At 43.5% G+C, this 71,069-nt stretch overlaps 3 protein-coding genes across 10 annotated transcripts; all 3 read right to left on the minus strand.

Annotated features, from left to right (window-relative positions):
- Positions 1–1,744: 1,744 nt before the first annotated feature.
- On the minus strand, positions 1,745–19,400 carry LOC114682342 (hereditary hemochromatosis protein homolog). 4 transcript variants are annotated; one of them, XM_037201951.1, is made up of 7 exons: positions 17,339–17,424; positions 11,970–12,235; positions 9,646–9,909; positions 9,151–9,423; positions 6,253–6,531; positions 6,019–6,150; positions 1,745–2,568 (listed from the first exon to the last, which is right to left on the minus strand). In XM_037201951.1, the coding sequence occupies exons 3-6, from the start codon at positions 9,881–9,883 to the stop codon at positions 6,053–6,055; spliced, it is 888 nt and encodes a 295-aa protein (XP_037057846.1). In that variant the 5' UTR covers positions 9,884–9,909; positions 11,970–12,235; positions 17,339–17,424; the 3' UTR covers positions 1,745–2,568; positions 6,019–6,052. The 4 variants fall into 4 exon arrangements, with proteins under 4 accessions (XP_037057846.1, XP_028712016.1, XP_037057841.1 ...); XM_028856183.2 differs by lacking the exon at positions 11,970–12,235 and having other exon boundaries at positions 17,339–19,400; XM_037201941.1 differs by lacking the exons at positions 1,745–2,568; positions 11,970–12,235 and adding an exon at positions 5,216–5,408 and having other exon boundaries at positions 17,339–19,400.
- LOC114682343 (H-2 class I histocompatibility antigen, D-D alpha chain-like) lies at positions 17,468–38,640 on the minus strand. 5 transcript variants are annotated; one of them, XM_037201961.1, is made up of 6 exons: positions 38,158–38,640; positions 29,503–29,766; positions 28,992–29,264; positions 26,091–26,369; positions 25,857–25,988; positions 17,468–17,553 (listed from the first exon to the last, which is right to left on the minus strand). In XM_037201961.1, exons 1-5 carry the CDS (start codon positions 38,252–38,254, stop codon positions 25,891–25,893), a joined length of 1,011 nt encoding a protein of 336 aa, XP_037057856.1. In that variant the 5' UTR covers positions 38,255–38,640; the 3' UTR covers positions 17,468–17,553; positions 25,857–25,890. The 5 variants fall into 5 exon arrangements, with proteins under 5 accessions (XP_037057856.1, XP_028712018.1, XP_037057857.1 ...); XM_028856185.2 differs by lacking the exon at positions 17,468–17,553 and adding an exon at positions 21,978–22,893; XM_037201962.1 differs by lacking the exon at positions 17,468–17,553 and adding an exon at positions 32,831–32,923 and having other exon boundaries at positions 25,334–25,988.
- Positions 38,641–46,247: 7,607 nt separating this feature from the next.
- Positions 46,248–49,314, minus strand: Igfl4 (IGF like family member 4). The gene is made up of 4 exons (XM_037202024.1): positions 49,217–49,314; positions 48,787–48,831; positions 48,434–48,693; positions 46,248–48,249 (listed from the first exon to the last, which is right to left on the minus strand). Exons 1-4 carry the CDS (start codon positions 49,233–49,235, stop codon positions 48,196–48,198), a joined length of 378 nt encoding a protein of 125 aa, XP_037057919.1. The 5' UTR covers positions 49,236–49,314; the 3' UTR covers positions 46,248–48,195.
- Between the last annotated feature and the right edge of the window lie 21,755 nt (positions 49,315–71,069).

Here is a 71,069-nt window from a genome sequence, read left to right on the forward strand (position 1 = left end):
GCCAGGCAAGGAAACCCTGGGAGAGAGGAAACATAAGATACATGCTGTGATCATTTCCAGCCATCTTTTAGAGTTATTCTCCTCCCTGTGTGCACCAATAAACACAGCCCTGCCTGTCTAAAGTCAGTACCTATTTTTCTGCCTTTTTCCTTTTTAAGCCCCCTAGAAATCTAACAGGTTGTCCTCATTGGTCAATGCTCAGTCCTGGGCAGAGGCCCCAATGACAGGGCTCAGGGCTGCAGCTCTGGTCAGGGTACAGTAGTCCACAGCTAGAGGTTTCACAGTAGAGGAGTTTTCTCTGGTTTGCAAATTTTGAAGCAAGCTTGGGGAAAATCCCCAATGAGACATGTTCTTTTTTGTTTTGTTCTGGTTTCCCCATGGCATTCCTCAAAGCTCAAAATGTGTAGCAAATACTTCCATAAAGAAATGCTTCTTCCTCTTTCTCAGCTAACTATAGAAGAGTTGAATCCTTGTGCCTTTTGTAATAAATCTTGGGCCAGCACCAAATGGAAACTGAATTTGAGGTGAGCACAGCCTAGGACAGTAGTTCATTGCCTGAGTGTTGATAAACCTAAACGAACATTCTTATGACACCATATTCCCTGCAAATGATTTTTAATTTTATCTCATTTTCATCTGGATTCATTATAGCTTAAAGGAGTAACACAGGCATATTTAAGGCCTGCAGGACACAGTAGGGATAACTGATGTTATGTTGCTTGTACTGCATCCCCTAGGCGCAATCCCACAGCTTCTAAAGTGTGTGACAAGGATATAGGTTTGTGTCTATACATTCTTGTGTTACCGAAGCCGCAGAAGCATTAAAGCAAAGTGATTAATAAAATGGGCAGTGTGCACTTGTGGGGTCAGGGCCACCGTGGAAGCAGCTGCAGAAGCTCTAACAGAGACTACTGCAGAAATGTTACTTAAAATACACCTAAAAACTGCTGGGTCTGGGAATCGATGAAATTGATTGAGGATGAGGCGGCCAAAATTAGATGAGGAGAAGCTGAAGGGTAAACAGCGCTGGTTCGGTCGGCAGTGGAAGAGTCGCAAGCCATAGTTATCAGTTAGAATGGGCTTTATTAGAGAGAAGAGGGGATAGGACAGAGAAAGAGAGAGAGACGCAGAGACAGAGAGAGACCGAGAGCAGAGAGAGAGAGAGAGACAGAGACGGAAAGAGCGCGTAGGGGTGCACGTCTGGCTTTTAGGCTGGGACGCAGTCGCCCGCTGATGACGTAATAAGATGCCAGATGAGAACCCCCCCACTCCCTCACCCCCGAGCTGCGCACATACAGAATCCTTACAGAAGCAACTTTATTCCATCACCGTGGGGCACAAAAACTTCTAACTAGTTAGGGCCACAGACAGTTATTTGCTCTGTGACCCTGAGAAATGACTGCATATGTCTTTTTATAGTAAAAGACCGTAGGGTAGGGAGTGCGTTTCTGGGGCCAGAATTTGTGGCAGGGTCCTGTGCTGTTGTTCCTTTTGGAGGAGGGGGCCAAGCAAGCAAAGAGTCAAGGACACAGACTCTGGGAGAATGTTGAAACAACAAGCTCAGTTTATTCAGGAAGAGGCCAGCCTTATATACCCTCCACCCGACCCTGGGGGAAGGTCTGTTGAGTATGCATTTGTTGGTGTGATATGGCTGCCTCTCATTGGTCCAGGTCATCATAGATCATGTCTCAGCTGCTGTTGCTAAGGCCCTTAGGCAGACCCAGGTTGGCTCTCAGAAAGTATCTTTTTTTTTTTACTGATTTGGGCCTGCTGCCCTTCAAGCCTGTTAGGGATGAGTCATCCCATAAGAATTTATAGCCATTGGAGATTACTCTGGAGATCAGGATTTACAGCTACTAATCCTCTGGGAAGTGCAGGGGTTAAGATTTACAACTGACTTGATTCACCCTCAGAGTCAGAATTGACATATTCCTGGGCTTTTCAAAACCTTCCTTTCTCTAGAAAGAGCCTGATATAGTTCCCTGAGAATCTGTCCTTCAAAATCACATGGTGTATCATCAAGGTGTACAGGACCCATAACTAAGGGAGGCTGTGGAAGCAAGAGAGGCTCTTATTATGAGCATGGGGTGGGGGTGTTGTTGACACAATTACAGAAGATACAATTGATGGAGGTCATTTTGAAGTGTTCCCCGCCCTCTTTAATAGAGGAACCCCCAGTCAGTAACACACATGAAGGGTTAACACAGGCAGTGACTCCAATGATAAAATTATATCCATGTCATAATTTCTCATTTCCTCCATATGTCCCATCAATGTTCCCACTGCCTGGGGCTGTGGCTAACAACCAGAGCTCTGGCAGAACCTTTCCCTCAGGAGACACTATAACAGGATTCGGGCAATGCAGGGGTCCTAGAAAGTTGTCTTCATCCAAATCCCATGGGCATCTTCAGGACAAGTCATCCAGTTGACCAGTACCTCAGGTTGTTCATTCAGAGGCACAGAGTTCTTTAGAGCCCAGGAGCACACCACCCAAGGGGGAATTCCACTCTTGAACCAGGTCACCAGACTCTCACTGCATACTGGGAAATGTTCGTCCAATGGGGTAACCTGTGGGTAATTAGAGATTGGAACACTCAAGTGATGAATGAATTGGTAATGTCTAAAAAAATATATCCAACCCCTAGTAGATCTCAAAGCCATAGGCCTAACAGGTCACTCAGATCAGAGGGACACATCTGTACTGACCCACCAGTAATAAAATAGGAATGGTGGATATATGCCAATATAGTTAGAAAGAACAGTGCAGGTCCCACATGGGAAACGTCTAGAACAGTGGTTCTCAGCCTTCCCAATGCTGTAACCATTTAATACAGTTCCTTATGTTGTAATGACCATGAATCATATTGCTATGAATCATAATGAAAATATCTGAGCTGGGCGGTGGTGGTGGTGCACACTTTTAATCCCAGCACTCAAGAGGCAGAGCCAGGCAGATCTCTTTGAGTTCAAGGCCAGTCTGGTCTACAGAGTGAGATCCAGGATAGGCACCAGAACATCATAGAGAAACCCTGTCTTGAAAAAAAACCCAATAAATAAATAAATAAATAAATAAATAAATAAATAAATAAATAAATGAAAATATCTGATATGCAAGATGTCTGATATGTGACCCCCAAAGGGGTCATGACCCACAGGTTGAGAACCACTGAAGAAGACCAGTTATGCCAGTATGATACTTATAAATGTCATCTAATGTTTTAAAAGCCAGATGTTTAAAAATAAACCTTGATTTGACTTACATTACAGTAATTTTTTAAAAAATTAATTAATTATTTCTATATTGGGTCTGGAGTTTCCACTCTCTCCTCTCCTCCCATTCCCTCCCCGACCCCTTCTTGTGTCCCTCAGTGGATCCTCTCCTCCTCCATTTCTATTCAGAAAAGAACAGGGGATATTGACAAAACACAGTGTAATGCCCATGCGTGAGTCCCCCTCCCCTCCAACAAGACCGCCAAGGAGCCAACTTCCAATGTAAGAACAAAAGGTTTCATATATTCCGGCCTAGACAGGGACCTTCCCAACACCACTTTACAGTAGGTAAAAAGAGGGAAGGTCCTGAGCACTCACTTTAAGGGGTTTATATAGGAAAGGTTCACATGCAGAATGTTACATACCTTGGCAGCTAGGGATGTATTTTATTTATTATTTATTGCTAACAGGGTTCAGGGTATCTATAGAGACATACATTTTTATTCCCTATGTCCTATTTTTGTTGACACATTCAGATTTATTGCTGCATTTCTACACTCTCTTTCAAGTTAAACTTTTGGTCAATTGAAAAAAAAAAAAAAAGATGGTCAGCAAATACCTTTGGAGGAAGAAGGGGGAAGGGGAAGGAACATCTTTTAAGATGGCTGCTAATTTCTCCCTTTCAACAACATATCAAGTTAGAGTAAGACTAAGCACTTCACCTTGTATTAAGGTTGGGCAAGGTGACCTAATATGAGCAGTAGGTTTCCAAAAGCCAGCAAAAGGGGCAGAGACAGCCCCTGTTCCCACTGCTAGGAGTCCCACAAGAAGACCAAGTTACACACCTGTTACATCTATGCAGAGGGCCCAGGTCAGTCCTGTGCAGGCTCCCTGGTTGTTTGTTCAGTTTCTGTGAAATCCTATGAGCCCAGGTTAGTTAACTCTGTGGGTTTTCTTGTGGTGTCCTTGACCTCTCTGGATCCCACAATCCTTCCTCCCTCTCTTCAGCAGGATTTCCTGAGCTCTGCCTCATGTTTGATTGTGGGTCTGCATCTGTTTCCACCAGTTGCTGGATGATGCCTCTCTGATGACTATTGGGCTAGGCACCAATCTATGAGTATAGCAGAATATCCCTAGGCATCATTACTTTGATTTTTCTCTACAGTCCTCTTTGGTTCTGTCCTAGGTCTCTGGGCATCCAGCCTCTGGGTCCTGGCACTCCAGGCAGTGTCAGGGGTGGCCCACCCTCTTGGCATGGGTCTGGGGCTGGACCAGCCATTGGTTGGTCACTCCCACAACCTCTATGTCACCCTTACCCCAGCACATCCCATAGTCAGAACACAGTGTAGGTCTAAGGTGATGTAGCTCACTTGGGGTCCAGACACCTCCACTGGAAGTCTTGCCTGGTCACAGGAAGTTGCCAGTTCAGTGTAGGATTCCACTATTGCTAGGAGTGTTAGCTGGGGTCATCCTTGTCGATTCCTGGGAGTTCCCTTTGCACCAGGTTTCTACTGACCCTGAAATACCCCCTTTTCTGTTGGTTCTTTCAGTACTCTCCCCCAAATCATCCCACCAGATTCCTGATACCATGCCCACCTTGATTTGATGTATTTTACAGCCAGTTTCTTGTAATTGTTAATCTTAGACCTTAGAAACTAGTATCATATGTATTGTTTTCAATCCTTAAATACATTTAGAGAACTTACTCAGACTTTTGTAACTTATAAAAGCCATTTAGTTTCCCATTCTGAAGCTGTATATCCATATAATCTTTATACATTGATCTTTATGCATTAAATAATTTTTATATTTTTATAGTTTTTTATACCTTATCTCCTTATCTTTACAGCAATTTTATTTTTAAAACCACTATAGTAGTATATGTAGATCTCCCTTTATTATTTTTAAAATAAAATTAGTTGGGGGCCAGCTCACCTCCTTTTTTTTTTTTTGGTTTTTTGAGTCAGGGTTTCCCCATGTAGTTTTGGTTCCTGTCCTGGATCTCGCTCTGTAGACCAGGCTGGCCTTGAACTCACAGAGATCTGCTTGGCTCTGCCTCCCGAGTGCTGGGATCAAAGACGTGTGCCACGGCAGCCCGGCTCACTTCCTTTTATTGTGAAGGAGTATTAACATTCAACAGGTTTTGTTGTGATCATTTTAGGCTGCCATGGCTGAAGGTAGAAAGAGAGTAGTTCAACCTAGAAGATAGACCAGAAGTCCTGTATTGGATCTTCAAAGATCCATCTGATTATTAATACGGACTTAAAGACACCACAGGGATTTAAATATCCTCAAAATCTTTAAATATCTGTATTTATGTACACATACACTGCCTCAACCAGATGATTCATGAATATCTTTTGAGGAGAAGTTTCCATGTTTGAATCAAGATGCTAATTGCAATAGACATCATCATCATCTGCTGAATTGCCTGCCTCTCAATCATCTTTTGGGCTACCAGGTCTCCCTCTGTATTGTTTGGCTGTTTGCTTTCTACATATTTGGTGAAGAGGCGGGAACACTTGTGGTTTGCCACAATCTGGACTTTCCTGTGGGGTTCCTGCCTGCTTTCCTGTTCCTGTGTTTCCCAATGCCATCTAAGAACACATGGGAAGCAGCACCGTACATCCACCAGGGGGCGCTGCCTCCCAACAGCGAGGGAGGTTAATGGGTTAATGGTGGCTCCTTGGGTCCTTCCATTCACCAGTGGAGCAAAAAGTCGCTTATGTGACTGCCTTTCTACCTGTACAATTTACAAAGAGAAAAAAAGGCCTGTAACCCTGTTTCACACCCTGCAGGGATGCTCACCTGGTCTCTTGCTGTCCTGTGTGTTCTTGCTGCTCTAGGCGCAGGCTAGAAATACCAACATGGAAAGAAAAGCAGAAGCCACAAGAGCAGAAGTTGAGCTGGTGGCTCCACCACTATTCCTAGCTTGAGGTCCTGGAGAGACCAGAAAAGTTATAGTGATTGCATTCCACAGGGGCTTCCCGACTCTGCCTACCCCCATCCACTCTTAGAGTGATGCTTGCCCCATTTACTCACCAAGGGCAGCAGGGACATCAATGTTCTGGCTGCGGTGCCTAAGGCGGCAGGTGAAGTGTGGTTCCTGTCCAGGAAGAACCCAGATAGACACCCAGGTCTGGAAGGTCCCATTTCCACTGGGAAGGATGGTCCCAGGCCCAAATGAATGCTGCTGTACTGGCCTCCCATCCTGAAGCCAGGTCAAGGTGGCCACAGGAGTATACAGATTAAAAGCCCAGCACGTCAGGGTGATCCTGCCCACTGGGTATGGCCTTCTGGACACTGTTACCATCGGGGGACCTGAGAGAAGATAAAGTGAGTCAGTGAGGTGAGGACCTTTCTATCTCTACATGGAGTGTTGCTCAGAAGAACCACCCTGCTCATATTCACTTCCAGCCTCCCCTCTTTAGATGAAACAGCTCCCAGTGGTTATAGGACTGTGGGAGGCTGGGGCTCAGCTCCTTGATGCCCTTGAGGATCCATCCCTTCTTTACACGCTGATGATGAGAGGACAGGGTGTCCCTGCTGTCACAGGCCAGCAGTTCCTCTTTCCAACACAGGTCATAGATGAACAACAGGCACTGAGAGGACAGAGGCTCAGTGTCTATGGGGGCCACAGATCAGACCGTGGTGCCTGTGCCTCTTCTCTATGACAAAGCGAGATCTGCAGTCACTAGGGACATGTGAGGGACTCTCTAAGTACAGTCAGCTTACTGTGGCCATGATTCTTTGTTCCTGGAGTTTTTGGCCAACTCCAGGAACAAACAATCTTAGTTCTTCCTCCACTAATATCCCAGCACAATCTCTTATTTTCTGTTACAAGATTTACTCAAAACTTTAAACATGGCATTTGAGATTCCAGACAGGTCCATTATCATAACGCTAGAAAGGTAGAGGCAGGTAGTGGATGAATGGGGTTGAGTGGCATTATGAGACTCTCTTTTCTAAAAAAGACAAAACCAAATAAAAAATTAAACTTGATCTTTTAAATATTTTAGAATTATCTACTTTATTTTATGTATATGAATGCTTTGTTTGCAAGAATGTACATGTACCATGTGTAACCTAGTGCTTACAAAAGTCAGCCAATGGTATTGGATCCCCTAGAATTGGAGTTACAAATGATATTAAGCCCACTAATGGATACTGGGAATTCACTCTGGGTCCTTCGCAAGAGCAACCAGTGCTCTTACCCACTGAGCCATCCCCCAAGCCCCAACTTGGGGAGTGGGGATGGCAAAGACACAGGTTAGAAACAAAACATGTCAGAGTGTGCCTCCCCACTGCAGAACTGTGGTGGGTCACAGTCATCTCCTGCACACCTCCTGAAAGACAAACCAGAGCTCAGTGAGGCTGAAGACCCCAAAGGCCTTTCCTGGTAAGAACCTGAGGGCAGAAACAACCAGTTATTATAAAGTGTCACCCTGTGGATATTTTCCAGTCTCTTTTCCCTGGGATACAGGCCACCTTTGGTCAGATGAGTATATGAGATTCACACACAGCTCCATTACCCCTGACAATCAGCCCCCACCTACCTGAAAAACTTGAGAAGACATGAAAATCTTGCTGTCAGAGGCCAGCTGATCCAGCTTGTGATGCAAAAGAATTTGTAGATGCTGATGGGACAAAGAGCTTCCCTGGTCTATAGGAACTGGACACCTGATCTCAGTGGACAGTAACTCCTCATGCCCCAGAAGAAAAGAAAGCCTGTTCTGCATGCTCTAAGGCACAGTGAGGGATCATCCTTTCTAGGACAGGGAACTGACCAGGGTTCTGATTGTTTGTCTAAGGCTTTAAGTTTTTCCCCTTGAAGATCCCTGGATGATAAGTAGTTTCTTTATCCTGACTGCCCTCTCACCACACTGGTTTCTGTGGACACTCATTCTGGAAGACTCTGTGAACATGATACCCAGCAGAGAGTGTCAATCCACAATAGGCAAGAAGGAAGTCTGGTTAAACACTGAGCAATAGCCAGCATTATTTCAAAGTTTGAGAGTCTGATCCTGGGTAGTTTGTTTTAAGTGTATAAAAAGATTTCTGGTGATAATTAACTGAATCCTGTGTGCAAACAAAGCTTAGGACATGACTACATCAAAAGTCTTGGAAGGTACCGGTGACATCATCCATAAAAATAGATCCTATAGGTTAACTGAAGAAACAGGCTCAAGATAAACAAGTTCATGATGAAGGTCTGGAGGAGAATAGTGTTGTAGATAGAATGAGTCAAACAAGATTAAGATAAGGGTCTTGGAGAGCCTGTGTGCCCTGACCATACAGATTGCTCAAAGGTCAGAAGGCTCTTACCCATGTCTCTCTGCTCCCAGATTCCTGGGTGGAAAACATCTCTCCCTTTGAAGAGACAACCCTTTGTGTTCATCATTCTCCTGGTTCCCTGGTGCTTATCAGTGAGCACAAGGACCCAAAGGCCCCCAACTGCTCTGTGTTTTTGTCACAAGATTAAATTGAAGAAGCAGCATTGAACTTGACCTTCTTTAATCAAGACCAGAACAAGAGCAGAATGACTTTGACCCATGACACAGAATAGGGTGTGAACCAGCTCCAGGTGCAGAAGTCTCCTATCTCAACTCCCCATCATGATGACCCCACCTAAGGGACAGGACTCCACACACCCAGTTGTCTCAGTTCTTCAAAGTGAACATCCCAGAATGTAGGACAATTGAGTGAAATCTAAGATTACTGACATCTGGGGACTTATAACTATGCACTCATGTCAGAGATACTTAAGCTTCCCCACTTAAGGTGCACAACAGTGACTCTGGAGATTACTCACACTCCATCTGAGTGTCACCTTAGACTATGTGATGCTTGTCTAATTTAGTGAGAATCCAGTACCTCATAAGCACTGTGGTAAGATGTAGTTAGACTCAGTGAATAGACCCACCCACCCATAGTCAGTACCTGTATCCATCAATTGGTTCTCCAAATGAGTTGAATATCTCTGGAGAAGTTTAGGACATATGTCATTTAAAAAAGTCTGAACTTGATCCATGCTGGGGCCATGTCTCTCCCAGAATGTCTTGGTTGAGAGTGCTGAAGGCATGGACACTTTCCATGTTTGGCTCTTCTGGTCAAAGGTGAGGAAGTCCTGCCCATCATAGCCCAAGCGCCAGAAGCCTCCAGTGTTGTTTCCTTGGGTTTCACAGCCAAACATTGCCTGAAGAGTGTGAATGCCTGGTCATACCAGACAGAGACTTGTCACTTTATTTTTTAAGGACCTTATTTCCCTCTGGTCTTAAGGTGAGTTGGGCACATCCTGTGACCTCTCAGGATTCAGGTCCTCCATCCCTCACAGAAGCATCACTAGTTTAATCATTCATCCCAGCTGTGTCCAGCCCCCAACCCTGACTTTAGAGGCCAGAGTTGAATTCTGTGCTTCTGTCCCTGCATACTCACCTCTATGTTGGCCCTTCTGGGTCATGACCTCAGTCAGCATCCTCCTGAGTTGCTCCTCCTTCTCCTGCATGTCCTCAGTCTCTCTTGTCCAGATCTCAACTTCTCCTTGTCTCTTGATCCCAGGCCCCCAGAGCTCTGCTCTTCTCCCATAACTGTCATAGAGCAGGAAGAGCTCATTGTCAATGTATCCCTGGGCCCTGAATTCGAACTTCCTTGTTCCCTCCAGAGACAAGGCCATGAGGTTATAGTGCAGAGTATGGGTTCCTGAGAGAGGAAGAGAAAGATGACACAATAAACAAGTTGATGGGTTTCACAGTCAGCTCTGCCTTGAGGAATTGAGCTCAGACTGTATTCTGTTGCTGTGTGAGTGTGAGAAGCCAAGAGGAGTGTTTTGTTAGAGCATGAAAGAGAAAAGGAGTGAAGAGAGTAAGAGAGTGAGAGTCAGAAAGACTGTAGTAGAGAGATGTAAAATGGCCTTCTGGTGTCTGAGGTCCTGGGTACCATGAAGCCATGGTGCTCTGAGTGTCTTCTGTTGCCACCCAGGACCCTGGTGCTGTCTGGGCCTGGACTGCTGCTGAGGGTTTGTGTGTGTCTGTGGCCCTGCAGCAGCCAGGGCCTCATTCAATATTTGTGGTTCCTGTTGCAACCAAAGGCTGTGTGGTTGCCTGGGGTCTGATCAGCCAACCAGGACCATGTTGGTGCCCAAGGAGCATGCATGCTGCAGCTGGCTCCATGCAGATGTGAGTGGCCTGTCCTGCCGCCAGTGTAATGGTGACAACCCAGCCAGAGCTGCAGCTGAGGGCCACATCTGGGTGTGGCCCTACTGCAGTCAGGGTCTGTGTTGATGTTCAAGACACCTGGTTACCATCAAAAATGTGGAAGCCTGAGTTCTAGGGCCCTGTTTGTGACTTAGTGCCAGGCATTGCTGGGGCCTTGCCAGTCTGAGTGGACTGCCCTAACACCTGGGGCAATGGAGACATCTAGAACCAGCTACTGCTGAGGATCATGTCTGGGTCCATCGTCCCGCTGCACCTCGAGTCTGTGTTGATGTCTGTGTCCTTGTGACCTCAGGGGGCCATAGGAACCATAGATGATGAAATCAGAGGGCCAAGGTGAGCTGGCTCTGTCCTTGGCTGGGCCTGGGAAATCTGGTCCTGCCCCCTTGCTGGACACAGAGCAAGAGAGCTGTTCCCAATCCTCATGGGAAAGCTGGCCTTACATTTAGAAGTGATGGCCCCACCCCTCACCACAGTCGGGGTAGAAATGACCCTAACGGTATGAGCACAGGGTATAGTGTAATTTGGCCAGTCAAAGAAACACACCCTGACCCTGAAATCAGAGACAGTGAAAGAAACACACTTGAGCCCTGAAAAGAAGCATATCCTGGCTCTGACAGCAGAGCCCAAGAAAACACTCTGTGGTCCTGAAACCAGTGCTAGTGAAAGAAACACACCCTGGCCCTGAAACCAGAGCCAAAGAAACATACCCTACCCCGTCCAGCAAAGCAGGAAAACCAACCAATTCCTAAGCAGGAAATTCAGCCAATCTCTGAGCTTGTCCAAACACAGGGATTGAAATCTTCATCCTGGGAAAACTCTGCCACTAAAAGGCACTCTATAAGCTGTGTGCCTGTTCAGTTGAGAGCTGCCCGTTTTCACGGTGACAGAGGCATCCTCTCTCCTGGATTTATCCCTCCCAAAAAAGCTTTTTATATTTTTGGTTGTGAGCCTAGCCTTTAACGGCTGAGCCATCTCTCCAGCCTCCCAATAAAGCTTTTTAGTGTGTTTTGGGTGAGGACCTTCTTTCACTGGAGTGGAGCTGGGCCAAGAAGTAATATTTTCTCTGGAGCAGGAGCAAACTGTTACATTTTTGCAGGGGGAAGCCTTAGCAGAGTGGAGGAGAGAAGTAACAATTTTCTTTGGGGCAGAGAAGCAATGAGCATCTCTACAGGGAAATTCTTAGCAGAGTGGATTAGACATGAGCTCTAATGTCTCTCTTAGAGAGGGGCAGGATTTCTACAATCCTGTGGGGAAGCCATCCCCACTAGAACACAACCATAGGTATAGCCTCGCTCTGACAGCCAGGATGCCTCTCCCTTCAGAGCCATAGGCTCAGCCTGGCTTCAGAGAGCCAGGATAACTTTCCCTTCAGAGTTCTAACACTTAAAGGCACAGTCCTTTTACTGATGGCCAGGATATTTTTCTGTTCAGAGTTGAAAACACTTATCAGTGACCCCAGTGATCCAGACTAATCAGCTCAGCTAGCAACCAGACCTATAGCTGGGTTTTGGGCTCATCCATCCTAACATCTACCCATTCTAGGACCTGCTGGAGCTCCTAAAGTGACTGGTCCTGTGGAAAGATACTCGCGGGATCTCCACGACTCAGGGCTGCTGCAGGATATCCCAGAGGAGTTTCAATGGGGTTGCAGTGATGAAGGTGTACCAGAAACCAGAGACTTGGAACCAGATCCATGGCTCATTGTAATCAACACTTGCTAGTACAGCTGATTGGACAAAGGAGTATACTCTGTGATTCAAAGTATTACAAGGGAATACTTCAAAAACCTCTACTCCATGATGTTGGAAAATCTAAAAAAAAAAAAAAAAAATTACATTTTCTAGATTCAGGCAAACCATCAAAGTTAAACCATGAAGAGATCAACAGCCTAAACAGAACCATAATAAATGGAAGATTGAAATAGTAATGATAATCCTTCGGACCAAAAGAAAATGAACATACATACAAACAAACATACAATAAAACAAGCACATAGAGTCACAGTAGAATTAAACAGATTTTTAAAGATCTACAGCCAATCATTCTCAAATTATTAAAAAGAGAGAGAGAGACCCATAAGGATCATTCTCAAACTTGGTCTATACCAGTATTACTCTCGTACCCAAACTGGAAAAGACACAGCAAAATCCCCAAATCACAGACCAACATCCCTAGAGAACTCACACACAACATCCTCAATGAAAGACTTGAAAACTGAATACAGGTACATGTTAAGAACATCCTCCACAATGATCAAGATGGCTTAATTACAGAGATGCAGGGATGGCTGATCATACCTAAGTTAATAAATGTTATAAATCCTAGTCTTGGGCTTACAGACAGAAAAAAATTCACAGGATCATTTCCACAGTTGCAGAAAAATCCTTTGAAAAAAAATCAAGTATGTATATTAAGAAAATAGCAGAAAAGATATGAAATATATGAATGGACAAAGAATTTTACTTGAGTATTGAAACGGAGGAATAAGAAGCTAGAGCTAAGTATGAGAGCATGCATGGGGCTGTGCATCCAGTCCCCGTGACCACAGAGAAAAAGCTACAGAGTATATAAGAGGGGAATTTAACTGAAGAATCCTATAGCATCTGAAAGTTAGGACTCATGATGGGATTTGGAGCTGATCTGGGTGGATAGGCTCTATTATGGAGAGCAAATATATGGTGGGGTATGAACGATAGAGAGAGAATGGTTCATGTTGTATGGATACAGGCAGATTCAAAGAGGTAAAGGCAGCAAGCAGGGTGCAGAGGTCAGTGACCTGCTTACCACCCAGGGCCATGGTGATATCCAGGCCTGAGCTGCCTGCAAGGGCCACGTCTGTGCCCATGGCCAAGCAGCAGCCATGGTCATCTCTGGGGTTCCTGTTCCCACCAAAGCAGAGAGGATAAGGTTGCACAGACTGTGCCCTCAGGAAACAAAACCACAGTCTGACTATTTTTAGTTGTGTGTGTGTGTGTGTGTGTGTGTATGTGTGTGTATCTATGTATATGTTTGTGAATGCATGCATGTGCTTGTGGGTTGTGATGCCTGGAGAGATGGCTCAGCAGTTAAGAATGCATGCTGCTTCTCTAGAAAACATGTGGAAACCTGATCTGTGGATAAGAGCTCTGTTCCTTGCCAGAAAAAGGGAAGTGGCCTCAGGAGTAACCCTCCAATTGTTTTTTATGCCCATTTTGTTGGCTATGATCGCTGGCCTAAAGTCCTCTACGAAGGGGGTCTTTAAGGCCCACAATAAGCACTGCCAGAAACAGTGTAACACAAACTTATCTATCACCTTCATTCTGTCCATGACTGACATTTCCTCTGCCTCTGCTGGCAAGGAGAGGCATGAGAACGAACAGTAGAGGAAAGGGATGGAAAGAGAGGAAATGCTTGGGGCAGCACCCAAGCCTACACCAGCAGCTCCTCTCTCTGCTTCCCCCATGCCTCGAGTGGCTTACCCCCCCCCACACACACACACACATACACCACCGCAGTATCCACAGAGTGATTTGCCTGGATGTCTGCCTGCTGAGACAGCTGCTTCCCATACTTCCCAGCCTATTCCACCTATGGTGCCGCACATGCCCACCATGGTGTTTCCAGTTAATGGGGGCCCTGATGTGGCCAACCAGCCATGGATACCTACCCCTCTTGCAGAAGTGTCTTTGGTCCCTAAGGCTGCTAATGAATCAGGTCCTGACTCAAGGTATTTTGAGCAAGTCCTACGACAATGGGCAACACATTTACAGACTTATTATGACTGTTACCATTTGATGAAGGTTGTGTTGGAGCCTCTGGTCTTCCTTAATTGGTGAGCTGCCTATGATGAGCAGGCTGAGGCTCAGGCTTGTTTTAGTATCCAGTAAAACTTTGCTCTTTCTCTTGAGATGCTCACAGGCCAAGGACCATATGTTAACCCTGTCATACAAGCCCCAATTGAACAACATGCTTATTTACTTGCCTCGGGAGACACCATTGCTCTTGATGCATTGAAGGGATCCCATCACCCTTCAGTGGCAACACTCTGCTCCCCTATTAACCCGGGGGGCGAGGATATGCTTGCATTTTCCCCCAGAATACCACCACACCAATATGGATACCATCCAGAGATGTGCATCTGGCAATAGACCAAGAGACTTTGGACAAAGAAGAAGCTTCAGAGGGATAATGTATGATTTGCCCTGCTACTGTGGCATTAGTAAAGGCCATATCATCACTGGCATGTGACCCTAGATATCAAGCAATTGCCTCACCCCCTACAAGGTTGATAATACATCACCAGAAAGACTTCAATTGTTACGTTTCATATAAATATGACTAGGGGTACCATCCATGTCCTTGAGACTAAATTTTTAACTAATCCTTCTCTTGTTCAAATATCTTCTGCAACAGTTTCACCAACAGAAGGCAGCCACAGAAGTGACCCTAAGGTTTTATTGGCTCTCGGATACCTAGATCAAAGTCCTCCTAGAGAGATAATAAACGCCTGGATCACTGAGATACAGAGGGCTACTGCCTAAAGTCCACCACACCCAGACAACTCTCCAGGATTGATGCTTTTCCAGGGCTGGTAGTCAATGATGGATACGAGATTGTTTGGCAAGCCAATCTAAGACAGGCACTGTCCATTATGCTGAGCTCTCCTGAGGTGGGGTCAACAAGGTTCGGGCAATGCACCCTAGCTCCCACTGACCATGTCCTATAAAATAATAAAAAGGGGTGGATATGTGGGATGACTCATCCCTAACAGGCTTGAGGGCCAGACAGCCCAAACAAGTAAAAAAGGTACTTTCTGAGAGCCAGCCTGGGTCTGCCTGATGGTCTTAGCAATAGCAGCTGAGACATGATCTGGAGATGACCTGGACCAATGAGAGGCACACCAGCAGATGCACAGTCATCAGACCTCTGCCAGGGTTGGGTGGAGGGTATATAAGGCTTGCCTCTTCCTGAATAAACTGAGCTTGTTGTTTGGACATTCTCCCAGAGTCGGTGTGGTTTGACTCTTTGCCTCCTTGGCCCCCTCCCCTAAAGGGAACAACAGCACTGGACCCTGCCACACAGAATGAGAAAGATCTGGCAGGCTAAGCAAACCAGCAATCACTCAGGCCCAGAACCAGGGCTATGAATAGGCCCCTCCCATCATCCACCCCTTCTATGATCTGCTGGAACATGTGAAAAGGCCAGCCCTACAGACCCAAAAAGTTTCAGGATCTCCATGACACAGGACAACAACAGGATATCCAAAAGGAGCCCCAGGGAGCGCCCAGTGTCAATGGTGTAGCAAAAACCAGCAGTCTTGAAACCAGACGAGTGACTCATTTGCAGCGAAGGCTTTCAAGTAGTGATATGTAGACTAAAGAATGTGTGACTCACTGTGACACACTATGGATGTGTGACTCACTGTGACACTATGGATTTCATGATAAGACTGTTCTTTCCTTTTCTTTTGAATTCTGTTTTGTTTTATCTCAGTGGGGAGGTTGGAGAGTAGAGGGCAGAAGGGAAGGGAAGGGATAGAGAGATGAGTGGGATCAAGATGCATGATGAGAAATCCACAAAAAAATCAAGAAGAAATTAAATCGGGAAAAATCCAGCAAATAAACAAACAAAAACTAATATTCTCATTCAAACTGTAGTAGAATTTGGACAATGGAGTGTGGGCATACCAGAACATGCTTGGTAAATCCAGAGTAAATTTGAGACAATGTCCTTGAGTCTACTTGTTATGCCCAGATTGCGTCCCCAAAGAGGCCATCGGAGACTTTAGGTACAGAATGCAAAAGCAAGGTTTATTTCTGTTTACAAGCCGCTGGCAGGGAAGCATGATCCAAAGCACTCACTTGTAGCAGTGAGGCCAGGAGGAGCTTGCCCTTTCTTTGAGAGGCTAGTTCTTAAAGGCACAGACCACATAATTCATTTTTCACAACCCGCCTCCCTTTCTTTGGTTCGTATCAGTTTTTCTTTTTTAGGCTTTCATGTTATCTTTATTCCTCCTTTGTTCAGCAACCGTGTTTAGGAGTTTTACGAGCTGTCTCCGGGGTTCGGGAAGTTTGAAATGTTTTATGACCAATTAACTGCTGCCAGATGGTGGAATATCCTGACTCTTGTGTTAGCTGATACTGCCACCTGGGAAAAAGGGGTCTAAGTTCTTATCTACACTTAGGAATCCTGGTTTAAACTTCTCCTTGTCTATAGGGGACAGAGTGTGGGGGAGGGTTACTGAGGTTTTACATACTGACTCCCTGTCCACACTTGCCCAGACACTTCATTTCTACAACCCCTCCCCCCTCCCCCTCCCTGGGTCCCCACACCCATCATGACTCCTCTCTACCTCCCTGGTTTGACGGACACTCCCTACTGCTTGCTCTATTACATGTCTCTCCCGTTGTTACCACCTCAAGAGCTTGCCTACCACCTCCACAGAGAGCGGCAGGGACCCCCACACCCCCGCTCTCACACTGCACCAAATACTCCCTTTACAAAATGTCTTATTGACACTAACCCCTCATTGCATGTTTCTCTAGGATAGGGGACATTCATAACCCTCACCCTACTTGTACATCTGAGCCAACACTGACTGGAACCTCCCCATGGCCCGAAGCACACGAACTCAGTCAGTCGAGGCAGGAAAACACAGAAGTCTATGGCCTGACATGAATCCAGCATTTGTAGGAGCAGAACAAGTTCCCAGGAGCCTAAGACCACACTACTAGGCCAGTACAGATAAAGATCCCCTTCTCCAATGTCGCACAGTGTCCTTAGATACTGAAGTTCTCCTCACCATTCTCTGATTCAGTTCTCCCCAGGGATCCCACCAGCCTCTGACTCTCCACACGCACCAGATTCTGGCACATTCCCATTGCACTCCACAAAACAGGCACAGACTGAGTATCCCCCATCTTCCCAGTGCTCACCGTCACAGGACACCAGAACCCCCAAAAGACACAGCAACAGCAGTTGGGCCAGGATTATGGCGTTTCGGAACAGTGCCACCTCCACTGGTCTTGTGATCTTGTCTTGAACAGAAAGCCAGGAGTTTCCCAGCTTTATCATTGCTTGAAGATGGAGCCGGACTCAGTCTTCCTCTTGCTCATGACCGCCTGACTCCCATGCAAACTTTGAGTGTTACCTAGATGAGTGGAGGTTAAGGAGGGAGGTTCAGGAGGAGCCTCCTAAAGCTGAGACTCCTCTGGGAGAAAGGGCAGCTGGGGCAGGCTTAGGAAGCAGTGGATGCTGAGAGTTCCTGAGGAGTCCTGGCAAGTCCGGTCCTGTTCCATGTGGAAAGTGTGATGCAATTTCTTACAGAGTGTCTTTTGCACTCTGTAATATGTAGAAAGTAATCCTTTCATGACATTTTGGACAGGAATCCAGAAGTCTTAGATTCTCCCCCCACCAGAGCAGCTGCATGTTGTGGAAGCATTCCTGCTGAGCTATACCTGGCAGAGCTGGCTCCCACGCCATAATTCATCTTTTGTTTGGCAGATACTTGTTGTTTCTTTTGGCCCTATAGAAATCTTGTCTGATAATCTCCAAAGAATACAAAGCCTATGCAAAACTTGGTTCAGGAAACCTAGAAAAACTGTGGTACCTGATGAATTGAGAAATTTGCACTTGGCATTGTATTTTTGGAAGCTTCTTTCAGGTTGTTTTGAACATATGGAAATCAACTGGCTAATGTGTAAATATGGAGAAAAATAAAAAATGCCCTGGGTGAAGGGAAAAGGTTTCAGTTCTTAGAGACTGATACCCCTGCAGCCACAAAAGACTAGATTCATTCTTAAGGTGCCCCGGAGTCTTCAATCAACGGACCTGCATGAACCCACACACCTGTGCTGCCCATGAGGTGCACACCAACCCTCTGTGTGTCTTGAGTGCAGGGGACACTAAAAGGCCCACCCCCACTGTGCTAGAGACTGCTTGCATCCTTCCCCAGCTGAGACACTCCACCCCCTCCCCAGAAGGCCAGTCACCCAGCTCTGGGATAAAGAGCTTCCTACTGTAGTGGTCAGTGCACCCCAATACCCATGTGCCCCCAAGCTGACAATGCAGCCTCCCCAGTCTGTGACCACACCACTTAGGTCAGCCAGGGGCATGTGTTACAAAATTGTTAGTCTCACTTAGTCTTCAGTTTAAGTATCCCTCTCTTCACTCCCACAGGAATTTTCCAAGCCCTCTTCTCCTTATTTCTTTCCTCTCCATTTACCATTTCTCAAGCTCTCTGACTCACTCTGTACCCCTCCTCTCCTGACAAGGATGATTCCCACCCTGCCCAAAGCTCATCCTCCCCGCCCCCATCCCCAGGGAGAAGGCAGGATTCCACTGAGTTTTCCAGAAGCAGCTAGCTGTAAGACCAACAGTAAAGCCAGGTTCCTGTGGCAAACAAACCCCTCACTTCTTAGCTCCACACAACAGACCTACCATCCCTCCCTTAGTCCTCATGGCCTCTGAGAATGTCCCTGGTTGCTATGTCTCCCCATGTAGCCCCCTTTTTTACTCTTTAAGGTTAGATGAGTATTTTGCATCTGAATGTCTAAGAGACATTGATATCCCTTACACCTACAAATGCCCCCTAATATTTACAAATGAATCACCAACATAAAGAGTTTGAGCATAATGCAGAATGCACGTTAAAGGATGTTAAAAGCGTTGAATCCTTGTGCCTTCTATAATAAGTCTTGGGCTGGCAACAAAGGGGAATTGAATTCGAGATGACCACAGCCTAGGACAGTAATTAATTGCCTGAGTGTTAATAATAAATCTAAATAAACATTCTTATGATACCATATATCCTGTAAGTAACTTTTAATTTTATTTCATTTTTATCTGGATTCATTATAGCTTAAAGAGGTAATACATGTATGTAAAGCCAGCAGGGCACTGTAGAGTTAACTGATGTTATACTGTGTAACATGAATCTTAAAAGGTTTTATTAATAGAAACAAACCCAGGGCCAGATTTTGGGGTGAATGCTGGAACATCAGAGAGACAGAACACAAGCCACAGCTAACCTCACCTCGCCAACTTCTCAGCCGATCCTGTTTTCTCAAACTGGAAGCCTCTGAGTCCTCACCTGAACGGATCCCAACTGAACTACTGCTGAAAGCCTAGAAGCTTAAAAGCCTCTAGTTCCTGGTCTTCACACCTTATATACCTTTCTGCTTCCTGCCATCACTTCCTGGGATTAAAGGCAGGTGCCACCATGCTTGGCTCTATTTTCAATGTGGCCTTGAAGTCACAGAGATCCAGATGGATCTCTGCCTCCAGAATACTAGGATTAAAGGTGTGTGTGCCACCATTTTCTGGCCTCTATGTCTATCTAGTGGCTGTTCTGTTCTCTGACCACCAGATAAGTTTATTGGGGTGCACAATATGTCAACCACATTTCCCCTTTTTTGTTTAAAATAAAAAAAGTTATAACTAATATAAGATAAATTATATACAATAAGTACATGCAATATATACTGTCAAGAACTACATTAAGCATTCAAAGGATTGTTTTTGAGACTATGGATAATGCCCCAGGAGTAATAGCTAATGTTTTTCTTCATCATTTAATGTTGAACCAATAAAGTCAGGAAACCTTAAAAAAAATTGCATTAACTATGTCCAGTCCATTAACATTTGACAGATTCAGACAAAACACTCCATTATATATATTAACAATGCCCAGTCCATTAACATTTGACAAATTTAGACAAAATATTTCATTACTTATTCTATTTAAAACAAGTAGTTCCTTCTTAAAAGTACATTCAATAATCTACCTTTTTATCTTATCATATCCATATTTTCTCTTTTTTTCTGAGTAGATTAAAAAATCTACCTTTTATCTTATCATTTCTATATCTTCCCTTTTTTCTTTTCAGAGTAAATTCAATAATCTACCCTTTTCTATATCCTCCTTTTTCTTTTTCTTTTTTTTAAACAAGAAGCCTGTGTCTAATTTCCTTTGTTTAGCTTTTTTTCCTGACCATTACCAATTAACCACTTGCATCATAAACAATGACAATATCCATAACTCATGAAACAACCAAAAGACACCCACCCCACTTCTTGGGAATGTGGGTCTCGTGTTCTTAAAATTACTTCCTGCTGTTTGGGGGTGAAGGCATCTTTAGAGGATCCTAGAAAGAAAAGTTTTGGGTTAATTGTCAAGTCTTAGGAGAGGTAGCTGTATCATTTGTCCAGTCTCTGCATAATGGGAAAGTGCAGGGCTTGTCTTAAGTCCTTGCTTGAGTAGTCTGTGAATCTGGATCATCTCAGCTAGCCATCTTGAAATTGTCCTGAGCAGTTTGTAGTCCAAAGCCAATCTTTGGGTGTTATTAATCAGATTAATGGCTTTATCATAGTCAATGTGAAATTGTCATCCTTTTGGAGATTTCAAAGTCGCTGTTAGGTGTGGTCATGGTTCCCTGCAGATTTGTGTGTGTGTGTGTGTGTGTGTGTGTGTGTGTGCCTCCTCTGTGGTTTGGAGCACTATCAATTGTATCTGTAGCAGAATCATGTCTCACAGCCGGTCCCAAGTTTGCAATACAACAGGTTCCATTCTTCTTCATCAGGATATTCTTTGATTTCAAATCTCTGTGAACAATAGCTGGCTTTCCTTGGGCACCAACCATCTCCATGTGAAGATGGGCAAAACCGCTTGCCATGGACAGAGCGAGATTGAACATCCCTTCCACTGTAACCGTGTATCTGTTTGAGTAATCAAAAAGGGGTCCATGCTCATGGTTAATGGACACCAGCCACAGCCGAGTCCATGTGCCATTGTCTCTGTTGTCAGCTGCTACAAATCCTAGGGTGTGTTCATGACGTAACATCCCAGTCTGATCAATGTCTGCCTCTCAGAACCATGAACATTCTTCCCTAGAAGAGAACATCTTCACCGCAACTTCTTCTCCCCACCACCAGCCTTGTCAAACTTCTCCAAACTGACCTTTGCTGATGCTTTCTTGTAATAAGATGGTCCTGGCAGTTGTCCTCTGAACAAGCAGCACCACAGCCACCAACACTGAGAAGCAGCCAGCAATGCAGAGCCGACTCCATGGTCCAGCTGCCACTGTTGGTGGCCCAGCCCGGCCTCAGCTGCAGCTTCTCCTCAGCGAGCCTCCTAGGCTGGCCTCAAACTGGGGATCCTCCTGCCTCTGCCTCCTTCAGCAAATCCTACCAGTGTGCACCACCACAACTGGATGCATGCAGCTTGGGCCTGAGCTGGGGAATGCAAGGCCACAGGTAAGCGGCTTTTTCTCAAATTTGTAACTCGAATGTTGGGCGCCAGGTGTAACATGAATCTTAAAAGGTCTTATTAATAAAATCAAACCCAGGGCCAGATTTTGGGGTGAATGCTGGAAGATCAGAGAGACAGAACACAAGCCACAGCTAACCTCACCTCGCCAACTTCTCAGCCGATCCTGTTTCCTCAAACTGGAAGCCTCTGAGTCCTCACCCAAATGGATCTAGGCTGAACTGCTGCTGAAAGCCTAAAAGCTTAAAAGCCTCTAGTTTCTGGTCTTCACACCTTTTATACCTTTCTGTGTCCTGCCATCACTTCCTGGGATTAAAGGCATGTGTCTTTCCCAAGCAAGACATAAGATCTCAAATCCTGGGATTAAAGGTGTGTGCCACCATGATATTGCTTGTACTATATCTCCTAGGTGCAATTACCATAGCTTCTAAAGTGTGTAATGAAGCTCTTACGTTTGTGTCTATACATTCTTGTGTTGGCAAAGCCACAGAAGTATTAAAGCAAGCTGATCAACAGAATGGGCAGTGTGCACCGTCAGGGCCACGGTAGAAGTAGCTGTAGAAGTTATAGCAGTGAGTACTGCAGAACTGTTAGTTGAGATATGATCTAAAAATCTCCCTTTTTGTAGAAAGAGCCTGTTGTAGTTCCCAGAGAATTCATTGCTCAAAATCACATGGTGTCTCATCAAGCTGCACAGGAGCCATAAGAAAGGCTGGGGAAGCAAGAGAGGCCCTTCGGAGGAGAGGAAGTTCATTCAATACATGAGATACAATCGATGCAAGTTATTTTGAAGTGTCCACCACCATCTTAAAATGAGGAACTCCCAGTCAGTAACATACATGAAAGGTTAACACAGGCAGTGAGTCCAATTATAAATTGATGTCCATGTCATAATTTCTCATTTTCTCCATATGTCCCATCAATGCTCACACTGCCTGGGGCTGGGGCTAACATTCAAAGCTCTGGCAGAATCTTTCCATCAGGAGACACTATAACGGGATGTGGGCAATGCAGGGGTCCTAGAAAGTTATCTTCATCCAGACCCCATGAGCATATTCAGGACAAGACAGCCAGTTGACCAGTACCTCAGGTTGTTCACTCAGAGACACAGAGTTCTTTAGAGCCCAGGAGCACACCACCAATTACCCAAGGGGGAATTCCACTCTCAAACCAGGTCATCAGACTCTCACTGCATACTGGGAAATGTTCACCCAGTGGGGTAACCTGTGGATTATTAGAGATTGGAAAACTCAAGTGACGAATGAACTGATGTCTGAAAAGACTATATATCCAACCCCTAGTAGATCTCAAAGCCATAGGCCTAACAGTCACTCAGATCAGAAGGGCACATCTGTACTGACCCACCATTAATAAATAGGAATGGTGAATGATACCCCACTATAGTTAGAGAGAACAGTGCGGGCCCCACATGGGAAACGTCTAGGACAGTGGTTCTCAGCCTTTCTTATTTTTTCATTTTTTTCTTGAAAGGGTTTCTCTGTGTAGCTTTGGAGCCCTTCCTGGAACTCACTCTGTAACCCTGGGAGACCTCAAACTCACAGAGAACCACCTGGCTGTGCTTCCTGAGAGCTGGGATTAAAGGCATGCACCACCACCACCCAGCTTGGTTCTCAGCCTTTCTAATGCTGCGGTCCTTTAATACATTTTCTCATGTTGTGGTGACCCTCAACCATAAATTATTTTGTTGATATTTCATAATTGTAATTTTACTACTGAAATGAATCATAATGCAAATATCTGATATGCCGGATGTCTGATATGTGACCCCAAAGGGGTCGTGACCCACAGGTTGAGAACCCCTGAAGAAGACCAGTTCCCTCGGTCTGATACTTGTAAATGTCATCTAATGTTTTAAAAGCCAGATATTTAAATATAAACCTTGATTTAACATACATTATAGTCATTTTTTAAAAATTAATGGATTTTACATTGGGACTGCAGTTTCCACTCTCTCCTTTTTCCTCCCATCCCTCTCCCCGACCCTTTATTGTGTCCCCAGTGGATCCACTCCTCCTCCATTTCTATTCAGAAAAGGACAGGAGATATTGACAAAACACGGCATATCAAGTTAGAGTAAGACTAAGCACTTCACCTTGTATTAAGGTTGGGCAAGGTGACCTAATATGAGCAGCAGGTTTCCAAAAGCCAGCAAAGGGGGCAGAGACAGCCCCTGTTCCCACTGCTAGGAGTCCCACAAGAAGACCAAGCTAAACACCTGTCACATCTATGCAGAGGGCCCAGGTCAGTCCCGTGCAGGCTCCCTGGTTGTTTGTTCAGTTTCTGTGAAATCCTATGAGCCCAGGTTAGTTAAATCTGTGGGTTTTCTTGTGGTGTCCTTGACCTCTCTGGATCCCACAATCCTTCCTCCCTCTCTTCAGCAGGATTTCCTGAGCTCTGCCTCATGTTTGATTGTGGGTCTGCATCTGTTTCCAGTTGCTGGATGAAGCCTCTCTGATGACATCTGGGCTAGGCACCAATCTATGAGTATAGCAGAATTTCCCTAGTCATCATTACTTTGATTTTTCTCTACAGTCCTGTTTGGTTCCATCCTAGGTCTCTGGGCATCCAGCCTCTGGGTCCTGGCACTCCAGGCAGTGTCAGGGGTGGCCCACCCTCTTGGCATGGGTCTGAGGCTGGACGGGGTCACTGGTTGGCCACTCCCACAATCTCTATGTCACCCTTACCCCAGTACATCCCATAGTCAGAACACAGTGTAGGTCTAAGGTGATGTAGCTCACTTGGGGTCCAGACACCTCCACTGGAAGTCTTGCCTGGTCACAGGAAGTTGCCAGTTCAGTGTAGGATTCCACTATTGCTAGGAGTGTTAGCTGGGGTCATCCTTGTCGATTCCTGGGAGTTCCCTTTGCACTAGGTTTCTACCTGACCCTGAAATACCCCCTTTCCCGTTGGTTCTTTCAGTACTCCCCCCAAATCACCCCACCAGATTCCCGACCCCACCCCCACCTTGATTTGACGTACTTTACAGCCAGTTTTTTTGTAATTGTTAATCTTAGACCTTAGAAACTAATATCAAATATATTATTTTTAAGTCTTATTCTTAACTACATTAAGTGTCTTACTCAGACAATTTTAGTTTTTCATTCTACAACCATACATCCACATAATCTTCATACATCAATCTTTATTCATTAAGTAATTTGAACCATTTTATAATATCTTACCATTTTAATGCCATATCTCATGTTTATAACATTTTTTTCTTTTTTTTTTCTTTTGGTTTTTCGAGACAGGGTTTCTCTGTGTAGCTTTGCGCCTTTCCTGGAACTCACTTGGTAGCCCAGGCTGGCCTCGAACTCACAGAGATCCACCTGGCTCTGCCTCCCAAGTGCTGGGATTAAAGGCGTATGCCACTACCGCCCGGCCAATAACATTTTTATTTTTAAAACCATCATAGTAATATACATAGATCTTCCATTATTATTTAAAAAAATTGGTTGGGAGGGCCTTTCACCTCCTTTTAGTGAAGGAGTATTAACATTTAGCAAATTTTGTTGTGATCATTTTAGGCTGCCATGGCTGAAGTTAGGATAATAGTTCAACTTAGAAGATAGACCAGAAGTCCTATACGGGACCTTTAAAGATTCATTTGATTATTAATACGGACTTAAAGACACCACAGAGATCAAAATAACTCCAAAATCTTTAAATGTCTGTATTTATGTATATATACACTGTCTCAAAAAGATGTTTTATGAATATCTTTTGAGGAGAGGTTTCCATGTTTGAATCAAGATGCTAATTGGAATAGACATCATCTTCTGGTGAATTGCCTGTTAATCATGTTTTAGGTTACCAGGTCTCCTTCTGTATTGTTTGGCTCTTTGCTTTCTGTGTATTTGCTGAAGAGATGGGAACATTTGTGGTTTGCCACAATCTGGATTTTTCTGTGGGCTTCCTGCCCGCTTTCCTGTCCCTGTGTTTCCCAATGCATCTAAGAACACATGGGAAGCAGCACCGTACATCCACCAGGGGGCGCTGCCTCCCAACAGCGGGGGAGGTTAACAGGTCCTGGATGGTGGCTCCCTGGATCCCTCCATTCACCAGTGGGGCAAAAAGTCGCTTATGTGTCTGCCTTTCTACCTGTACAATTTACAAAGAGAAGAAAAGGCCTGTCACCCCCTTTCACACCCTGCAGGGATGCTCACCTGGTCTCTTGCTGTCCTGTGTGTTCTTGCTGCTCTAGGCGCAGGCTAGAAATACCAACATGGCAGGAAAAGCAGAAGCCACAAGAGCAGAAGCAGAGCTGGTGGCTCCACCACTTTCCCTAGCTTGAGGTCCTGGAGAGACCAGAAAAGTTATAGTGATTGCATTCCACAGGGGCTTCCCGACCCTGCCTACCCCCTTCCCCTCTTAGAGTGATGCTTGCCCCATTTACTCACCAAGGAGTGTAGGGACTTCAATGTTCTGGCTGCGGTGCCTCAGGCGGCAGGTGAAGTGTGGTTCCTGTCCAGGAAGAACCCAAATAGACACCCAGGTCTGGAAGGTCCCATCTCCACTGGGAAGGATGGTCCCAGGCCCAAATGAATGCTGCTGTACTGGCCTCCCATCCTGAAGCCAGGTCAAGGTGGCCACAGGAGTATACAGATTAAAAGCCCAGCACGTCAGGGTGATCCTGCCCACTGGGTATGGCCTTCTGGACACTGTTACCATCGGGGGACCTGAGAGAAGATAAAGTGAGTCAGTGAGGTGAGGACCTTTCTATCTCTGCATGGAGTGTTGCCCAGAAGAACCACCCTGTTCATATTCACTTCCAGCCTCCCCTCCTTAGATGAAACAGCTCCCAGTGGTTATAGGACTGTGGGAGGCTGGGGCTCAGTTCCAATGGCCCTTGATGCCCTTGAGGATCCATCCCTTATTTACATGCTGATGATGAGAGGACAGGGTGTCCCTGCTGTCATGGGCCAGCAGTTCCTCTTTCCAACACAGGTCATAGGTGAACAACAGGCACTGAGAGGACAGAGGCTCAGTGTCTATGGGGGCCACAGATCAGACCGTGGTGCCTGTGCCTCTTCTCTATGACAAAGCCAGCTCATCAGTCACTAGAGGACAGGTGAGGGACTCTCTAAGTACAGTCAGCTGATTGTGGCCATGATTCTCTGTTCCTGGATTTGGCCAAAAACTGATGACCAGTATCTTTCTTCCTTCACAAATATCCCAGGACAACCTCTTATCTTCTGTTACATGATATCCAAAGTTTTAAACATCACATTTCAGATCCAAGACAGGTCCATTATCATAACACTAGAAAGGTAGAGACAGGTGGTAGGTGAATTATGACTCTGTTTTCTAAAAAAGACAAGCCAAATAAAAAATGAAACTTGATCTTTTAAATATTTTAGAATTATTTACTTTATTTTATGTACTTTATTTTGCCTGCCAAAATGTACATGTACCATGTGTAACCTAGTGCTTAAAAAAGTCATCAAAAGTATTGGATCCCCTAGAACTGGAGCTACAAATGGTTTTAAGCCCCTTCATGGTTACTGGGCATTCACCCTGGGTCCTCTGCAAGAGCAACCAGTGCTCCTACCCACTGAGCCATCTCCCAAGCCCCAACTTGGGGGTGGGGATGGCAAAGACACAGGTTAGAAATAAAGCAGGTTAGAGTGTGCGTCCCCACTGCATAACTACAGTGGGTTAGTCATCTCCTGCATACCTGCTGAAAGACTAGGCAGAGCTCAGTGAGGCTGAAGACCCCAAAAGCCTTTCCTGGTGAGAATCTGAGGGCAGAAACAACCAGTTATTATATAATGTCACCCTGTGGATATTTTCTCCAGCCTCCTTTCCCTGGGAGACAGGTGCGTATATGAGATTCACACACGGCTCCACTGGCCCCTGACAATCTACGGGTGTCAGCCTCTACCAACCTGGAGAACTTGAGAGGACATGAAAATCTCGCTGTCAGAGGCCAGCTGATCCAGCCTGTGATGCAGAAGAATTTGTAGATGCTGATGGGACAAAGAGCTTCTCTGGTCTACAGGGACTGGACACCTGACCTCAGTGGACAGTAGCTCCTTATGCCACAGAAGAAAAGAAAGCCTGTTCTGCATGCTCTAAGGCACAGTGAGGTACCATCCTTTCTAGGACAGGGAACTGATTGTTTGCCTAAGGTTTTGAGTTTTTCCCCTTGAAGATCCTTGGATGATCAGTGGTTTCTTCATCTCGACTACCCTCTCACCACCCTGGTTTCTGTGAACACTTTATGGGTGTCTCTGTGTACAGGATGCCCAGCAGAGAGTGTCAATCCACAAGAGGCAAGAAGGAAGTCTGGTTGAACACTGAGCAGTAGCCAGTGTTAGTTCAAACTTTGAGAGTCTGATATCAAGTAATTTGTTTTAGGTACTTTTAAGTTCATTATAATTAGAAAAAAAGATTTCTGGTGATAATTAACTCAATCCTGTGTGTACAATGAAGCATAATACATGACTATATCAAAGTCTTAAAAAGTACCAGTGACATTTTCCATAAAAATAGATTCTGTAGATTAACTGAAAAAACTGAAAAATCCATAGATTAACTGAGAAAAGATAAACAAATTCATGATGGAGGTCTAGAGGAGGATAGTGTTGTAGATTGAATGAGTCAAACAAGATTAGGATAAGGGTCTTGGGGAACATGTATACCCTGATCATACAGATTGTTCAAAGGTCAGAAAGTACTTATCCACATCTCTCTGCTCCCAGATTCTTGGGTGGAAAACATCTCCCCCTTTGAAGAGACAACCCTTTGTGTTCATCATTCTCCTGGTTCCCTGATGCTTATCAGTGAGCACAAGGACCCAAAGGCCCCCCCTACTGCTCTGTGTTTTTGTCACAAGATTAAATTGAAGAAGCAGCATTGAACTTGACCTTCCTTAATCAAGACCTGAACAAGAGCAGAATGACTTTGACCCATGACACAGAATAGGTTGTGAACCAGCTCCAGGTGCAGAAGTCTCTTATCTCAACTCCCCATCATGATGACCCCACCTAAGGGACAGGACTCCACACACCCAGTTGTCTCAGTTCTTCAAAGTGAACACCCCAGAATGTAGGACAATTGAGTGAAATCTAAGATTACTGACATCTGGGGACTTATAACTGTGGACTCATGTCAGAGATACCTAAGCTTCCCCACTTAAGGTGCACAACAGTGGCTCTGGAGATTACTCACACTCCATCTGAGTGTCACCTTAGACTATGTGATGCTTGTCTAATTTAGTGAGAATCCAGTACCTCATAAGCACTGTAGCAAGACGCAGTCAGACTCAGTGAATGGACCCACCCACCCATAGTCAGTACCTCTATCCATCAATTGGTTCCCCAAATAAATCGAGTATCTCTGGAGACGGTCAGGACATATGTCATTCAGAAAAGTCTGAACTTGATCCACACTGGGGCCATGCCTCTCCCAGAATGTCTTGGTTGAGTGAGTTGAAGGCACAGATACTTTCCACATTTGGCTCTTCTGGTCAAAGGTGAGGAAGTCTTGCCCATCATAGCCCAAGCGCCAGAAGCCTCCAGTGTTGTTTCCTTGGGTTTCACAGCCGAAAGTTGCCTGAAGGGTGTGAATGCCTGGCCATACCAGACAGAGACTTGTCACCTTATTTTTTTTGTAACCTCATTTTTAAGGACCTTATTTCCCTCTGGTCTTAAGGTGAATTGTCTACATCCTGTGACCTCTCAGGAGTCAGATCCTGCATCCCTCACAGAAGCATCACTGGTTTATTCAACTATCCTAGCCGTATCCAGCCCCCATCCCTGACTTTAGAGACCAGAGTTGAATTATGTGCTTCTGTCTCTGCATACTCACCTCCATGCTGGCCCTTCTGGGTCATGACCTCAGTCAGCATCCTCCTGAGTTGCTCCTCCTTCTCCTGCATGTCCTCAGTCTCTCTTGTCCAGATCTTAGCTCCTCCTTGTCTCTTGATCCTAGGCCCCCAGAGCTCTGTTCTTGTCCTCTCACCACCATAGCGCAGAAAGAGCTCATTATCAATGTATCCCAGGGCTCTGAATTCGAACTTCCTTGTCCCCTCCAGAGACAAGGCCATGAGGTCATAGTGCAGAGTATGGGTTCCTGAGAGAGGAAGAGAAAGATGACACAATAAACAAGTTGATGGGTTTCACAGTCAGCTCTGCCTTGAGGAATTGAGCTCAGACTGTATTCTGTTGCTGTGTGAGTGTGAGAAGCCAAGAGGAATGTTATGTTAGAGCATGAGAGAGAAAAGGAGCGAAGAGAATGAGTGAAAGTCAGAAGGAACGACTGTAGTAGAGAGATGTAAAATGGCCTTCTGGTGTCTGAGGTCCTGGGTACCATGAAGCCATGGTGCTCTGGGTGTCTTCTGCTGCCACCCAGGGCCATGATGTTGTCTGGGCCTGTACTGCTGCTGAGGGTAGGTGTGTCTCTGTGGCCCTACAGCAGCCAGGGTCTGATTCAATGTCTGTGGCTTCTGCTGCAGTTGTAGACCATGTGGCTGCGTGGTGTCTGATTCTTCTTTCTCTCTTGCTATATGATTCTGTAAATTTAACACTAATCAGTACAATTCTGATAGCAGAGTACTAAATACTATAATATCATATCTACAAGCTCAGTATTTTAAATTCCCTTTGATTGCTTCTTAATATGTCTAAAATTTGTCTCTTTTGTAAACTTTAAAGTTCTTCTGAGCTCCAGGGAGTTGGCTTGGACCCACCTAGATAGGTCAGATTCACTCCAGATAAGTATCACTTAATCTTTCCATGGTCCCAGGACCCACCTCTCTCATCCTGGAACCCCTCAGGGATCCCCCTCCCCCCATCTTTCCTTCCCCTCCAAGTACAAGGATCTAAGAAAATTTTTTCTAAACTTCATCTTCTGCCTCACCAGCATCTTGTCAGGTCCAAACTGTTAGATCTAAGCGGCCCCGGAGGATGATTCCACAGAGTTCAAACAGCTGCAAAGACAACCAGCTACCTCAGGACAAATGGCTAAGCCCTCCCCCACCCCCAATAACTGATGCCCAGCACGTCAGCTGGAAGCAGTTTTGAGAGACCTGGTACCCCCATTCCCATCCACCTGCCACCCCTAACCCCTCACTTTTTATAACAACAAAATGGGTGGAAGTTTTGAGAGACCTGGTACCTCCATTCCCATCCACCTGCCACTCCTAACCCCTCACTTTTTATAACAACAAAATGGGTGGAATGTCATCATTCCCGACAGCCTCCTAGCAGCTTCCAGAGTCCCATGACTGACCATGTGCTGCCAGCATTCTGGCAAAATGTTCAGTCACTCCAGTGCCTTATGTCCTACATAATCCATGTGCATCGTCTATGTCTATGCGCATGTGCGGTGTGGCTACATAAACTCCTATACGCATGCTGCATGATCAAGGTGATCCTTAAAAGCAGACTCCACCCATTCCCCACCGTTTTCTGTACATTTCGTCTCTGGCAGGCTTGCTCACTTGCCTATCTTTCCTACCTGCCTCCCCTCACCCCCTTAATAAAACTCTCAAAGTAGATTTTGTTGTATCTTGTGGTCTGTTCTCTTGTCCAGTAAATAAATAAAAGGTAGATGATGGTAGGAGATCTGAGGAAATTATGTCAGAAGAATTCCATCATCTGGTCTACAGGGGCTTTCAGCAAGTCCAGAGCTCACTGGTTTTGCGGTACCACCTGAAGCGGACATGTTGAAGGCTGTTTTGAAGCAGTTTGCCTTCCACAGTTGCTTCCTGGATGGTGTCTGTCAGCTGAGGTGACATCTTCTGGGACAGTCTAGGGCCAGAAGGGTAAGTTCAGCAACTTAGGGAAAATCCTTATCTTGGCTGTACACTTGAAACTTCCAGGGCTGTGGTCCTGGTAGTTGGGGAGGTGGAAGGAATCACAACATCAGGGGAGGGTGAGAGCCTGCCTCCGGGAGAGGCAGTAGGTAGGAGAGCTTAGACTGTTGACTGACAAGAATATGTATCTGAGTTCCTTTGACCTGTGACAGGTGGTCCAAGTTCTGGCTCCCTGAAGTTGTATGCGTTTTTTAAAGTTTACAAAAGAAAAGAGATAAAAGTTTCAGAAGCATCAGCATGACTGCCGTCTGTAATCTGCATGAAATCTGCAGTGTAGAAAAATCAGTTAACATGTGTCTGCAAGCAGAGATGTTTTCACCACAATGAGAAGCACTTTTAATTCTATATTTAGAAAGCAACCAAAGGAAATTTAAAATATTGAACCTGGTAGGCAGTGCTTTACCATGGCTAACTAATAACTTATAAGACTCCATCGATCAACTTTTGAAGTCTTTATATCATCTTTAAGTCTCATTTTTCACATATTTTAAATCACTTCCTTAGACTCTAACAATTTATATAAACTTCCATCCAACCATTTACCATGAGGCATAGGGGTTGATTACTGACAGCAGTCACTGAAATCAAGCTTTTAAATAGAGATAACAAAAGATAAACGTTTAGTTACTAATAGGAGCATGGTAGTTTGTGTTTGGTTCTACACTGAAACCTGTTTTGTGAGTTTATCTCTTTCAATGTGAAGCCCCTCAGCAAGGCAAATCTGTCTGTGAGTCTGCCTTTCTCAGCAGGAGAACTGATAGCTCTAGAAAAAAGCAAAGCCTGATTTTTACATCTGAAATGGGCTGACCAGGCAGCTTCAGCCTCTGGAGAGGAGCTGGCTGCTTGCTGTTGTCAGACTGATAGAGCTTCAGTTAGCCATTGAAAGGGAGAAATTAATAGTCATCTTAAAAGACGTTCCTTCCCCTTCTCCCTTCTTCCTCCAAAGGTATTTGCTGACCAGCTTTTTTTGAATTGACCAAAAGTTGAACCTGTGGGAAAGATAAGGCTGGGACAATAAATTCGTGTATCCTAGACTTGGCAAAACAAGGTGTGGAGAGTAATGGAATCAGTTAACCAGAAGTTGAACTCGGAAGGAATGCAACAATAAATGTTGTGTCAACAAAAATAGGACATAGGGAATAAAAATTTATGTCTCTACCTCATCCCTAGCCCTGAGATATGTAGCATTCTGCATGTGAACCTTTCCTATATAAACCCCTTAAAGTGAGTGCTCGGGACCTTCCCTCTTTTCACCTACTGTAAAGTGGGGTTGGGAAGGTCCCTGCCTAGGCTGGAATAAATGAAACCTTTTGTTCTTACATCGGAAATCGGCTCCTTGGTGGTCTTATTGGGACGAGGGTGGGGGGGGGGACGACTCACGCACGGCATTACACCAGCAGCAACATCAGAGATCTGAGAAGAATAATTTTGGGCAGGAAGTAGAATCCAAATGACCTCTGTATCAATTAAAATGACAGAGACTTACCTGCTACCTAGACGGTTACCCTAGGCTCCTCCACAGTGACTTTGAGGGCTTTATTGGAAGGAGAGGCCATCAGTTTTTGGCTGTTATATAGGACAGCCACCAACTAAACAAAAGTTGAATCCAAGTTACATACAAACATATGGAAGCAAGTTAAGATTCCTTATTGCCATAGTCAATGTTCTGTCACTGTACAGAGACACCACGACTACTATAACTCTTATAAAGGAAAGCATTTGATTATGACTTGCTCACAATTACAGAGGTTTAGTCCATTGTCATCATGGCGAGAAGCGTGGAATAAACCAGGCAGACATGGTGCTGGAGAAGTTGAGAGTTCTATGTCCAGATCCACAGACAGGAGGAAGAGGGAGAGTCAATGGACATGGCTTGAGCTTTTGAAACTTCAAAGCCCATCCCCCAGTGACACACTTCCTCCAACACCTCCTGATCCTTTCACGTAGTGCCATTCCCGGGTGACCATGCATGCAAATCTATGAGCCTATGGGGCCATTCTCATTCAGGCCACCACACCTATGTAAATATTTTTTTTTGTTATAAGTTTTAAGCTGACTTTTTGTTACAGATTTTTAAATCACACCCAATGACTTTAAAATCCTGAGATAAAAGAATTTTACACAATAGTCTTACAAAATCTTAAGATAAAGTTCATACTTTAGCAAAGATTTTAGGGATATGAGAAGGGAGTATTTAGATAATGAAATAAAATCAAGAAGAGGAACATGAGCTTAAGCAGAAGTGATCCCTCCTGGGAACAGCTTACTTTTCAGCTGCTTTAAAGCACACAGGGCTTTTTCCTGGGCTGTTCCACTTTGCTCTGCTTCTCCCTGCCACACTCAGGTGCCCACTTGACTCAAGACAGAGATATTGGAGGAAACTTTTAAATAGGCATCCTCAGGTCTGTAGCAGGAGGGTCATAACCCACTTCCAGACCCATCTTTTTCATGAAGTAAAACAACATGAAGCAATTTTAAAAAATATACTTTCAAAATATTCAAAGATACTTGAATCTCTGTAAAACTGAGTTTACTGATGAGAGAGAGAGAGAGAGAGAGAGAGAGAGAGAGAGAGAGAGAGAGAGAGAGAGAGAAACAAGGAAAGCAAAGAAGGCTCAGAGATAAGACATTCTTGAGAGTGGAGAGCAGAAAAAGTTTAGAGATAAGAGATAGAGATTTGGGGATCATTTGTGCAGTGGGAGAAATTGTTACAGTCTGCAAGAATTTGGAAATAAAGCATGCCATCTTTAGCCATTGATTGAGCTGTATTGAGGCTACACCATTTGCAGTAAAACATAATGAAATCTCTGAGTCTAAGGAGGAGGAGATTAGAGGAGAGGAAAGGGTCACAAGCAGGAACTTAGCCCATGAGCTGGAGGAGTTGAGGGCAGGGGAGTAGCTGAGAAGAGCCTAAGATATTAGCATTGACTCTGAAATGTATAACAGGCATTTGAGCTATTGAGGGAGCCAGGAAGCCACCATGCACTTTGGTGTGCTAATGGGCACCACAGAGAGACATTTGTCCCTTCTGCAAGTGATAGAGAAATGGGTCCCTTGGTAGTGGGGAACTGGCTTCTGAAGTTCTTGAGGAAACTTTGTCCAACCACCAGAATTTGGGGGAAATGGAGTTTCCTATGGACCTCACACCCTACTCTAGTCTTCATCCTTAAAAACCTCTGTTCTCTCAAGTAACCATGGGCTCAGATTCCTGAAACTGAAGATATGTTTATGTAGTGATTTTAATGTTTTGTTTGTTTTTGATCATTTTTTTTACATAATACATATACAAACATACTTTTCAATCAGCCTGTTTCCATCTTAGTGTTAGAAGCCAACTTAAAGATAAAATAGGTTCTTTGCTGTTTATGATTAAATCTGTTTCTTAAGGATTGGGCTATGCCCCACCTGTAACCTGAAATAAATGGTTCCATACTGCCTGTTCCAGGAAACAGAAACCATGTTTTTCTTTTTCAAAATGTTATGATCACCTTGTTATGACCTCCTTTTTATGATCACCTTGTTGTGACCTTTGGTGGTATTTTATTTGTACTGAAATGTGATTTTAATTGTATGTTAATAAATAAAGTTGCCCGGGGATCAGAGCTATTAGAGCCATAGCAAGAGCATGGCAGTGGTGGTGCACGCCTTTAATCCCAGCACTTGGTAGAAGAGCTAGGTAGATCTCTGTGTGGTCAAGGATACAGCCAATATTGGAGACACACGTCTTTAATCTAAATACCATAGAAGACCTGGAGGGCTGTACAAACAGGCAGTGACATGTTTGGGTTTACAACCAATGAGAAGGCAGAACAGAAAGACTATATAAAGACAAACATATAGGAAGTAGGTCTCTTTTCAGAGAGGTCTCTTGGCTAGCTGCAGCAGGCGGGTAAGGCTCTTAGCTCTGATCTCTTGGCTTTCTTCTTTGCATTGGTTCTGTGTTTCTTATTTAATAAGACGGTTGGTTACATCTACAGTGACCACCTTGTTATGACCACCTTGTTATAACTACTTTGTTGTGACCACCTTGTTATAGCCACCTTGTTATGGCCACCTTTTTATGTTTACCTTGTTATGACTGCTTTGTTATGACCACCTTACAACCATGTCTTTATTTCAGGAGGTTGTTATGACCAACTTATTATGCTTATGTTCTGCTTCTGTACCCCCCCATTTGCCTGCCACCCCCCGTTTGGAAAGCCCCTATTCCTGAACTATAAAAACCTTTGTGTTACCCATGTCCAGGGCTGATCTCTTGGAACCCTGCCTTTAGGGAGAGACAGTCTATTATATGAATAGAAAAGTTTGCTTTATTAATGTGGCCATGATGATTTGGGTCACTGGTCTTTCTCCTCACATCTGTGGCGTTAACAGTACCAACAAAGAGAGCTATGTCTTTGAGTTCAACAACAGAAACATAAAAAAAAAAAAAAATCAAAAGGACAATTACAGCTGTTGCCATGGAAGAGCTTCTGAGGTCATTCTGCTGGGTCTTCATGTGTGAAGAGGTGATTGCTCCTCCTGAAGGACACATTTTTCCCAGTTGACAGTTGCTTTAGATTAGAATGACTTATGTCTGTGCCTTTAAATATGAAATATATTTATATATCTAAATGCAATCATTTAAAGGATTTTAAGGTTATATTTGACCTCTATTACCTCAAATTAATAATCAAATGAGTTTTTAAAGGTCCATTAGGACAAAAGATAAAAATTACTTTAATAAATAAAAATTCTAAAAATGTAAATATTCTTTTAGTAAATATAAATTTGTAATAAATAAAACGGATATTTTTAAAAAATGAATAACTAAAACTTTCATGAGTTAAAAAAGTCTGAGTATGTTGTTTAAGGTATATAAAAATTATGAAAAGACTTAGAAATAATAAATATGATATTAGAATTTCTAAGGTCTGTGATTAACAATCACAAAAAACTGGCTTTAATGTACAACATATCAAAGTTTATTTTAAAATATCTGGCTTTCATGAAAGGAAAAAGAGAATTTGGTTCTGTATCCTTGTCCAGGACCAGACTAGCAAGGCCTGTCTGAGACTGGAATAAGTCCCTTGAACGAGTCAAGGTTGAAATTTCTGGGGACCCGACACTCTCCCTGGGCTGTGATCATCACTGTAGGGTAAAAGGGTCAGTGAAAGAACACCCTGTCCCTAAGACCAGAGCTAAAAACACATCCTGCCCCTAACCAAGTTCAGGGCTTGAAGTCCCACCAATCCCTGAACTTGCTCAGAGTCTGACCAGGGTTTCCCTGGCAAAGTGTTACAGCCCTGGCTCTGGGAATGGTTTCCTTGATGCGAGTGTAAGAACTCTGCTCCAGCAGGGGAGGGGTTTACAGCTCTGCTCTGCTCCAGCAAGAGTCATTGCAGCAGACCTCACCCAATGGATTTATTGGGAGGGAAAAATCCAGCAGAGTGTTTGCCTCTGCTAGGGAGAAAAGCAGTGACACACTGAACAGGATACAGAGCTTACATTGTTTCTTGTGGGTGGAGCTTTCCAGCTCTGGGAAACCATTGGCCATCCTGCCCCCACCAAGTTCCTGGGAGTCTGTGATTATACCACTATGCTAGGACAGCCAAGCACACTTCCTCCCACAGTCAGTGTCCTTTAGACATAAAAGTTCCTCCAAATGGCTACCAGATGTGCATCTTTCCAGGGACTCAACTAGATAATACACACATATACACAGAGAGAAGCACACACAGACACTCAGACATATACACACAGACATACACAAAGACACATACACACAGAGACACAGACACAAACAAACTATACAGACACACAGATACATAAACACACACACACACACGCTCAGCACATGGACACACACACAACACAGAAACACAGATACAAACACACACAGAAACACACAGGCACACACACATACAGAAATACATAGACATACAAAAACACACACTCACACAGAAACACATGAACAGAAACACACAAACACACATTACAAAGACACACATAGGCACACACACAGATATACACACACTAACACACCACACAGACACAGACACACACAGACACAGACACGCACATAACACACAGAAACACAGATACAAACACACAGAAACACACACACAGAGAAACACATAGACACACACAGACACACACTCCCACAGAAACACACACACAGAAACACACAAACACATATACAGACACACATAGGTGCACACACACAGACACACACATTCATATACCACACAGACACACACACTCACACAGACACACACACTCACACAGACACACACACTCACACAGACACACACAGGCACAGACACACACACTCACATACCAAACAGACACACAGACACACATAGACACACACAGAAACATACACACACCACACAGACACAGACAAACACACACCACACGGACACAGACACACATAGACACACACACAGAAACATACACATACCACACAGACACTGACACACACACACCACACAGATACACACACACAGCATACATACACAGACACACAGAGACACAGACACACAGAGACACACACACTCACTTACCACACAGACACATAGACACATATTTACACGCCCCAAATTCCCTCATGCTGCCCCCCACAGCACAGGGACATAGCGAGGTCCCTCTCCCTGCCCAGCACTCACCTGCACAGGTGCCCAACAACTCCTCCAGGAGCAGGCACTTTAGTGACAGCTGGACTAGGACTAGGGCTCTGGGTTCCAAGGACAACATCGTCTTCATCTGCCTTCATGAATTAACTGAGTTCTCTGCAGTTTCAAAACCAGACATGCTTCTCTTCTGGGTCCGCCCAGTCCAGGATGCCAAGAACTAAAGTGCATCACAGAGGACTGAGTAGATCTGGCAACAGATGAACAGCTGGCTGGTGGGAGAACAGCTGGTGTGGGGCTCAGTGGAAGGTGAGAGTCGCTGATACAGTGAGAAAGCTTGGGGTCAGGCAGCCCTGATTCAAGTCCTGTATTCCTCTCCCTGGAAGCATTAAAGCTTTCCTTTACAGCTATCCCCACTGCATCTCTGCAACAAGCAAGAAGGTTTCTTCTTGATGTTTTGTTTTGTTTTCTTTGCTTTCTTCAAGACAGGGTTTCTCTGTGTGGTTTTGGTGCCTATCCTGAAACTCACTCTGCAGACCAGGCTGACCTTGAACTCACAGAGATCTGCCTGGCTCTGTCTCCCGAATGCAGGGACTAAAGGTGTGTGCCACCGCCTCACGCTCTTCTTGATGTTTTAATCAGGAGTCTGGAATACATATAAATCCCTCATCAACCAGAAACCTTGTTTCATTTTCCACTTCCCATATCAAGATTCCATAGAACACTCAAATGTAAATACATACACATGCCAACTTAGCAATCAGGAAATTCCTGCTTGGAATTCCCCTTCTGCACCTACAAAAACAGATAATGTAAGCTCCTTGTAACTTACTGAGAATTAACAAAAATTCCCATGAAAGACTGGAAATTTTGAAACAATTTAGGTAACTATTGTTTGACCTTTGGGTTTAGCTATGTTGCTATCTGGTTTGGGTTTAGCCCATGACCACCCACTGCTGCTGAGCAGATCCTGCCCAGCCTGGACTTAAGTATTTTTAAAGCAGAACAATAAAATTTAAAAAATATTTTATACACATGCACACAGACACAGACACAGACACAGACACACAGACACACACACACACACACCCAGAAGAGAGACACTAGGTAGTTCATATAATTTCTCACTAGTTTAGAAACTCAGGGAGTAAGGGTGGTGCTGCACACATTTAATCCCAGAATTTTTTAGTAAGTGAATTTATTTATTTATTTATTTATGTATTTATGTGTCATTTATTTTACTTCCCTGGCACACCCATCTCCTAGGGAAACAGAGAAAGTTTTGAAGCCAGCACAGCTGCTTGACAAAGCTCCAGCAAAGCTGAGTCACATGCTATGATTAATAGTTGACCTGAGGCCCTTTTGATTGGAATCTCTGTGTGTTACACTCTTGGCAGGCTATTACTGTAATGATTCACCCATGTCTTTTCTCGGGAAATTGTTTCTGTATCTTCTTGAAGAAGTCTTGAATGACTACACCCTTGCTTCCAGGGAAGTAATCTTAGTTGATCACACTTGGGAGTCTTCTCTGTGCCTTGGAGATTGGTATCTGCTCTTATGCAAACTCAAGAACAAAACAGAACCACATAAATTCAGAGGAGGCTGACAAGGTTGGTCAGGATAGGAGAATTGACAGGAGATCAGTGTAGCTGGACTTTCTCCGGTCCTTCCTTGCCCAACAGTCTGGACGAATCTCTCCCACCCAAGGTCCCACAGCCTCTATAAAATAATTATTTAGAAGTTTATATTAATTACAAACTGTATGGCCTATGGCTTCAGCTTCTTGCTAGCTAGCTCTTTTATCTTAAATTAACCCATTTCTTTTTTTATTAAGAATTTTTTTTATTCATTTCACATACCAATCAAAGATCCCCCTCTTCCCTCCTCCTGCCCTTCCAGCCTCCCCCACAAACCACTCCCCATTCCATCCTACCAGAAGGTAAGGCCTTCCATGGGGAGTCAGCAGAGTCTGGTACATTCAGTAGAGGCAGGTCCAAGCCCTTCTCCCTGCATCAAGGCTGTGTAAGGTGTCCCACCATAGGTGGTAGGCTCCAAAAAGCCAGCTCATGCACCAGGGATGGATCCTGATCCTACTGCCAGGGGACCCTTAAGGGTTACAGAACTGTCTACAGGCTACAACAGCTGTCTCGCTTATGCAAAGGTCCTAGACCAGTCCCGTGGAGGCTCCACAGGTGTTGGTCTGAACTTCATGAGTTTCTACTAGTTTGGTTTGATTGTTTCTGTAGGTTTCCCCATCATGAGCTTGATGCCCCATGCTTATAGTATCCTTCTTCTCTCTCTTTGACTGGATGAGCTGGAATGATAGCTCAGCCATTAAAGGCTAGCTCACAACCCAAAATTAACCCATTTCTATAAATCTATATGTTGCCACATGGCTGTGGCGTTACCAATCTGCTGACATCTTGTTGCTCCTTGGGCAGTGGGCTCAAATCTCTCACGACTCCACCCTTCTTGTCTCTATATCTCTGCTTTGATTTCCTGCCTGGCTGTAAGCTTTCTTGCCAAAGGCCAAAACAGCTTTATTTATTATCCAGTGGGAGCCACACATATTCACAGCATACAGAAAAACATCCCACAGCAAATCAGAGCACAGAACTCCGTTTACAGTATACTTAGAAGTTCTTAGAACATAATCTATAAGATAAAAGCCCACATGCATCAAGCCTCTAAAGAGAATTCAGCAATAAGAGCTAGAGTGACTAGGATAACATAATAGCGCATACAGGTGGTATAAGAATGACATAGAATATAAGAAGAGTAAGGTTAAATTAGGATTTGTCATTCCTTAAAAGATTGATTTACATCAAGTAGCTATGTTGTTACTTAATTTAGAAACAAAAGAATTCTTTTATTTAACAAATCCCTATAAGATTATAAATATAAATATTATAAAGAATTGAATAATAGCTACAATGGTTCAGGCTTAAGCTAATTTGCAAGTAATATGATTGATCATTAAAAGTTAATAAAATACTGCTCAAAGCATGGTGATTCACCTGGACTGAACCAGATGTTTTCTAAAATATCTTAAATCCTCAAACTACTGCCAGCCTGAGAACAGGATGCTCTATTATGCTTGTTTAAGCTGAATGATCTGTAGAATTCTAGTAATAAGGATATAGAATAGATAATAAAATCTGTTCTATCTGTACTTAAACTATACCCCTGGGCATACTAGAGAAGTGTGCCTGGGGCAAAATGATGTGATCTGTATCTCTTTAGAAATCTTGAATCTGTATAAATTAAAAAAAAAAATTTCCCAATTGCTAGTCAGTTAGATATGCAAAGTCTTCCCGTCTGGGTTTCTGACTCAACCTTCCCCTCCCCTGATCCTAATATTTTTTCTGGAACCTGTTCATTGCAGGGAATCCCCTCCTCACCGCCCAAATTCTCCTCCCTCCTCTCCTCTCACTCCCTCTCCATTACCTCACCTCTGCTCATCCCCATCCACTTCCCCGCCATTTCTATTTAAAAAAGGGCACATCTCCCATGAGTATCAACAAAACATGGCATATGAAGTTGCAGTAAGACTAAGCACCTGTCCATGTATTAAGGCTGGGCAAAGTGACACAGAATGAGGAGTAGGGTCACACAAGCCTGTAAAAGAGTCCAAGACAGCCCCTGCTCCCACTGTTAGGAGTTCCACAAGAAGACCAAGCTACACAAGTGTAACATCTATGCAGAGGGCCCAGGTCAGTCCCAGGCAGGCTCCTTGGTTGTTTGTTCAGTCTCTGTGAGCCCCTGTGAGCCCAGGTTAGTTGAGTTTTCTTGTGGCTTCCTTCAACCCTCTGGCTCCTACACTCCTTTCTCCTCCTCTTCTGCAGGATTCCTTGAACTCCACCTACTGTTTGGCTGTGGATCTGTCTCTGTTTCATCAGTTGCTACATGAAGCCTCTTTGATGACAATTGGGATAGGCATCAATCTGGTCACAGGAGATGGCCAGTTCAGGCTACTCATCTGGTATTGCTAGGAGTCTTCCTGGGAGATTCCCTTGTGCCAGGTTTTTACCTGAACCTGCAGTACCCTCTCTCTTTCCAGTAGTCTCTTTCAGGACTCTCTTCCTCCTCTGACTCCCCCACAATCTGATTGCACCTGTTTCCATCCCCACCCACCCTCAGTCCACTGAAGCTCCCTCTTCTATTTTCCAGGCACTCCCCCCCCCCATGAACCCTCCTTGTTACCTAGTCTAATCCCAGCCCTGTAGTCCCAGACAGAGGCCGGTAGATCTCTGTGAGTTCAATGCCAGCCTGGACTCCCTAGAGAGTTCCAGGACTATGTAGAGAGATTTCCCCTGGAAAAGAGAGGGAGGAACACATGCTTTGTGAGAGCCCATGGTCAAGGTAACTCATCCAGTGTGAGTGCGTGGAGAGTCACTCATTCCTACCAGGTGGCATTACTCCATTGAAGGGACTTCTGCCCTGATGTCCTCAACACCTCTCCATAGGTCTCTCCTTTCAACATTCTTCAGCTCTGACTACCCCAATAATGAGAAAATCAAGATTCCATTACACAAATGTCTGAGGGACACACACAAATCATAGTGATGGCTAAAAGCCTCATTATCAACCCATATCAGATTCCATGTGACCTGCAAATCCACTACCTAAAATGACCTAGAAATGATATCTAATAGAGAGTGGTTTCAGTGATATTGTTCCAGAAAGATAAGGATAGTAAGAGAAGCGTGGTGGGGGGGGGATGGGAGAGGGAGAAAGAGAGAGAAGTAGACAGATGAGTGTGGGGAGAGACAGAGAAAGGAGAAAGAACACCACATGGTCCTCCAGGGATAAGAAGGTGGGTCTCATCAGAAACTGCACTTCTTGGGACACACAACACTGTCTCTGCTCCCTCCTCCCCAAACCTGGACTGGAATAGGATTCCCAACTGGTCACAGTCCCAAGAAATGGGAGAGGATGTGCCACCAGGATTTGGCCTGGGATCTGTACTGTATGACCCTTATTCTGGGAGGACTAGAGTTCCAGGCCACAACACTGAAACTAGAGCTGGAAGATGCTGCTGGTTACAGAAGTGAGTACCACTCCAGGTAGAACTGCACCAAGGATGGTAGATCTGGTCCTGTTATCCAGGTGCTAGCAGGCACAGTCACAGGCCAGTGTCTAGAATAGACAGATCCGGGGTGGAAGCCCTCAGTTTCTTACAGGACAATGGTAAACAGCACTGTTCAGATAAGAATCAGAGAGGCTGGTTCATCCAAACCACTTTTGGAGGCAGGGTTTCTCTGCATAGCCCTGACCTGAATGTGTACCTGATGTTCTTTGAAAGCACACAAACATGAAACCACTCCAGATATTTGGCTATTATATGCTTTACCACATTGGGAAACATGCCTATTGTCAGTGTGTGTGTGTGTGTGTGTGTGTGTGTGTGTGTGTGTGTGTGTTTTATTCACCAGTGTGCATGTGTGTATATGGAGGTCATAGGGAGATAATGTTGAGGTCAAGTTCAACTTCAGGTGTTTCTGCTTTGCCTTCAACTTTATGTTTTGACATTATCTCCCACTGAATCTAAATTCAACATTTTGTCTACCCTGGCTGGTAGTGATCCCTCCAGGCTCTGTCTGCCTCTGCTCTACCCACATACTTGTGTTTCAGGTTCTCACAAACATCCTAACTTTTATGTAGTGGGAATCTAATAGAGTCACTGTGTCTAGGATAAATATTAGGATGCACTAGTTATTTTTCACTCTATCTAGGGTAACAGTAAAGTGTATTAGTTGTTTGTTAGAGGTAGTAAGACCTTGAGGAAATTCTTGTAGAGAGCAGTGATTGTTTTCTATGATTTATAGAGTTGTTTTTCTGAGGATGTTTCCCATCTGTTGCATGACTAAGTCACAAGACTCTCCAGACACAGATGAGACATCTTGCATTATTGGGTACTGAAAACAGTGCACAGTAAGGACTGAAGTGGCCTTGGTGATGACTTCCTTCAGAGAACACAGAGAGTGGATCAAAGGGACCTTGGTATGAGGAACTCGTATGACCCAAAAAACAGCATTTGTGTACAGTCAGTAAATATGCTCTGGATGGAAGTTCAAGGTTCAGGTCACAGCAACTGTTCCTCCCTCTGTTGCCAGAGAGCTTAAAATTACATTCTGGAGTGACTCTCCTTCGAACGTTCCACACAGCACAAACCCTCACCCATTTACATGGAATGGGGCTCCAAATAGGTCCTCTCCTTGTGCAGCAAGCATGTTACCTTCTGAGACACATCCTCAGCCCCAAGAGGCCCACAGTTCCTCACTGTAGAGGCAAACTTACCGTTACCATGGCCGATTTCAGTGTTATCTTTGGCTTCAGCTGTGGTAAGAACTCAGCATTTGGGTGTTTTGTGCAATGTTCTTCGCTTCAGTTTCACTATCAGACAGGGTAACATTCACCCCAACTTTCGCTGCATACTTTTCCTGATAATCTTACTCCTAAGTTTTCTGAAGACACATGGAATCCTGCACTAAAGCCATTTTGAACTGCCTGGCTTTCTCTCCAGCTCTGCAATGGACAACTTTTGAGGTGAGTGCTGGGATCAATGTCATTGGCAGAGCTTGTGTGACATTCTGACAGGGATGGGGGATCCCACACCAAAGTCTCACATAGGTCACCACCCAGGACAGATCAGAACAGTGACAGGTTACCTTTAAAGGACTTTCCCGCTTTGATCAGTCTGGGCTTCTGTGAGAACAGAGAACAGAGCTTCCTCTAACAAAGCTGTGAAGGGCGAGGAGAGAACTGCTCCCCTGAGTGAGACTGGCAGCTCAGTGTGCTACCATTGGTTGTGAAATGCAGGTCATGATGTGATTGCACTCATTCTGTGATGCTGGTGATTATAGGCACAGAATCAGTTGTGAGCCACAGAGAGTTGGTTGCTTGATGCTGCTCATATCCTGGAATTCTGCAGTCCCAGGCAGCACACCTTTCTGATTTAAAGAAATATGCCAATATGGGTGGAAAATATTCAGCATGTATCTGGCCTCATCCAATAAACCTCAAGCACAGAATAGGTGCTGCCCAGCAATTTAGCCTCCTTCCCAACCTGTAGTTTGAAAGAATCCTCTGTGCCATGCTGTAGAACACATGTGCTTCTTATCCTTGTCCAGGCTGGCTGTAAACCTTGGTGGCCCCTGAGGGGAGGAAACTCAATTATCTAGATGCAATACTGATGCCTTCATAGAACAGAGCTCCTACTCAAGGAATAAGCATTGATTTTCTTTCTTTCTTTCTTTCTTCCTTCCTTCCTTCCTTCCTTCCTTCCTTTCTTTCTTTCTTTTCTTTTATTTTTTCTTTTTTGGTTTTTTGAGACAGGGTTTCTCTGTGTAGCTTTGTGCCTTTCCTGGAACTTGCTTGGTAACCCAGGCTGGCCTCGAACTCACAGAGATCCACCTGCCTCTGCCTCCCGAGTGCGGGGATTAAAGGTGTGGGCCACCACTGCCTGGCTGATTTTATTTCTGGCCCTTAGGATTTGACGAGTGGAAGCTGCTGTACCCTAGGCTTCCAGTATGACAAAGACCAGGGATTATAGTGGAAGAGCGGTGGCAATCAAAAAAACAAAAGCCTGGCCTTTAATCCCAGCACTCGGGAGGCAGAGGCAGGCGGATCTCTGTGAGTTCGAGGCCAGCCTGGGCTACAGAGTGAGTTCCAGGAAAGGCGCAAAGCTACACAGAGAAACCCTGTCTCGAAAAACCAAAAAAAAAAAAAAAAAAAAAAAAAAAAAAAAAGCCTGGACCAAGGAGGCCTTGGCTCTCATTCCTTCCTGGGGTACAGAAGAGGGGGTGGAAATATTGTAAGAGATTCAGGAAGTCTGCTGTGAGACTGTATTTTCTAGACATGTCATGGAAACCGCACCCATGAAAGCTCAACAAAGTGGCTCTCCAAACAAGACCTGAACAAGGACACCCACAGTTGTTCTCAACACATGTGGGAGAAATCTCCTAGAGCCCAAACCCTAGATCAAGAGCTACAAGCAGTTGATGACTGCTGAAAGATGGAGAATTAGACTCCATCTAATTCCACAGGGATGAGATGCCTTATTGGTTATTCAACACCAAGTGGTCAGCCCTAGAAACGTGCAAGCAACACTAAAGAGACTGAAGTGGTTGTATTTATACATTTATTTGTTTATATATGTATACAAAACATAGAGGGGATACAGATAGTGGTAAGGATTAAGAAGGAAAGGAGTGGGGAAATAGAGAAAACGGGGGGGGGGCAGATGTGAGGGTAAGAGGGTATTAAAAAGGATGTGGTCAATCCATTAGGTGCTGTACCCTTAAATAAAATTGGCTCTCCCTCTCATAGCAACTATCAGTTGACATTATCTTCTGAGCTATGGTTAGGACTGCATGCTTACTCTTTCCATGTTGGGATTTTGTCTGGCTTGAGTCCTTATGTGCAATGTGCCCCAATGTGTCCCCCCCCCCCCCCGCAAAGACTGTTCCTTTATAGTCATCCACTGCCTTTGGATTTTAGAACCATTAATCCCTTAGTTCATAATGTAGGTAAATGGGAAGTTGTGACAGATCTAGGAGGAGTTAGGTGAGTGAATTAATGTGACTATCATACATTTTTACAGTTAAAAAATGATAAAAATGAGACAGAGAGAGAAAAGAAGAAAAAGCTCCATATAAACCTACAATCTTGTAAACAGCCTTAAAAGTTGGAAGGGAGGCACCCTGCATGGCTGGCCAAAGCTCTCCTGGAAGTGATGGGTTATAGAGCAAAACTCCAGGGCCAGGAGTAGGATTGCTCGTGATTGGTTGGTCAGGGAGCCCCTATGGACTCAAGAAACAACGCAGGCTCTTGTCTTTGCTCTTGGTTGCCCAAAGAACTAGGTGATGACACTTGGTTGCCAAAGGCATCACACATCACAGTCACACGACACAGAGCCATGGAGATGGAGCTGTGTTTGAAGCCTCCTTCCTGCCTGGTAGCTTTCATAGTGCCAGAAGATGCCATGCAGGCTGTTGGGGGGTGGGTGGGGAAAGTCTTACCCAGCTATGAATCCAACTATGATATCAACCTGTGAGGAAAGATGTTCAATAGTGGCACAGATGGTATGTGGGTAACCAACATGCTCTCTGATTGGGTTGAAGGTCCACTCCACAGGAGGGATTCCATATGTGGTACCATAAACCCACTCAAAATCCCATGGCATGGAAGGTCGTAGGGCCTGGGTGGGGGGAGTAGTGGTGGTGGTGGTGGTGGTGGTGGTGGTGGTGTGTGTGTGCATGCTAACTTCTGTCATTATTCAAATTCACAAAGCATTGGACTACTTTCTAAATAAGAATGTTTATACTCACAGACAGTAAAGACTCTTCTTGGTTTTAATCACAGAGTCTTCTCTTTAGTTGAACCACATTGAAGGAAGAGAAGAATGAGCAGCACAAGGTGCTGAGAACAGCGATTGTTTAGTGCTCAGCACTAGATTAGACAGTTTTGTGTCTTCTATAGGTTCAGGGAACATTGCCGAAGAGGGAAAGATTGTAAAAGCTGGAAGATGGGGAGAAGCCCTGCAAAATGCCATCTTCTGTGCAAGACACAGTCACTGCGAGCAGGAACTTACAACTCTGGATAACTACACTGGGTCTGCCCAAGAATGGGCCCCTCAATGCCAGGAAAGGGTAGAGAAGAATTTAGGGGGCTCTGTTTCTCATTTCTGAATTGTTCCTTTGGATAAATTTGGGGGAAGGCAGAGTCAGTGACTTCGGCTCTGTGCCACTGGTGACCTCTCAGGCTACAGTGAATAGTCCCAATGCAGTGGTCACACAGATGCATCAGATTAAACTGAGTAGGTCATACAACAAAGCCTTACACCATTAACCCAGGAAAGGGACAAGTAGAGGGGGAGGCATTTACTGTGGTAGGAGGGAGATTAGAGTGGATTGGGGGGGGGGACATAACAAGAATGTATTATATACATGTGTGAAACCATCAAAGAACCAATTTAATAATAATAAAAAAAATAGAAATAGTGAAAAAAATCACTCTCCAAATGGCTGATTACAAAATATCAGATTCTGAAATGACTTGAAACTCTGTTCTCTAAGATGTTCTAGAGGAAGTCAGATCAATCTGAGAGCTGGTGGGGTGAGGCTCCTGCAGAGAGAGGGACATGAGGGGGTATAGGGTGTGAGACAGAGATACATGGAGTGTCTTATAGCTACCCAGATATAGGAAGGTGGGGCCTCAGCAGAGAGTGCACTCCTGGGATGAGGCTCAGACAGCCATGCTCCATCCCTGCTTTCTCCTATCCCCACCTGGTCTGTAACAGAACACTTACCTGGGCACAGATTGTGGAGATGGGGGAGGATCTGCAGTCGGGCTTCAAGCCTGGGACCTTGAACCTGACAATCCCTTGGTTCTTGGAAGCTGAGGACTCCAGGCAGCAATGCTGGAAACAGGGCCAGTAGATGCATCCGGGGCCACAGAGGCTGGTGCCATTCAGGGGCAGGATGATGTCATTGTCACAGCACTGCTTGAAGGGGTTGTAAATCTGGTCCCCACATCTGGGTGCTGGCTGGCACAGCAATGGACCAGTATCTGGGATGAGTCACAGCTGGATGACCTACACAGGACAGCCGAGGACCCCACCCACAGCCCATCCCCTCCCTCCTCAGTGTGGTCCATTCTCACCTGTGGCTCCCGCTGAGTGCAGGAGTACAGAAACCAGGACTGCAGCTGAGGAAGAGAAGGGAAGGAAGGATGATGTGCAAGGTGGAGCCAGCAGGCCAGAAGGGGGTGCCAGAGAGTCATTTGAGTCTAATAGCTCAGGGTGGATTTGACACTGATAGGAGTACTGGGATGGGAATGACATGTGAGGAAATGCAGGGAAGGCTCCAGGAAGATGGTGATTGAAAGTCACAGACTTGAGGATTGCAACACAGTCAGAGAGGCTAGGAAGGTTGCTTGGCGGGAGTGGGGGATGAGGTGTAGGGGTGGGGACGGGGGCTGTGCCAGGGGTGGGGCTGGCAACAGAACAAGAAAGAAACACATGAATTTGATCTTCAGAGGTAAAACATGGGTGTCATGACACCTCTGTCCCCTTGGCCTGATGTCTCCTTACCTAAAATCCCAATCATCATCGTTCCGTTCCGTTCTTGTTGCAGAACAGTAGGAGGCAGAGAAGGAGCAGCAGTAGTAAAGATTCTGGTACTCTGGTACCTTGAGCTGTTATTTATACACCAATGAAGGGTGGAGCAGTTTCTAGGCTTCCCATATTCCACACCTTGGAAGTTTTAAGGGCTCTCTCCATCCTCATGTCAGTCCAACCTTGAATTCCCCAGTTTCAGGAAAGACCCCAGGGACTCACAGAATAGATGTAAACACAGGACTTCTGTTTTTTTGCTTGTTTGTTTTGTGTGGTTACTTGTGCAAAGAAAGGCTTTACCATGTGTTATACTGTTATTTTATCATCTCCACCATGATTGTGTGTGGTGAAAATTTAGTTTTGACACTAACAGTGTGTCTCTTGCTCCGTTTTGTCTCCCCGTGAGCTACAGTAAAACCTGAAAAGGCTGAAGGACCATGACAGAGCTTCAAAGCCAGGGTGTCCAATCTTCTGGTGCTTTCAGAAGAAGAACTATCCTGGGCCACACATTCAATCCAAAAACACTAATGGAAGCTGATAAGAATGAAAATGTATGTCAAAAAGACCCACATAAGTAATTCCAATTATGTAAAACATGGGGAGAATGTTTTACAACCCTCAAGCAGGTCCCAAGACTTAATCAAATCTAAATAGTATAACTTGATTTGTTGTTTTGATAGTTTGTTAGAAAAGTAAAAGAAAGGGGGCACCACAAACCAGTGGGAGGTTTGACTCTGCAATTGAGAAGTGAATGAATGCATTGGTACTCAGGAAATTCCCAAGCAGCTCCTCATAGACTGGGTTGTGGTTTTACTCTCCTGTGTTTCCTTCCTTCTTGCAACATTAGCAATGATGTGAATGAGGTGTGGGTGTGAGACAGGTGTGTTTATATCTGAATGATCAGACCCATGAGTCTTGAAGAGACATGAGCAAAGTTTTCTTGAAGTCATATTGCAGCTTTCTGCATTCCACTTCAAAATCAGAAGGAAACATGCATGTGTCAACGGAAATGGAATCAGAAGTATATCAAAGTACTATTGCCCCTAAAATCTTTAAATCTGTTTTCAAATTTTTGCATCAAATCAAGAACTAAACTACAGCTTTTCCACTGTGCACTAGAGATGTTTAGTCCAGTTTTAACAGAATGCTCAAAATTGTTTGCCTTAATCTTAACATTCATAATTTAAGTTTTTAGAATGCTGGTATGATTTCAAACATTGGGTTGATAAGATGTTTTTTACCTTGAAGATACAAGTTTGGCTCATTTAAATGAGCAGTTTTAGCCTCTAAAAATGCCAAAGGTGTAAGCTAGAGCTTTAATCATATTCTGGAACAAGTTTTATTTTTGTAGCCATGAATGACTTGATAACACATCAAAAATCATAAAAACTTTTTAACATTCAGCTTTGACTAAGCCATTTAATTTCCAGAAGGTAAATGTCCAGGAGGTAAATAAAGTACCCACGCTTTAAAGACATTCTTAGATAAGCAGTTGTGATGGTTAGGACCTGAGTTTGATCATCAGGACCCACATGGTAAAAGGAGAATACCAACTCTTGCAAGTTGCCATCTGTTCACATGCATACATAAAGAAGTACATAAGGAAATGGAGTTAAAACACTTTAAATAGTCAAAAGAACTTCTTTGGGCACTTGCATTCATGAGCACATAGGCCTGCACAAAATTTAATAATAAAATAAAATAACCAAGAGAATCAGTTTGCCCAGGAATGACAGGAAAAAATTACATTGGGGAGACCACAAACATAATAGGCTGTTTCCTTTTGATGACCACTTGTCGAACTTCCACTGACAGATCAGGTTTGGAGGACAGTTAAAGTGCAGGCAAATGTCACTTCCAAGTCCCCTGCAAGGAAAGATTCCTTTTTCAGTCTGAAGAGCTTTGAATTTGCAACATATCCCTTCAGGTTGAGGAATTGGAGCACTGTACCCTGCATTCTGGGAAATGAGAGCATCATCTGTGGAAGGATGCCTGTTTTTAGAGTGCTCAGAAAACATGTCCTGGGATATAATTTCATGAGGCAGGTCCCTGTAGGTATTCAGATAGGGCAGCAAACTGTGCAAAGAGCTAAGAATGAAGACCCAGTGTAGCTTGACTTTGTCAAGTTGGATTAGATTTCACGGAGTCTGATATCAGGCAAGCTTCAGGAAAACGTAATGGAATCCAGCTACTATCACAAAAGCTGCTACTTGGAAAAGTCAAGGACTTCTCCAAAGGTCAAGCCATGGCTTAGGAAGTCTTGGTGATATTTTAGCATATATATATATATATTAGCTGGTTCCTAAAATGATTTTTCTTGTGTGCTTCCAAGAACTCCTAACAGTGTATTTATCTAAAATACCTATCAAGCATCCAAGGCCATACAAAACACCACCTGTCTCCTAGGTCAGGAAGATGGCTTTATTTCTTGTACAATTTAGGGTGAGACCCTCCTTTCTTTCTTTTCTTTTTTTTTTTTTTTTTTTTTTTTGGTTTTTCGAGACAGGGTTTCTCTGTGTAACTTTGCGCCTTTCCTGGAACTCACTTGGTAGCCCAGGCTGGCCTCAAACTCACAGAGATCCGCCTGGCTCTGCCTCCCGAGTGCTGGGATTAAAGGCGTGCGCCACCACCGCCCGGCTGAGACCCTCCTTTCTTATACAACCTTACTAATAGACCCCTAACTTCTTACCTAACCACTTCTAGGAATGTAGACTGAGCACCAGATCCCCTTTTTGATTTACTAACCAGTCATTAGCACTTAGTTGACCTCCTCTTTTACCACTCCCATTTTGGGTTGTAAAAGAAAGCCTGGTGGTCACTACCTGAGGAAAATTCTTACCTGCCTTTATGACCCCGTAGAATTCAAGCTTGGTGACCTTGCTTGACCAGTGGCTTGCTATTGCTTGGGTTTATAACTGGATTCCAGAGAGACTTAGGGAGAACTGAGAGAATAAGGAGACAGAGAAGAGAGAAGAGAATGGAAGAACTAGATGGGTAAGAACTTGAGAGGAACAAACTGAGACGGGGAAGAACTAGATTGAAGGGTGAGAAGAGAGTACTAGAGGAACGAGATGGAAGATGAGGAAGAGCCAGATGGGAAAGAACAATGTGAGGAAGAACAAGTTAGAAAAGGAGCTAAGATGAGAAAGAACTAGATGGATGAGAACCTAGATGGGGCAGAACTAAGATGAGACAATTAAGAGCAGATTAATGTAGGAAGAAATCAAGCAAGAAAGGAGCTAGGCATGAGAACAGAATAGAAGCTGTGTAGAGAGAGACCTGACTCAGAAGAATAAAATGTATGGACTAAGGAGTTTCATGCACATAGATTAATTTCTTTTCATCAAAGATTAATTATCAGCTGGTTGTAGATTCTTTCTAGACCCTGGGAGGGGACTATCGAGGGGCTAGACCCCCATAGTCCCTGATAGCAGTTTATTGTCGGCATGCTTAAATATGATGGAATCTGGGAAAAGGTCTCCAGGTAATAATTTCAATTCCAGCTGAGCAATAAAGCATAAGGAGTGACTACATAGAACTTCCTTTGGAAAGTACATGTTACCATGAGGGTGTGTTCTATAGCTAAAAGGCCTAGAGTCCAATGTGGTCTCTGACTGATAACATAAAAGTCAGCAGGCCATAAAGTACTTGTGACATGTCCCCTAAGAATGGGTAATGGCCTAGGGAGGGAAGAGTCTGGGATAATCATTCTGGGAAATTAGGGTGAGGTCTGCCCCCACAGATACCAAAAGGTTCACTAGGTCTTTAGTACAATCCATTCTCAGGTTTCTGTTTGAAATGCAGCTATTTGGTACATAAAGATCTGTACATAAAGATTTTCCGCAGCAATGTACAATAGTGTAATGATCATTAATTGAGCAAGATGGGTCTCTGGGATGTTAACTTTTTTTGCAGCAAGATACTACTTAGGCAATGCTGGGACTAATGCAAACAATAATGACCTTCCACTTGTCCTTTAGGTTTTTAAAATGTGTGTTGGCTTTTTCACTCCAATGCAATGCCCCAGAGGATGAGGAAGAAGTTACTTTGATGATACAGTTTTAAAAAACCACCTGGAATAGTTCCTACTCCTTTATCTGAATCAAGCGTCCCCATCCCCCCCCACCCCCATTCCTCACACACAGGGTTATTAGATTATTGTGGGGTATCAACCAGAGAAGACCCCGGGTGAAACTCCTCTTCATTTGCAGAAGCCTGAGGAGCTTGAACGTCCTGATAGTGTTTTGTACAGAAAAAGCCCGTTGTTTACTTCTGAATTATTCCCACTCCAACAGGGGATCTGACAGTGGAGAAAAAGACAGATATTGTCGAAACTGGCTGTGCAGATTCCGGAGCCCTGGCAGCATGTAAACAGCCCTGCTCCTCTGATCAGCCCGAGACCAGCCTCTGCCTTACAGGGGATCTTGCAGAGTAGAGGAGATGGCCCCGAGCCTGCAGGAGGGGCGAAGGTGTCTGTGGGGTGAGGCTGGGGGTAGGAAGGTGATGGGTAGGCTCAGACTATGATAACTTCACAATGACAAAGATTTAAAATGTTTCCCACCTTCAAGCCGTTTCTGTTTTCACTCCTCCCTTAGCTCCATTCCTGCACATGGGTTTTTATAGCTAAACTCGTGAGGCTTATCTGGTTGATGAGGCACCCCGCCCCGGTCTGGCACCATCTAAGTGGAGCAGCCACTGCCGACCCAGGGCAGCATTGCTGACTGGAATGTGGGCTTTGCCCGCCTCTCAGATTCAAACGGGTTTTCCCTTGTTGTGTCCTTAACTGCCTTCCTGAGTCAGACCTGCCCTCTGGCTCTGTGACAGGGGAAAAGAACAAAACAGCCTGAAAGATAATTAAAAGAGGCAAAACTAAACCGGAGCCGGTATCATTTCTTAGGGAGACTTAAAAGGTTACGCTGTTTGATCTCTTTACCCTCTTCTCCAACCACACTCTCGACTACCTATGGGTTCAGATTCCTTGAACTAAAGAAATTTATTTTGTGATTTTAATGTTTTGTAAATTGTTCTTACATGTTACGTTACACTAGCACACCAAGAAAGAGCAAACACTTTGAGACTGACCGATTTCAACAGAAAATTAAAGGACAATGACAGCTGCTGTCACTGAAGAGCCGCTGAGGTCGCTCTGCTGGGTCTTTTTTTTTTTTTATTTTATTTTACAATACTATTCATTTCTACATAACAGCCACAGATTCCCTTGTTCTCCCCCTTCCTGCCCCCCTCCCCTTCCCCCCAGCCCACCCCCCTTTCCCACCACCTCCAGATCAAGGAGCGCTGGGAGTCTAATTAGCAAGAACGAGGAGGGTTTATATGAGCGAGAATTGTTGAAACCAAGGTTGGATAAAGCACAGGGACAAATAGCCAAACGAATGGAAACACATGAACTATGAACCAAAGGCTGAGGGGCCCCCAACTGGATCAGGCCCTCTGCTGGGTCTTAATGTCTCAGGAGGTGATTGCTCCCACTACAGGACAACGTAAGTAGCTGTCATCAGTGTTTTTGCTCTTAGGCATTCTGACAGGTGTAAGATGGTATCTCAGAGTCTCTTTGATTTGCATTTCCCTGATGACTAAGGATGATGAACTATTCTTTAAATGTCTTTCAGCCATTTCAGAATCTTCTGTTGAGAATTCTCTGTCTAGCTCTGAAGCCCATTTTTAATTGGATTATTTGATATTTTGATGCCTAGTTTCTTGAATTCTTTATATATTTTGGAGATCAGTCCTTTGTCAGATGTGGTGATGGTGAAGATCTTTTCCCATTCTGTAGGCTGTTGTTTTGTCTTATTGACTGTGTCCTTTGCCTTACAGAAGCTTCTCGGAGGTCCCATTTATTAATTGTTGATTTCAGTGTCTGTGCTACTGGTGTTATATTTAGGAAGTGATCTCTTGTGCCAGTGCATTCAAGACTAGTTCCCACTTTCTCCACTATCAGGTTCAGCGTAACTGGATTTATGTTGAGGTCTTTGATCCACTTGGACTTGAGTTTTGTGGATGGTGATAAATATGGATCTATTTGCATTCTTCTACATGTAGACATCCAGTTATGCCAGCAATATTTGTTGAAGATGCTTTCTTTTTTCCATGGTACTGTTTTGGCTTCTTTGTCAAAAATTAGGTGTTCATAGGTGTGTGGGTTAATGTCAGGATCTTCAATTTGATTCCATTGGTCATGTCGGTTTTTATGCCAGAACCAAGTTGTTTTTTTTTTTTTTTTTTTTGGTTTTTCGAGACAGGGTTTCTCTGTTTAGCTTTGCGCCTTTCCTGGAACTCGCTTTGGAGACCAGGCTGGCCTCGAACTCACAGAGATCCGCCTGCCTCTGCCTCCCGAGTGCTGGGATTAAAGGCGTGCGCCACCACCGCCCGGCCCAAGTTGTTTTTTATTACTATAGCTCTATAGTACAGTTTGAGGTCAGGGATGGTGATGCCTCCAGAAGTTGCTTTATTGTACAGAATTGTTTTAGATATTCTGAATTTTTTTCCACATGAAGTTGAGTATTGTTCTTTTGAGGTCTGTGAAGAATTATGTTGGGGTTTTGATAGGGATTGCATTGAATCTGTAGATTGCTTTTGGTAAGATTGCCATTTTTTACTATGTTGGTAATATTTATCCATGAGCATGGGAGATATTTCCATTTTCTGATAGCTTCTTCAATTCCTTTCTTCAAAGACTTAAAGTTTTTGTTTTACAGGTCTTTCATTTGTTTGGTTAGAGTTACCCTAAGGTATTTTATATTATTTGTGGCTATTGTAAAGGGTGATGTTTCTCTGATTTCTTTCTCAGCCTATTTATCATTTGTATATAGGAGAGCTACTGACTCTTTTGAGTTAATCTTGTATCCTGCCACATAACTGAAGGTGTTTATCAGCTGTAGGAGTTCCTGGTAGAAGTTTTGGGGCCATTTATGTAGACTATCATGTCATCTGCAAATAGTGAAAGTTTGACTTCTTCCTTTCCAATTTGTATCCCCTTGATCTTCTTTTGTTGTCTTATTGCTCTGGCTAGAACTTCAAGTACTATATTGAATAGATATGGAGAGAGTGGACAGCCTTGTCTTGTTCCTGATTTTAGTGGGAGTGCTTTGAATTTCTCTCCATTTTTAATTTCATATTGGCTGTTGGCTTGGTATAAATTGCCTTCATTATGTTTAGGTATATTCCTTGTATTCCTAATCTTTCCACAACCTTTATCACGAAGCAATGTTGGATTTTGTTAAAGGATTTTTCAGCATCCAATGAGATGATTATGTGTTTTTTTCTTTATGTCTGTTTATATGATGGATTACATTGACAGATTTTCATATGTTGAACCATCCCTGCATCTCTGAGATAATGCCTACTTGGTCATGGTAGATAATTTTTTTTGATGTGTTCTTGGATTCAGTTTGCCAGTATTTTATTGAGTAGTTTTACATCATTGTTCATGAGGGAAATCGGTCTGTAATTCTCTTTCTGTTTTGCATCTTTGTGTGGTTTGAGTATCAGAGTAACTGTAGCCTCATAAAAAGAGTTTGGCAATGTTGCTTCTGTTTCTATTGTGTTGAGTAATTTGAGGAGTATTGGTGTTAGCTCTTCTTTGGAATTCTGGTAGAATTTTGTGCTGAAACTATCTGGTCCTGGGCTTTTTATGGTTGAGAGATTTTTTAATGACTGCTTTTATTTCCTTAGGGGTTATATAGGTCTATTTAAATTGTTTATCTGGTCTTGATTTAATTTTGTTATTTGGTACCTATTGAGAAAATTGTCCATTTCTTTTAGGTTTTCCAGTTTTGTAGAGTAGAGGTTTTTGAAATGTGACCTGATAATTCTCTAGATTTCCTCGATATCTGTTGCTATGTCCCCCTTTTCATTTCTGATTTTGTTGATTTGGATTCTCTCTCTCTGTCTTTTGGTTAATTTGGATAAGGGCTTGTCTATCTTGTTGATTTTCTCAAAGAACCAACTCTTTGTTTCATTGATTCTTTGTATTGTTCTCTTTGTTTACATTTTATTGATTTCAGCCCTCAGTTTGAATATTTCCTGGTGTTTATTCCTCCTGGGTGAGTTTACTTCTTTTTGTTCTAGTGTTTCCAGGTGTTACTAGTGTGAGATTTTCCCATATTCTTTATGTAGGCACTTAGTGCTGTGAAATTTCCTCTCAGTACTGCTTTTACAGTGTCCTATTGTTGTGCCCAGATCGTGACCCCCAGAGAGACCACCAAAGGCGAGCATGCCGGAATACAAAAGCAAGGTTTAATTCTGGATATCCAAAAGCAATACAAGCCTAGGCAGGGACTTCATCCAAAACATCCAACACAGTGGAGGCTGGAGGAAGTGCCCACCTATCTGCAAGCTCAGTTTTTAAAGGGAAAAAAAAATCACAAGGTTACATCATTTAGGGGTGCTAGTAAGGGTACAATTCTGATTGGCTCACTTCTAGGGGATTTCTAGAAATCATGGCTTAATCTTACTTCTAAGGGAGTGGTTACCCACCACCATTTCTCATTGGCTTCCCTCAGGTGGTCAGTTACCCTGGAAACTAGGGAGAGGACATTCCATAGTCCAGCAGTCATTACCTCGTGACTACCTTGTGACTCTGTACTTTTACACTTCCTGGTTTCTGGAATATGGACTGACTTGTTTCTGTAACTATTGGCCTATTCCTAGGAGGAGAAATCTTAGCCCTTAGTTTTTGGGTGAAAGTATTTTGGTCTTATTTCTAAGATGACTCATTTTGGTCTCACACTATGAGTTTGGGTATGTTGTACATTCATTTTAGTTGAATTCTAGGAAGTCCTTAATTTCTTTCTTTATTTCTTCCTTGACCCAGTGGTGATTCACTTGAGCATTATTCAGTTTCCATGAGTTTGCAGGCTTTCTGTAATTTATGTTGTTGAATTCTAATTTTATGCCATGGTGATTTGATAAAGTACAGGGGGGTTATTCCTTTTTTTTTTTTTGTATCTGTTGAGATTTGCTTTGTGACTAAGTATGTGGTCAGTTTTAGAGAAGGTTCCATGAGGGGCTGAGAAGAAGGTATATTCTTTTGTGTTTGGGTGGAATGTTTTGTAGCTGTCTATTAAGAGATGTCTATTAAGTCCACTTGAGTCATAACATATGTTAGTTCCCTTATTTCTCTGTGTTTTTGTCGGTCTGACCAACAGGTAGGGCAGAGGCAGGACCGGGCCAGCTGGTTGCTCTCTGGAGCTGAGCGGAATGATGAGGGCCCCCCCCCACCCCACTGCGCCCGCACCCCCTTCCTGTTCACCGGAGAGAAACACACTGGGCCTGTCAAAGCAGGAACTTGCTTTATTGTATCAGGAGTGAACTTATATAGGTTGGGGATGGGGGGATGGGGTGAGGATAGCAGGCCAATGAGATGATGCTATCTCAGCAGTTACTAGGCAGAGGCCGATTCTCTAGGTAGTGCTGAGTCACTCATGTGGAAGTCATGTCCCAGGACAGGTCACCAAACTCGAGCTAGGCTCGGGAAGTTACACTGGGCCTCACACCCGGGCCTTGTGGGGCCCAACATGTTTTATTTGTATTTTAGTTTTATTCTTGCCCTTGTTCTTATAAAGAATCAGACTGGCAAGAAAGTTAAGAGGCTCACAAAAATATATCATCTGCTGTGGGACGGTCTGTATGTCAAATTGCTCTGATTGGTCAATAAATAAAACACTGATTGGCCAGTGGCCAGGCAGGAAGTAGGTGGGACAAGGAGAGAGGAGAATTCTGGGAAGCAGAAGGCTGAGGCAGAGAGACACTGCAGCCGCCGCCATGACCAGCAGCATGTGAAGACGCCAGCAAGCCACCAGCCACGTGGCAAGGTATAGACTTATGGAAATGGATTAATTTAAGCTATAAGAAGAGTTAGCAAGAAGCCTGCCACGGCCATACAGTTTGTAAGCAATATAAGTCTCTGTGTTTACTTGGTTAGGTCTGAGCGGCTGTGGGACTGGCGGGTGACAAAGATTTGTCCTGACTGTGGGCAAGGCAGGAAAACTCTAGCTACAATCATCTATTCAAGACATTATTTTACACAGTATACAAGCATTGTTTTAGATGATGTTCCAAGCTTTTAGTGAATAATTAGTAATGAATGGACACCAGCTTGTCATCTGAAACTATGGCTGTCTGTGTATGGGACATCTCTGCTGTCAGGTATATGGCATTCTGTGCTAAAATTCACCACAGGCATGCATAGTGCCTTTTCCAATCTAGTCAGCTATAGAACACAGCCCCATACATGCCATGAGGCACTGGAAGCTCTGAGAAAATGCCATTGTATCATATCTGAAACTTGACTTTGCCAAATAGCTCTTTATGCATGTTCTTTCTAGGACTCTCATTACAACTAAATACTAATAATGGTCCTACTTATGTTAAGATGTAATTTAAAGAGTTTTAATATTAATCATGCTACTAAAATGTCTTGCATTCCACAGGGTAAAGCTATTATGGAACACCATCAAAACTTAATTGGCAAATTCTAATCACTAAAAAGGTGGTAGTGGATGTCCACTTAATTCTCCATAAACTATGCTACATTTAGGTACACTAATTTTAAATTTTTAAAAATTGTATTTATATATACTAACTTTAAAAATTTTTAAAAAATTCACTTTAAAGGATAATGCCTTTTCTGTCTCCCAAAGCCCCAAAAGAGACACAGCCTAAAGTATATATGTTAAATGAAAATGTCTAGAAACTAATTGATGGAAAGGGCTTGATGATCCTCTAACAGCGAGGTGAGGTTATGCTTATGTCTTTAAAGAAAATAAAGTCCCAGATGACTCTTGATCTGATGCATCTCACCAGGACCGCATCCTGGAGATCACTTGATCAGTGAAACATAGGAAGGCCAATGACAAACCCATCAAGAGGAGGTGTCTCACGAGGAAGAGGAAGAGGAAGACCATAACTTGGGGAAATATCAGGACATTAACTCATCAAACTGAGACTTTGGGGAACAACAAGAACACTATACTAGTGACTCCCAAAATGATGCTATTATGATATTTACTGACTGTATTACATGTTAACTTTCAGCTTGTCAATGCAGAATCCAAATGTGTTTTGTTGAGGGGGCAGGGATAAAAGGTACTATTGAAATAGGGACAGTGTGAAGTAGTTTTGCTGTGATAAGCATTATTTTTATCCTTTAGGACCACTTGTCTGGATGAAGGTTGGTATACAAATATTTAGTAACACAAGTGGGGAATATTTTGGTTAGATTAATCTGATGATTCCAAATGCAACAATATAGATTTTAGCATAATTAAATATCTTTAGAAGGCTCTGATAGTGAAAACTATAGTTGTATAAAGATGAAAAAGGGAATATCTAATGTACTGCTTAATAAAGTTGATATTATTGTGTCCAGAATAGTGCTATCTGTTGCCAGTCATTTAGAAAATAATCTCTGACTTTATTTGGTGATGACAGTCAACAAGAACAATCTTTTTGTATTTAAGGAGACCCTTCTATTCCTGGGCTCTTCAAAAGAATTTTATATGGCATAGGAGTTACCCATATGCTCCCCCACACACACTACAAATACAGGGGACAAAACAGAATCTACCCACACCTATATTTGTAGGCTTCTTCGGATATTCCTGTCAATGGTGTTTTTCTATCACATTGTTTATACTTTAAATGTACTTATATCACTCCTTATTGCAATTTAACCTCTAATCACACCATTCCCTCTGGTAAACAACTGCCTTTGGGGTAGACCTTTTGTTGTGAAAATGCTGCTTGCACTACCCTTTCCTGTGGGTTATAAGGTTTATGTGTGATAGGCCATATTACACCCATTGCTCTTTGCAATCAGTTAATAGAAGAGAGCTCTCCCTGAAAATTGTGATGATTCTTTGCATCTATTGGATCCTGCAGCAGTTGCCTTGGAATGGTTACCAGAATACAAAGAGAGGTCTCAAATTTTGCTTGCATGTTTAGTAAAACTACTAACATACAGCAAAAATATTAGCAGGAATTAATTGAGATGGGTGAATTGAGAACAATATTTTTATAAAACAGAGCTACTAGCATAATATTGGTTGCCAACAATTTCCTGGCATCTGCTGCTTTGATGTGTAAGATTTTTCTCAAACTTTTGATCGTCAGATTATTGATTTACATAAAGAGATAGACAAAATCTCTCAGATGACCTTTGAATGGCCATCATGGTTAGATGGTTCTTTTTTCTTGGTCCTCTAATGGCTAGTCTTATAATTCTTTTACACTTGCATATATTAATTAGACTAGATATGACGCAATGAATTGAAGCATGACATCCATTGCAGCTGCAATTTGTTTTCTTTAAATACTTAGAAATGGGAGGTGTAGAGGGCAGAAGCTCATAGGTAAGCACTAGAGAATCCAGGAATGTTAAGAATACATGCTTGTCTCTTCAACAGAAGGATGTGTATACTTGCTTTCCATTCAGAATGCTGTGAGTGGGTATTGTTAATAACCTGGTGACCTTTGTTATTTGTAAGCCAAGCCACACCCCAAACCCCAACTTATTATTTTATTCCAAATTCCTCTTTCCTACACCTTTATCTTGAGCTTTGTTTCCCAGTCAATGGAACCCATCCTCCTGATACAGGTAATAAGTACTTTGCAAAAGAATTTCAATGCAGTCACACCTTAAGCTTTATTGTGCACATGGGATTGAGATAAATATCAGAAAACTTTTTTTCCCAAAAATTGTACTGCACTTAAATATGTCTAATATAAACTACCTGGTGTCAGACTCAAGAAGTTTGAACCAGCTTGGCTAAGTGAGTCATACTGAACCAGGTTTCATTCTTTCCTCCTGTAGTTCCTTTCTCTGTTGGCCATAAGCATTTGCAGGGACCCTCACAATCACTGAGATCAAATTGTACTACAGAGCTAAAGTAAAAAAAACAAAAACAAAAACAAACAAAACCAACCAGCATGGCATTGACATATAAACAGACATGGGATTAATGGATTTTAACTGAAGACTCAGAAATAGGTTTACACACATATGAACACCTGGATTTTGACAAAGAAGCCAGAAATACTGGAAAAAAGAAAGCACCTTAAACAAATAGTTCTGGTCAAACTGGATAGCTACATGTAGAAGAATCCAAATAGATCCATACTTATCACCCAGCACAAAACTCAACTTTAATCGAACCAATGACTCCAACATAAATAAGGCCAGATACTGTGAATCTGAAAAAAAAAAAAAAAAAAAAAAAGGGAAAATGGGGAATAGTGTTGGACTCATTGGTGCAGGGAAAGAGTTTCTGAATCAAACACAAATAACACAGGCACTAAGACCAAGAAATAATAAATGGGACCACATGAAACTGTAAACTCCTATATGGCAAGGACAATTGTCATTTGGACAAAATGTCTATACAATGGGAAAATATCTTTACCAATTACAAATCTAATAGACGGTTAATATCTAAAATATATAAAGAACTAAAACAAATACAAAAATAAAACAAACAAAATTCCAAACTTTGGACATCAAGAAAACAAGTAACCTAACTAAAAAATGAGGTGTTGGGGGATATTTGATCAGACTGTAAACCCTGAGTTTTCATTTGTGTTGATTAAATAAAATTAATCTTGGGTCATGAGGCTGAGTTAACAACTAGTTGACAGAAAGTAATCATAGGGCATCCAGGAGAGATAGAGAGATGCACAGGAAGTAGTAGGGAGGGATTTGGTATTGCACAGTTTTTTTTTTTGTTGTTGTTGTTTTTTTTTGGTGGAGTGGAAGGGTGCTCTTGTTGGGAGACACCAGAAAGGAGAGACGATTAGCTAGTTGTGACCTAACCTCTTTGAGCTAGCAGGTTTTCACCCCAGTCTTTGAATCTCTAGTTTTATTAATAAGTAGAATGAGAGATTTAGTTAAGCTACCTTTACCAGAAGCGACAGAGTCAGTGGCTGTGGGAACAGAATTCCCACCAGACTGCAGCCTGAGCAGCTAGGCTGCTGCCAGAGAAGCAGGCCAATAACTGTATGTCACAATTGTTGGCTGAAATAGCAGTAGACTAAAGGCAGCTACTGTGCCAAAGTTAAAAGAACAATGAGGTATAGAACTAAACAGAGAATTCTCAAAAGATGAAAAAAAATGGCTGAGAAACACTTAAAGAAATATTCAACATTCTCAGTCATCAGGGAAATGTACATCAAAACTGCCAGAGATTTCATCCTACACCAGTCAAAACAAACAAACAAAAAATGATAGGTCATGTTGGCAAGAATATAAGGTAAGAGCAAAATTTTCCCATTGTTGTTGAGAATGCAAACTTATACAGCCACTATGGAAATCAGTGGGATGGTTTATCAGGAAGCTGGGAATAGATCCACCTCAAGATCTAGCTTTACCACTCTTGGACATATTCCCAAAGGACTCTACATCTCAGTACAAAGATACTTGCTCAACCATGTTCATTGCAGCTCTATTCATAATAGCCACAAACTGGAAACAGCCTAGATGTCCATCAACAAACGAATGGATCAGGGGAATCTGGTATATTTATACAATGGAAAATTATTCATCTGGGGAAAAGAAATCATGATATTTTCAGGTAAATGGATGGAGCAAGGAAAAAAAAAAAACTATCTTGAGTGACATAATCCAGACCCCAAAAGAAAAAAAAAGGTATGAATTCTCTTATCTTTGGATATTAGCTTTAAGTTTTCAATAGAGAAGCTACTACCCATAAAACCACAGAGGTTAGGTATAAAGTAAGGCCTGGAAGGAGGGGGAAAAGAAATGTATCTCCCAAGGAAGGAGAAATAGAACATATAGTTATAAAGGAGGGGGTTGGAGAGGATTAAACAGAAAAGAAAGAGAAAAGGGGGAAAGGAAGGGAATACAGGGAGGTACAGTTAACAGTAGAGCTATTTTAGGGGTAATATGGAAACCTACTACAGTAGAAGCTTCTTAAAATATATACATATATGAAGGAAATATAAATGGAATCACCAAATAATAGGGGAGACAAATCTCAATTAAACCTTTCTTTCCAAGTATAACCTCTAGTGCCAGGAATGGATTACATGTAGTTGAGTCATTGGCCCAAAGGATTCCCTTGGAAATTTCCAAACATCACAGGCTGTTGTTACAGCTATTGGCTGCTCTCCAAAATCTGTTGGTAAGGCCCTACTGTTGAAGACAACATTTCTATACCTCATTGATCACTGAGAAGTCAAGAGATGCCTACCTTCAGCCTTCATTCCTACTGACTAGTCTTCATGGTACTGAAAGGTACTCTGCACATTACTAGAGGACAACCGAGCTACCAACCTTTGGATATACAATGGTGACCTGTGTGCATGACACACTGGTGTAATAGTGGCACAAACACTGTGGGAGTAATCAGCCACTGATTAGATTTAAGGCCCACTCCATGAGCTGGAGCCCATGCCTGATACTGCTTGGGTGGCCAAGAACCTGAGACTAGATAGCCAGTGAACCTAGGATAAAACCAAATCCTATTGTTATACCAAAGGAATATAGCAATACTCATATATCAGGGCCTCACTCAAAAAAAAAAAAATCATCAAAGAAGTTTCCACCTATCATAGGTGGGAACTAATACAGAGACCTTGTTTTAGATAGGGTTTCTGTTGCTTCAATGACACGGCATGGCCCAAAAGCAAGTTGGGGAGAAAAGGGTTTATTTGGTTTACACTTTGACGGGAGCTATAAGCCTAAGCGACCCTTGACACACATGCTGCCATATTTGGGTTTCTCTCCTCTTTTCTTAGATCTAGGCCTTGCTTAAGTCTCCACAGCACCAGAACTTCTTCCCACAGATACCAGAACCTCTTCTCAGATATCAGGTGAATGAGCTGCAGTTAGGCAATTAGTCAGTTAGACAAGGGTAGATAGATAACCTTCAGAGCAACATTTCCTGCTGGCCGAACAGCCCATAATTAAGTCCCTTCCTGCTTGCAACCCCCATAATTAAGTCCCTTCCTGCTCTCAACCCCCTTTGCCTACCTATATATGCCTTGAGAGTAAAATAAAATTTTGGAGCTTGATCATCCTGTCTTGCTCTCATTCTTTATGTCTCTTGTCCCTTTCATTCGCCAGCCCTCCCTTTAGGTCCCTGTTGAAGACCCCGCTGGCCGGGGCAACACTTCCATACTGTTGCTCATTATTGAAGGAACTCAGGTCAGGAACTCAAGCAGGCCAGAACCCTGCAGGCAGGAGTTGATGCAGAGGCCATTGAAGGATGCTGCTTACTGGCTTGCTCAGCCTGCTTTCTTATAGAACCCAGGGCCACCAGTCCAGGGATAGCACCACTCACAATGGGTTGGAAACTCCTGTATTGATCACTAATTGAGAAATTGCCTTACAGCTGGATCTCATGGAGGTATTTCCTTAACTGAGGTTCCTTCCTCTCTGATGACTCAAGCTTGTGTTAGGTTGACACAAAACCAGCCAGTACAACTGACCTCTAGTCAACTTGACACACAAACACATCACTATTAATCCACAACCCTTCCTTTCTTATTAATCTCCAAGATCTCAAATTAAAAATATAAATAGCTTTAAAAGCCATAGAGTTTTTACAAATTCAAACACATTAAAATTTCAGTCCTTTTAAAGTAGCCAGTTTCTTTCAAACTCCAAAGTCTTTTAAAATTCAAAGTCTCTTAACTGGACTCCAGTAAAATAAAAATGAAACAACTATTTTCTTACTTTAAGAGGGTAACATCAGGGCACAATCACAAATCAAAGCAAAATCAAACTCATCCAATGTCTGGGGATCTACTCATAATCTTCTGGACTCCTCCAAAGAGCTTGGATCACTTCTCCAGCTCTGCCCTCACACACAGCTTGTCTTCTAGGCTCTGGCTGGCTCCACTCCACTGGTGCTACTGTTTTTGGTGGTCATCTCATGGTACTGGCATCTCCAAAACGCTAGGCCTTCTGCTATAACTGGCCTGCGCTTTCACAAATAGCCTCTCATCGGCTTTGTATGAACCCTTCAATCCTGGGCCCTCGACTGTCACTGAGGCTGCCCTTTCACTAATGGCCTCTCCTGGCCTCTCAAAGTGCCAGTCCTCAACTGCTCTCCATGGCCCCTTCATGCCCTCAAAACCAGTACCACCTGGGTGACCCCTACACTCCCAAGTTTGGCTGCCAGAGTGTCGCAGTAATGCTCGCGTTACCGATACCTGTTCACCATGTCCGAGCGAGGGGCTGCAGATTAGAAAATAAGAGACAAGAGACAGGGAGTTGTTCACCAAGGCTGAATGCTGAATGCCAGCTGAATGCCATTTATTGAAAGAGGGAAGAAACCTTAAATACAGGCTTACAGCACAATAGAGGGTCCCTGGAGGGCAGAAGTTCGCTATCAAATGTTCTACATTCTTACATCTAAGCTGTTTACACCAAATGCAGGACACACAAACAAAGAACCTCCAGTGAGCATTCAGGAAGAAGGAAACCAGCAGGGAATCTGAATAGGGAGGACATCTGGTCAAGGTTGGCAAGCAAGGGCCGGGGCCCACACCAGAGTAAGGTACAACTTTGGCCAACTATGGAACACAGCTTCTATGTGTTCTCAAAACACTTTTCAGAAGATTTCACCTCAATGATGCCAGCCTCTTCTCAATCACTACTAATTTTTTAGCTCCAGCAGACCAGATCAATTGTCCCAACAACACAAAGGTTTCATTTCAATGGTGCTGGTCTCTTGTTAACCATAGATGACTCTTTAGTTATAGCTGACCAGAATGGCAGAATCTGAATTCAAAATAACAAAGGCCTCTGATAGAGTCTTTAAACTTCCCTCTGAAACTTCACAAACCAAGCCTCCATCTTCTGCACTGACCTAGACATTTTTTATCTTCTGGGCTTCTAAAGGACACCTCACTGAGCTCTTTACACTCAGTGGCTTTTCTAGCTCACAGTTCCAAAGTCTTTTCACAGTTCTTGCCCCAAAATGGTCAGGTCTGTCAGCAGTACCCCACAACTTGAGTCTTCCCATCTCTAAGTCCAGATCAGAGGTATGCCTTCCTACCTCAAAGGTCTGAACTAGATGTGGATTCATCCACTTCAAACCAAGTAGAATCTCTCTCACAGGTGAGTCCTCCATATCTGGATTCTAGTTCATTCTAGATATAGTTACATTTACAATGAAGAATAGCCATCACAGACACACAAGTGAATAATGTGCAGGATGGGACACCTTGGTGTACTCAGAACTAAATGAGATGTCTTCATCAAATTCCCTCCCTCAGGTCTCAGGGAACTGTATGGAAGAGGAGGCAGAAGGCATAAAGACTGTAAAAGGCAGAAGATATAGATGACACCGAGGAAGCAAGACCTTCTAAACACAGCAGGACCAAAGCACATATGAACTCACGGAGACTATGGCAGTACGCACAGGTCCTGCACAGGTCAAAGACAGATGGAGTCCCAGCACTGAGTAGGGAAGTGAAAACAAGCCCCCACCCCAAACCACCTCCAACTGACAAGAGCTCACAAAAGAAAAATTAGTTTTCCCCAATGGATCTCAGTGGGAGTACAAATCACACTTTGGTGGGGCCCCATGCCCAGCAGTAGATGGCCAGGACAAAGTGAATTCAAAGGCATTTTGGAGATGTTTTGTATCATAAGGATTGGCCAGGGCAGTTTTTCCCTTACTTGTCTTTGGCTTATCTATCATGGTTTCTGATTTTGTGTTTTTGTGGGTTTTGTGTATGTGTGTGCATGTGTGTGTGTCTCTGTGCATGTGTTTCTCATAACTTATCTTTTCTCCCCCCCATTTGTCTGTTTGATTTGTTTTATTCTTTTTTTTTTTTTACCTGTTTCTTTTCTTTTTTTTTTCATAATTCTTTTTATGGAAAACAGATTTTTTTTCTCATATAATATCCTGATTGTGGTTCCCCTGCCTCTGCTATTCCTAGTTTTCTGTCCCTTTTCCTCCTCCGCTCCCCTCTTTTCCTCTCCTCTTTCTTCACCAAACTCCTCCCTTTCTGTCTCTCATTAGAAAAGAACAGACTTCTAAGAGATATTAATAAAATTATAATAAAATAGAATATATAAGATAAAACAAAAACTATTGCATGGATGTTGGGCAAGGCAAACCAAAAGAAGGAAAAGGGCCCAAGAGAAGGCACAAAAATCAGAGACCCACTTGTCCTCTGGGTGGATTTTTCCTTTGATGAGTACATACACACAAATCTCTTCTGATGAGTTTGGTTTGAAGTCTATTTCATCAGTTGTTAATATGGCTATACCAGCTTTCTACTTAAGTATATTTGCTTGGAATATTTTTTTCCAATAATTTATCCTGCAGTGATGTTTATCCTTGATATTTAGGTGTGTTTCTTGGATGCAGTGGATGGATGGGTCCTGGATTCATATCAATTCGGTCAGTTTGTGTCTTTTTATTTGGGAACTGAGACCAGTGATGTTGAGAATATCAATGACCAGTGATTGTTGATTCCCGCTATTTTGTTGCTGCTGCTGCTGGTGGTGGTGGTGGTGATGTGTGTGTGTGTGTGTGTGTGTGTGTGTGTGTGTGTGTGTGTGTGTTTGTGCTTTCTCCCTTTTGACTTTGATGGTCTGGGATTAGTTATTCCTGTGTTTTCATGGGGGCAGTTTAACCTCTTTAAGTTGGAGGTTTCTTTCTAGCACCTACTGTAGGGCTGGATTGCTAGACAGATATTGCTTAAATTTGGTTTTATCATGGAACATAGTTTTCCTATCTATGGTGATTGATAATTTTTCTGGGTATAGTAGTCTTGGCTGGCATCTGTGGTTTCTTAGATTCTGTAGCACATCTGTCTAGGCCCTTCTGGTTTTTAGAGTCTCCACTGAGAAGTCATGTTTAATTCTAATGGATCTTCCTTTATGTGTTGCTTGGTCTCTTTCCCTTACAAGTTTTAATATGCTTTCTTTGCTCTGTACATTTTTGGTGAGGGGACTTTCCTTTCTGGTCCAATCTATTCAGTGTCTTGTATGTATTTGAACATTTATAGGCATCTTTTTTAGGCTGGGAAAATTCTCTTCTATGATTTTGTTAGAAATATTTTCTGTGCCTTTTATCTGGATATCTTGCCTTTACTCTATTCCTATTATTTTTAGATTATTTTCTTTTCATATTGTCCCATATTTCCTGGATATTTTGTGTCAGGAGGTTTTTAAATTTAACATTTTTTTGATCAATGTTTCCTTTATTTTTCTCTATTGTGACTTCAATGCCTGTGATTCTCTCTTTCATTTTTTGTATTCTGTAGGTGAAGGTTCCTATGCAATTGTTATTTGAGTTCATAAATTTATCATTTCCAGATTTCTCTGTTATTTTTTTTAATTGAGTTGTTTCCATTTTCAGGTCTTTGATGATTTTATTCATTTACTACAACTGTTTATTTGTGTTTTCATCAAAGAATTTATTCATTTCCCTTTTAAGAACTTCTATCATATTTGTAAAGGCTGTTTTAAGGTCTTTTTCTTGTCTTTCAGCTATGTTGGAGTATTCAGTGCCCGCTCTGGTAGGGTTGCTGAGCTCTGTTGAGGACATATTGTCTTAGCTGTTGTTGTGTTTTTATGCTGGTATCCAAACATCTGTGTTTGGGAAGATTGTAACTGGGGTGCTGATATCTCATCTTATCTTTGTTGGGTGGATGTTTTGTTTCTTGGTTTCTGTTTCCTCTCTGGTTCTTAGGAGAATGTGGTGGCTGTGTGTTGCCTGGTAGGAGATTCTTTTTTTTTTTTTTCTTTTCATTTTTATTAAGAAATTTTCTACTCACTCTACATACCACCCACAGGTCCCCCTCCTCCCTCCTCCCACCCTCTGGCCCTCCCTCCCAAGCCACCCCACATCCCCAAAATCAAGGTCTCCCATGGGGAGTCAGCAGAGTCTGGCACACTGAGCCTAGGCAGGACCAAGCCCCTCCCCACTGCACCAAGGCTGCGCAAGGTGTCACACCACAGGCACTGGGCTCCCAAAAGCCTGCCCATGCACCAGGGACAAATCCCGATCTCCCTGCCTGGGTGCCCCCCAAATAGTTCGAGCCAAACAACCATCTTCCATATCCAGAGGGCCTAGTCCAGTCCCATGGGGGCTCCATGGCCACTAGTCTACAGTTCATGGGTTTCCACTAGTGTGGCCTGTCATCTCTGCATGTCTTCCCATCATGATCTTGACATCCCCCACCTGCAGAATCCCTCCTCTCTCTCATCGATTGGATTCCCAGAGCTCAGCCTGGCACCTGGCCTTGGATCTCTGCATCTGCCTTTATCAGTCACTGGACAAAGGCTCTATGATGACTGTTAGGGTATTTACTAGACTGGTCACCAGAGTAGACCAGTCCAGGCAACCTCTAGACCACTGCCAGCACTCCAAGGTGGGGTAATCCTTGTGGATTCCTGAGAGCCTCCGCGGTACCCTGCCTCTTCCTATTCCCACAATGTTCTCATCTATCATGGTATCTCCCTCTCTGCCTTCCTACTCTGTCCCTGTTCCAGCTCAACCCTCCTATTTCCCTATGTTCTCATCCCCCATTCCTTGCCCTCCACCCCACCCCCTACTCCTAGTCTGCTCATGTAGATCTCCTCCACTTCTCCTTTGATGGGCTATCCTTGTGTCCCTCCTTGAGTCTTTCCCTGCTGGCTAGCCTATCTGAAGCTGTGGGTTGCAGTCTGGCCATCCTTTACCTCACATCTAGTATCCACTTATGAGTGAGTACATACTGTGTTTGTCCTTCTGAGTCTGGGCTATCACACTTAGGATGATATTTTCTAGTTCCCTCCATTTGTCTGCAAATTTCATGATATCATTGTTTTTTACTGCTGAGTAGTACTCCA

The sequence above is a fragment of the Peromyscus leucopus genome, chromosome 1 (assembly GCF_004664715.2).
Source record: "Peromyscus leucopus breed LL Stock chromosome 1, UCI_PerLeu_2.1, whole genome shotgun sequence".
Classification (NCBI taxonomy): Eukaryota; Metazoa; Chordata; class Mammalia; order Rodentia; family Cricetidae; genus Peromyscus; species Peromyscus leucopus.

Coding starts and splice junctions, on each gene's coding strand:
- Igfl4 (XM_037202024.1), bottom strand. Junction 48,694..48,786: donor GCACTCAGCGGGAGCCACAG/GTGAGAATGGAC, acceptor GACTCATCCCAG/ATACTGGTCCATTGCTGTGC. Junction 48,250..48,433: donor TCTCCACAATCTGTGCCCAG/GTAAGTGTTCTG, acceptor CTCTCTCTGCAG/GAGCCTCACCCCACCAGCTC.
- LOC114682342 (XM_028856183.2), bottom strand. CDS start 17,477: ATGATAAAGCTGGGAAACTCCTGGCTTTCTGTTCAAGACAAGATCACA. Junction 9,910..17,338: donor GGTTCTGGTGTCCTGTGACG/GTGAGCACTGGG, acceptor TTCCTCTCTCAG/GAACCCATACTCTGCACTAT. Junction 6,151..6,252: donor TGATGTCCCTGCTGCCCTTG/GTGAGTAAATGG, acceptor TGGTCTCTCCAG/GACCTCAAGCTAGGAATAGT.
- LOC114682343 (XM_037201961.1), bottom strand. CDS start 38,254: ATGAAGACGATGTTGTCCTTGGAACCCAGAGCCCTAGTCCTAGTCCAG. Junction 29,265..29,502: donor CCAGAAGGGCCAGCATGGAG/GTGAGTATGCAG, acceptor TGGTATGGCCAG/GCATTCACACCCTTCAGGCA. Junction 26,370..28,991: donor GAACCAATTGATGGATAGAG/GTACTGACTATG, acceptor ATCTTCTCTCAG/GTCCCCCGATGGTAACAGTG.